The sequence below is a fragment of the Saccopteryx bilineata genome, chromosome 4 (assembly GCF_036850765.1).
Source record: "Saccopteryx bilineata isolate mSacBil1 chromosome 4, mSacBil1_pri_phased_curated, whole genome shotgun sequence".
Taxonomy (NCBI): domain Eukaryota; kingdom Metazoa; phylum Chordata; class Mammalia; order Chiroptera; family Emballonuridae; genus Saccopteryx; species Saccopteryx bilineata.
This window is the reverse complement of record NC_089493.1, coordinates 254,873,930-254,941,132: the sequence shown is the minus strand read 5'-3', so window position 1 is coordinate 254,941,132 and position 67,203 is coordinate 254,873,930. Positions and strand designations below refer to the sequence as shown.

Sequence of the window (67,203 nt, the reverse complement as noted above, 5' to 3'; positions counted from 1 at the left end):
GGGGCGGTACAATCCAATCATGCCTCAGAGAAGTGACTTTGTATTAGAGACTTCCCTATTTTGTATATTGGATTAAAGGTTTGGATCTCTACACTATAAAATAGGGGCAGAACAGGAGTTTGAGCGCTTGGCTCCTGAGATTAACATGACAGGAGAGAGCAGAGCAGAGAGCAGAAGGAGGCCACGTGGAGGAGGCCAGGAGAAGCAGCCAAGATGGTGGAGTGCTGAGTGAGAAGAGAGTTGGTGCAGAGTTTGTACAGGGAGAAAGAAGGAGATGGGGAACAGAGGTGAATAAGGCTGGTGAGCTAGAAACCTTTGATTCTAGGAAACTGGGATAAGTCAGTAGCTTTGTGAGCACTCAATGTGAGTAGGTTTTGGAGCCCAGTGTGTGTTTTTACTTGCCCGCCGGTGCAAGTTAGGATTAAAGATGATGGCCCACCAGTTTTTGGCTCTGTTGTTTCATTACCGCCTGTCCGAATCCAATGCGAACCTGCATGGGCCAGGCAGGCAGCTGTGATGGTGGCCAAGGCTATTGACTTTATGTAAGGACCAAGAAAAAATCAAAATGTTAGATTCAGGAAAGTGTGCTGGGATTGCCAGAGTGTAGGAGCAGAGTCAGGGAGGTAATGATAGGGACCCTGTAAGGCTGAGAAAAAAGAAAGACAAAAGTTTGCATTCCATTGGTTAAAGACCCTTATCAGAAGTTTATGTTTGAAATTCGCCAATGACCCAGCCCCTGTTGCTATGCTGTGTGTGCCCCCCCTTAGTGAATAGGTAACCACCACATCTGCTTCTGTATAATGCTTGCTTACTTAGGATATATAAGGACCTAGCTGTAAGCGCCAGGCGCGATTCCCGTTTGTAGCTCCTTGTGGGTATGGTGTCTCCGGACACCTGGGAATTTGCCCCTGCACAGGTTAAACTGGCCAATAAAGAAACATCTATACTCCTGAAAGTCTCCGATGTCTGTTCTTGTACCCGGTGCATGCTACATCCTGGGGGCTCATCTGGGATCTCGCTCGGTGGAGTTTTTGGGTCAGAGACTGGAGGGACAGCTCGAGTAAGTATTTACTGAGGATCCTCATTTGGTGTGACTTTTAGGCTCCGGAGCATATAAACCTGAGGTAGTAGGTGGGATGCCGCTGGTAACCTACCCAGGGCTTTCAGAAGCGGGATGCCGCTTTCTGAAAGGAATTGTTAACTCTAGAAGTGACTGGTCACATTAGGAATTTTTGTGCCACACTGCGCTGCATTTTGTCTGAGCTTGAATGACTGAGTTGAGTGTGAGAAAATCTTTTACTCTTGTTATACTGCTTGTTGGTGGTAGTGTGTTGTCACTTGTTCTGTTAATTCTTGAATGTTTAGGGGAAGACAGAGCAGGATACAGAAGAATGGGACAACAGGAGTCCATGCCCAGTTCCCCACTCGAGTGCCTGCTGAACAACTTTTCTGACTTCCAGAAGAGGGCCCAAGGGTACGGAGGGCCACCTCCAGATCAAGAAACCCTCTGGACCTTAAGCCAGTTAGAATGGCCCACCTTCAACGTAGGGTGGCCCACTGAGGGCACTTTTGATCTCCCTATTGTGTTTGCCGTCAGGGCCATTATCTACCAGGTGCCCCATCCAGACCAATTTTTGTATATAGACGTGTGGATTGATATCATGACTGAGAAGCCAGGTTATATCAGGAAATACATAAAGGATAGCAAGAGAGAGAGAAAGGCAGTGTGCCTTACTGCAGATAATCAGCAGGAAAAGGCAGCAAGAAGGAAAATCCCCCGGCACAGCCTACCGTGCCATCATCTAGACTTTAACCTGTTTTGCCCGAGCTGCTGGAGGATCACCTAGACCCGGTGAATTTTCCTCCACCCTATCGGCGGCAGGAGGAACCTGATTCTTCGTGGCAAGAGGTGAGCGGGCTTTCGAGTCCGCCTCACACTCGAGGAGCGGGGTTTACAGGGCGGGAGGCGCCGCCATCTTGCCTCCTTCGGTGGGAGGCGCTGCGGGGAACACGGCCATCCTGCCGCTCCGGGAGGCGCCACCAGCACCGGATGCAGGTCCCCGTGCGCCACCCCGTTTAATCTATGTGCCTTTTTCCTCCAGTGATGTGTATAATTGGAAACATCAAAATCCTCCCTTTTCTGAGAAACCGCAAGGATTAATATCCTTGCTTGAGACCGTTTTTAGGACCCACCAGCCAACGTGGGATGATTGTCAACAGGTCTTCTAAACTCTTTTTACTACAGAAGAAAGGAACAGAATAATGAGAGAAGCAGCAAAGGCTGTTTTAGAGGATGGGGGAACGGATGTGGAAGTCGAGAATGTCCTTCCTAAACAACCCCCAAATTGGGACCCAAATACTTCTGGGGGAAGGAAGGCACTCTGCCAGGCTCTGTTACGGGGCTTAAAGGCAGAAGCCAGGAGACCCACTAACTTCAGTAAGGTAAGTGAGGTTATCCAGGGAAGGGAAGAGTCCTCTGCCGCATTTTTAGAGCGGCTAATAGAGGCCTACCGGGTTTATACCCCCATAGATCCAGAGGCTGAAGAAAATCACAGGCTAGTGAATATAGCCTTTGTGACGCAAGTTGCGTCAGACATTAGTAAGAAGCTTAAGAAGTTAGAAGGATTTGAAGGGAAAAATAGAAGCGAGCTGCTCAAAATAGCTGAGAAGGTATACATAAATAGGGACGACCCAGACTTAGGGAGAGCGGCCGTCAAAATCCTTCTTGCCAGCCCCTTCTTGCCACTCATAAGTCTAAAGGGAAAGGAAAAGGGAAGCAGCAACAATGAGGCAAGGAAAGAGGTCAACCACGAAAGTGAATAGACAAAGACCAGTGTGCATACTGCAAGAAGAAAGAACACTGGAGGAGAGAGTGCCCAAAGTTACGGGCCAACAGCTAGAAGCCAAAGCAAGCCCCAGAGGTCTTGCTCCAAACCTTAGACTAAAGGGGCCAGGGCTCCATTTCCGTCGGCTCTCAGGAGCCCATGGTCACCTTAACAGTCGAAGGAAAGCCAATAGACTTCCTAGTTGACATGGGAGCCACCTACTCAGTTCTGAAGAAACCACAGGGCCAAATACAGAAAGAAACTCCAAAGATAGTAGGGGTAACAGGCAAAGCAGAAGCTTACCCACGGGCCACTGCAAGAATTACTAATTTGGGCCGAGGCACTATCACCCACTCATTTCTAGTCATTCTAGATTGTCCTTATCCTCTCATGGGCCGAGACCTCTGGCAGAAACTTCAAGCCACGATCACCTTCAAGCAAGATGTTAGATTCAGGAAAGTGTGCTGGGATTGCCAGAGTGTAGAAGCAGAGTCAGGGAGGTAATGATAGGGACCCTGTAAGGCTGAGAACAAAGGAAGATAAACGTGTGCATTCCATTGGTTAGAGACCCTTATCAGAAGTTTATGTTTGAAATTCACCAATGAGCTAGACCCAGCCCCTGTTGCTATGCTGTGTGTGCCCCCCTTAGCGAATAGGTAACTGCCACATCTGCTTCTGTATAATGCTTGCTTACTTAGGATACATAAGGACCTAGCTGTAAGCGCCAGGCGCGATTCCCGTTTGTAGCTCCTTGTGAGTACAGTGTCTGCGGACACCTGGGAATTTGCCCCTGCACAGGTTAAACTGGCCAATAAAGAAACATCTATACTCCTGAAAGTCTCTGACGTCTGTTCTTGTACCCGGTGCATGCTACACTTTACACTGCCCAACAGATTCTTTCTAGTATCTTAAATTTCCTTCGAGAAACTGCTCCCCTCTACTCAGTCACATTTATATTGGAGTGATGGTTTCCCCTATTCCAGGAGAAAACTAAATAACAGGTCTTAATTATCTGGCAATGTAATAGGGTCATGATGGGCCTTTAACCCAATTAGAGCAAAGGAGACATGGAGACAGTGATTAGGTGTAAAGCCAGTAGCCAGGGCTACCATCACAGCTGCCTGGCCCATGCAGGTTCGCATTGGATTTGGACAGTCGGTAAAGAAACAATGGAGCCACAAACTGGTGGGCCATCATCCTTAATTCTAGCTTGCACCCGGCGGGCAAGTAAAAACACACACTGGTCTCCAAAACCCACTCATTCAGTGCTCACAAAGCTACTGACTTAATCTGAGTTTCCTAGAATCAAAGGTTTCTAGCTCACCAGACTTATTCACCTGTGTTCCCCATCTCCTTCCTTCTCCCTGCACAAACTCTGCACAGACTGGCTTCTCACTCAACACTCTGCCATTTTGGCTGCTTCTCCTGGCCTCCTCTACTCTCTCCTCTCTAATGCTAATCTCAGGAACCAAGAGAACAAGCTCCTGTTCTGTCCTCATTTTATAGTGTAGAAATCAAAACCTTTAATCCAATATACAAAATAGGGAAGTCTCTAATACAAAGTCACTTATCTGAGGCATGATGGGATTGTACCACCCCACATCAAAAAGGGTGGGAAAGGCTTAGTCCTGAAACCAAGCCCCAGGCTACAAGGATCCGGCCTGCCCACAGCCCGCCCCCAACACACTTTAATATCACCTGGGCCACGGCTTCCATGTGGGCAGCGCCATCTTTAACAAAGTGAGCATAATATATTTTATCTGCCCGCATTAGGTTTTTGAGAATGAGGAGTATTCACAATTTGGTGATGTAAGGATGTGGAGCTAGTCATTTCTATAGCTATTTTGGTATCAGAATGGGAGATAATCTCAACTAAAGCCAAAACAGAGGACAGAGTTGAGATTTGGAGATAAACTGAGCTCATAGAACATTGCATAACTCCCTAGAGCAAGTTATCCCTGAAGCTAAAGTAGTCCCTGAGCCTGCAGATATATAAACAAATATAGCTTTTTTTTAATTAACCAGTTTGAGTTAGATTTTCCTTCATCTGCAACAGAAAGAGTCCTAATTTACAGAATAGTTTTAAATCATCGTAATTTTATATTATTTTTGGAATCTAACGTAAGTTCTTTTTTGATTTAAATGCGTCTTTATTAACTTGCTCCAGAAACTATTCTGATGGGCAGCCTCTAGGGAAAGAGACCAATCATTCTGTCACCCAGTGGCTTTTACAACTATGTACATTGGTAGGTTTCTCTAACTGTTCTTGAAATGCATTTTTTTTCTTTCTTTTTTTTTTTACTTTCTTAATGAAGTGTAGTTTCAAATTTCCTTCTTGCTTGATTTTTGATGGACATGTCTAAATGTCGATTCTCATTTTCTAAAATTGTAATTAGAAGAAAAAAGTTCAACTGAGACTCATTTTAAAGAAATAAGTTTATGTTTGTTCTATGTTTGAGTAATATTATAAACATTTAAAAACCATGTTTATCTTTTTAATAAATAGCACCATGTGTCACATGATATTTTACATGCTGTCTCTTCTGATTCATAGCCAAGCTTTTGAGAGGATCACAGGGATTTGAAGGTGTGAGTCAAAAGCTACTTGGTTCATTGTCTCCTGGAGTTGATTTACATTTGGATTGGTCTAGGCCTCAGTGAGTTTGTCTGGGATCTGAAACTGCCTTCACTGGTTTCAGTCAGGAGAAACTGATTTTCTTTCTTTCTTTTTAAACATTTTCTTTAAATCATACAAATACCAGGGATCTTTAAAACCATCAAGAGATGGCCCTCAATAAATTAGGAGAAATGAAGGGTAATTATCTTATTTTTCAATAATTCTTACTTTACTTTGGACATTTTTTTGGTGGGGGAAGATTTACTTGAAATTTTCTTTTGAAGAATTTAAGTGGTTTCACCCCTTTGTGAAAAATGTAACTTTTTCAGTAAAGAGTGTTATTTAAGCTGTAAAACTTAAATCACTGATAGATAAAATGGCTACTCAGCCACCATCTACAGCAGTGGTTCCCAACCTTTTTTGGGCCATGGACCAGTTTAATGTCAGAAAATATTTTCACCGACCGGCCTTTAGGGTGGGACGGATAAATGTATCACGTGACCGAGACAAGTGTCAAGAATAAGTCTTAGACACATGTAACAGAGGGAATCTGGTCATTTTTAAAAAATAAAACATTGTTCAGACTTAAATATAAATAAAACGGAAATAATGTAAGTTATTTATTCTTTCTCTGCAGACCGGTACCAAATGGCCCTCGGACCAGTACAGGTCCGCGGCCCGGGGGTTGGGGACCACTGATCTACAGAACAATGCAGGCCTGAAGGAGGAAGAAGGACTTGTGTACTCAGTAATCCAGCTCAGACCTCCCTTGCAGCTGGATGCTGATAAGGGATGATTGGAATAGGGTGCAGTTTTGAGAAACTCTGGTGCCACTCCCAACCACAAACAGAAGAAGCTATCTTTCATCCACCTTTCCCAAGGCCCTTTTTTTTTTTTTTTTTTGTATTTTTCTGAAGCTGGAAACGGGGAGAGACAGTCAGACAGACTTCCCCATGCGCCCGAGCGGGATCCACCCGGCACGCCCACCAGGGGTGAAGCTCTGCCCACCAGGGGGCGATGCTCTGCCCCTCCGGGGCATCGCTCTGCCGGGACCAGAGCCACTCTAGTGCCTGGGGCAGAGGCCAAGGAGCCATCCCCAGCGCCTGGGCCATCTTTGCTCCAATGGAGCCTTGGCTGCGGGAGGGGAAGAGAGAGACAGAGAGGAAGGAGGGGGGTGGTGGAGAAGCAAATGGGCGCTTCTCCTGTGTGCCCTGGCCGGGAATCGAACCCGGGTCCCCCACACGCGAGGCCGACGCTCTACCGCTGAGCTACCCAGGGCCCCAAGGCCCTTTGATGAATCCATATAACCCCTACCCCATCCCTTCCTTGGGCTGACACACTTTGCTGGTCTCAGCCCACCTGCACCCAGGCACTTTAAAAATAAAATTTCCTTTTGGAACACACTAGCCTCATGTTTTCTGTTCGGCCTGCAGTTCCTGCCTTTCAATCACTAAATATAACTATCTCCAGAATAACTATATTTACTACCACTAACTTAAAAGGGTTTTTATTGTTCTACTGAAAAAAAAAGATACTTGAACATAGAAAATTAAGGTATCTTCAAATGGGTTAAAAAAAAAAAGCCTAGATATTCAGAAAGATATTCAATAGTCTACTAAGTAGTCATTTTCTCTTGTGTACTATTAACTTTTTAAATAGTCAATTTTTAAAGAAATTATGTTTGGATTAAAAAATGTTGAGCTTGAAGTAATGGTGTAAGAAACTCTTCTTGGAAAAAGAAGGTAAGTGGTGGTCAGTAATGTCAGACCTGAGAATGAGGACAATAAAAAGGCCATATTAAGTTTGGCACAAGGAGAGCACTTGTGACCACAAGGAGAGTTGTAGTTTAAAGCAACAATAATTTATTTTGCTCATAAATATGTAATTTAGGAGACGCTCTGTATTTAGTTTTCTATAGCTGCTGTAAAAAATTGTAACACATTTAGGGGCTTAAAACAATACACATTTATTGTCTTAGAGTCCTTTAGGTTAGAAATGCAACACATTTTCACTGGGCTAAAATCAAGTTGTCACGGGGCTATATTCCTTTTTTATTTAGAGAGAGAGGGACAGACAGGAAGAAAGAAAAAGGTGAGAAGCATCAATTCATAGTTGCGGCACCTTAGTTGCTCACTGATGGCTTTCTCATATGTGCCTTGATGTGGGCGGGCCTCCAGCAGAGCCAATGACCCCTTGCTCAAGCCAGCAACCTTGGGCTTCAAGCCACTGACCTTGCAGCTCAAGCCAGCAACCACGGGGTCATGTTTATAATCCCTTGCTCAAGCTAGGGACCTTGGGGTTTCAAACCTGGGTCCTAGGCATCCCAGTCTGGCACTCTATCCACTGTGCCACTGCCTGGTCAGGTGGCTATGTTCCTTATTGGAAGATCAAAGAGGGAATCAGTTTACTTGTCTCTTCCAGTAATCTAGAGGCTGTCTGCCTTCCGTAGCTCATGGTCTCTATCTTTGAAGACAGCAATTGCAGGTCAAGTCATTCTCTCATTGAGTCACTCTTAAACTGCCTGCCGCCCTCTTCCTCACTTGTAAGGATCCTGTGATTACACTGCACTTGCTTAGATAATTCAGGATAAATTTCCCTAGTGTAAGGCTAGTTGATTAGCATTGTTAATTCCATCTGCAACCTTAATTCTCCTTTGCCATTTAAGGTTACTTATTCACAGATTCTGGGGATTAGGATGTGGACACTTTCCCATTATTCTGCCTACTACAAGCCTACAAGCGCAGTGGAAATGGTGGTCCATCTTTACACACCATTAGCTGGGGCATCTGAACTGGGTCTAAAGGATCTATGTACCTCTATGACGGCTCACTATGCAGCTGGCAAGTTGGTACTGAGTGTCAACTGGGAGCTCAGCTCTTTTCCATGTAGGCATCTCCATGGGGCTGCAAATGCTTTCTCACAACATGATGGCTGGCTTTCTCCCAAGGACAGGAAATGGAAGCTGTTGTGTAAGGCAGGGGTCTGGGAATCAACACAGTGTCACTTTCATCATATTCAGTTGACCAAAGTAGTCACAGTCATGATGAAATTCAAGGGGAGGGGCATAGACCCCCCAACTCTCAAAGGGAAGAGTGTCAAAGAATTTGTGATCATCTATCTTTAGTTCTCCATATTCCTCACTGGTAAAGTAGGGATAATCTTTATTTGTAGTATTGCTGTAGAAATAATGTCTGTAAGGTGGCTAATAACCTCCCCACTACCTGTATAACAGTAAATGGAGGGAAAAAACTCTTAAGTTTCTGTTACAATTTGGGTATGTATGAATACATGAATGCTGTGTGTTCTTAATATCTGTGGGTATGGATTTGTATAAAGATCCCTTTTCAAATCTGATGGTTAGTCCTTCTCCCCAGAAAAATGTACTCTCTTGGGTTGATCACTTAAGGGGATTTCCAATCTAGCTAAAGATCTGTGGGGGACGAAGAAACTTTCTACTATCCTCCTAGGTTTTTTGGCTGATCTAATAATTAAATCCACATGAGACAGATTAATGAGAGAAAATGACCAAATTTAATTATGAATGTATGCATGGGAACCCATATCCACGAGAGATTCAAAGACAGAAAGTTAAGATAAAGTATATATAACTTCTGAGTTAAGGATGAGGTAAGGTGTTCTGGGGCTTCAGAGGGGAGGAAGGTCATTTGCAGGACACTAAGAAGAAATGTTTAGTAATTAGTAGTTTTCCCTGTCAGATGGGTTTAAAAAGTTATTTCTGGTGATAACTCTTACTGTGGGCAAAGTCCCTAATTTAAATTCTTTGAGGGAGAGGTAATAGTTCCTTGTGAGCCTACAGGGTCTTGATTACCTTCAGTTCAAAATAATACACATGCCAAAGTGGCACATTTGGGGGATCCTGCTCTGAACCCCTGAACATCCTCAGCACTAAGACACAGAACAGCAGTAAATGAAAACACTGCAGGAAGTGTGTGCGTGTGCTGTGGGCATCATTTGGAGTTGTTTCCTTTTTACATAGGGGCTGGGGAGAGTTTTCATATCTGCTTCCAAGATAGTCTGCCTTTTTTTTTTTTTTTTAAGTCAGAGATGTAGGGAAAAGATGTACTACTTAAAGTATTAAAAGTGCCTTCATTTGTTATTCTTTTCTGCTGATAAAAAGGGAATGCTATTAGCTAGTATTCACCTTTAAGGGAGAAAGGGCCTGAATATTTCCATTATTCTTTTCAAAGCTCTTAATCTTCCATGGTATTTTCATTTTATCTTTTTTACATTTCTACTTTGGCTTCCTGTAGACATGTATAATTGCACTTTTATGCTATTTAATTATTAATTGTTTCACTAGTATTTAAAAAAATTTTTAAAAGCTTAATTTTTTTTCTTAATAATTAAAGTCATAGATACTCCTGAGAATTTGAACAATACAGACATAATATAAAAAGGAAAAGATCTTTCTAACAGGGAAGGATAACCACTAATAATGTCAATGTCCTCCCAGGCTTAATATCATGTTTATATACACATAAAACAGGAATGGGACCATAATGAAGACATCATACAGTTATTTTCTTTCTTCCTTAAATATATCAGACATATCTTTCTAGTGCTTGTTGATCTACCTCATTATTTTTAATAGCTGGATAATATTCCATGGCATGAATGTATTAGAATATATTTCACAAAAAAACAAAGCAAAACAAACAAACAAAAAACACCTTAATAAGGGTCTGACCAGGTTGTGGCTCAGTAGATAGAGTGTCGGACTGGGATGCAGAGGATCCAGGTTTGAAACCCCAATGTCACCGGCTTGAGTATGGGCTCACCAGCTTGAGTGAGGGATTGCCAGCTTGAGCGTAGGATCATAGATATGACCCCATGGTTGCTAGCGTGAGCTCAAAGGTTGCTGGCTTGAAGCCCAAGGTTGCTGGCTTGAGCAAGGAGTCATTCACTCTGCTGCAGCCCCCCGTGCCCCCATCAAGGTACATATGAGAAAGCAATCAATGAACAACTAAGGTGCCGCAACAAAGACTTGATGCTTCTTATCTCTCTCCCTTCCTGTCTGTGGTCCCTCTCTGTTCCTCTCTCTGTATCTCTCTCTGTCTCTGTCACAAACAAACAAACAAAACCATAATTAGAAGATTTTTGTTGTTGGAAGATTTTTGTTAACAATTCACAGAACACATTGTAAAAACAGATTATTTTATGTCCTTCTTTCCCTGCCCCAATTTATTCTTATACTGATTTTACTGGAAGATTCTACTAGGAAATTGGGCTTGAAGATTGCTCCCCTTTCATGCATTTGGGTTTATCCTGCCACAGTCTGCAGGGCTTGCTGCTGTAGAAGCAACTCTGAGACCTGGGATTGAATTTAAGTCTGACTCTCGGTGTGTAATGGTCATGGAGAAAACAAAATGGAAAAAGCATTGATACTAGTCACTTAAAACAGTTGGGAAGCCATTGAGGAACTGAAGTCTATGCATGTCTCGTGTCCCAGTTTTTGGAATGATGGTTAAGTTACTGACCTGTTGCTGAATACAGCTCAAGGCTGAATAAGAAACATTTGGAGCCATGATTGCTACAAGGATATATGAGGGCTTTACGTCCTCCTTATCTCAGTGACCAGGTTATCTGCGTTCTTCACCTTGATAGGGACAAATTCATGTTGAAAACCAGCATCTTCCACTTATATAATAGATCTAACCAATCCCAACTGACCTAGCCAACATCTTTCATTTACATGGAGAACCTAAATGAAAATAACTCATATGGTTTTGTCCTTCTTAAACCCTGCTATCTTTTGTCCCTCAGAAGCGCAGTTTACTTTGTTACCTGAATCTGCGTCTGAGACTACAATCCCTACTGGCTCAAGAAAAATCTTTTTATTAACTCTGTTACAGCTGAAACCCTTTTTATTTTTATATTTTAATTAAGTGAGAGGCAGGGAAGCAGAAATAGACTCCGAATGCGCTGGGACTAGGATCCACCCAGCAAGCTCCCTACCAGGAGATGCTCTGCTTATCTGGGGCCACTACTCTGTTGCTCAGCAACTGAGCTATTTTAGTGCCTGAGGCAAGGCCATGGAGCCATCCTCAGTGCTAAGGGCCAACTTGCTCAAACCAAGCCATGGCTTTGAGTGAGTGACGGAGGGAGGGAGAAAGAGAGAGAGAGAGAGAGAGAGAGAGAGAGAGAAAGGAGGAGGTTGCTTGTTCTGTGTGCCCTGATTGGGAATCAAACTTGGGACTTCTACACACCAGGCCAACACTCTACTGCTGAACCAACCGGCCAGGGCCTGAAACGTTTTTTTTTGGGGGGTGGTTAACACTAACTCTGGGCAATTTCCTTACTTCTCTGGACTCCGGTATCCTCATGTGCAAAAGAGACAAGTGAATTAACAGTGTTTCTCAAACACTGATTCATGGACTGGTCCACCAGAAATTTCGTAGTGGTCCACAAAAGAGTTAACTACCTGATGTTGTATGAAGATTATAGATCCAATGATCTTAGTTGAATTTGCTTATGCTCAGGGAGATTTCTGCTTTAGTGGTCACCAAAATATCAGGTCTACCAGAAAGTTCTGTCCGTTTCTATCAAGAAAAGTTTCGACACGTAAGCACGTTTATTTGGCGCATGTGTGCCTATTTTTATCACTTAATGTATACATACTGACGTAGCAAATTAACTAAAACAAAGTTGATTCACGTTAGTCTTATGTGTGAAGTGATAGTGTACCCATGGCTACTGATAAAGTTCATTTACGCCACTGTAATTTTTACGAATTTCAACAAGGAAGAAATGCTACAGAAGCATGTAGAAATTTATTGAAAGTGTTTGGTGAAGGTACAGTTTCTGATAGGACATGCAGAAGATGGTTCAAAAATTCAAAACAGGTGATTTCGATCTTTCTGATAAGCCACGTTCTGGGCGACCATCTTTGATCGATAACGATATTGTTAAGACCATGTTGAAGCAAGATCCTTTTCTGACAACATTGGAGATCGCAGAAAGGCTTAATTTAGCACAGCAAACCATTTTTGGACCATATTCAGAAGATAGGATTGGTGTGGAAATATTCAAGATGGGTGCCACATGAATTAAGTCAGAAGAATTTGGATGATCGAGTCGTCATATGCACATCTCTGCTTGCTCAGAACAAAATGGAGCCCTTCATGAACCGGATGATAACTGGGGATGAAAAGTGGATTACCTATGAAAACATCGTAAGGTAAAGGGCATATTGTGAACCCAGAAAACCTAGCCCTTCCATCTCTAAACCAAATTTGACTCTGAATAAGAGAATGTTGTGTATATGGTTGGACATTCGAGGACCAATACATGAGCTTTTAAAACCGAACTAAAAGCTCAATTCGGAGAATTATTGTCAGCAACTGGATAATTTAAAGACAGCAGTCCAAGAAAAGAGGCCAGCGATGTTCAATAGGAAGAACATCATACTGCATCATGATAATGCCAGGCCACATGCTGCTTTGGGGACTCGTCAAAAAATTGCAGAACTAGGCTGGGAAATTCTGTCGCATCCACCATATTCCCCGGACTTAGCACCCTCCGACTATCACTTGTTTTTGTCCTTAAAAATTTTTTTGAAGGGCAAAAAATTCAAAAATGAAGAAGATATCAAACAAGCACTGGTTCAATTTTTTGCATCAAAAGATAAAACATTTTTCAAAAATGGGATATACAAATTGCCCTCACGCTGGCAAGAAATCTTTAATAATAATGGCAATTATATTATTTAATAAAGTTTATTGACAGTAAGAAAAATTTATATTTTGTTTTATTCCAAAAATGGACAGAATTTTCTGGTAGACCGTATAATTATCTTATTTTTACTGGTCCTCAAGTGTAAAAAGGTATAAAATCACTGAATTAGATTGTTTCTGAGGTTCTTGCCCATCTTTTCTTGTTTTTTTTTTTAAATTCATCCTGTGCTAAGAACTATACCAGAGGCTTTCCAGGTTGTCTTTTTAATTTTTTTATTTTATTTATTCATTTTAGAGAGAAGAGAGAGAAAGAAAGAGAAAGAGAGAAGGAGGGGAGGAGCAGGAAGCATCAACTCCCATAAGTGCCTTGACCAGGCGAGCCTAGAGTTTTGAACAGGTGACCTCAGCATTCTAGGTCAAAGCTTTATCCACTGTGCCACCAGAGATGAGGCTTTCCAGGTTGTCTTTATACCAATTCCAAAAGGTAGATAATATAATCCCCATTGTTTTCACACAGAAAATGTGGGGGCAGGGAAAATATAAGGACTCAAAAGTGTTAGAAAGAAAACCACTGGCACCAAATGGTGTCACCTTGCTTAAAGCCCATGATACTGAACCTAGATTTAATACCTGACCTAATTGCTGTTTCAATTTATCCCAGAAATATAACCTTAATCAACCAGTCTGAAGTTTTCTGGTTAACACTAATGAGGTAATTTGTTATGTGGGCCCTCTCCATCCCTCCATAGAAAAAAGAGGCCATCGTCATGATAAAAAGCTTTCTATGTTTACTTCCCCCCCCCAAAGAATGATGTCCTAAATACCATATGATTTCACTTATATGTGGGCTCTAAAGAACAATATAAGTGTACAAGCGTAACAGAAACAGACTCACAGAAACAAGAGAACAGACTGATGGTTGCCAGGGGAGGGTTGTTGAGACTGAGTAAAAAAGGTGAAGAGATTAAGAAGTACAAATTGGTAGTTACAAAACAGTCGTGGGGATGTAAAGTACAGCATAGAGAATATAGTCAATAATATTCTAATAACTACGTACGGTGCCAGGTTGGTACTGAAAATATGGGGCAATTATTTTTATTTTTTTAATTGATTTTAATTTATTGTGTTTACATAGATTCTAGTGTCGCCCCGAATGAATCCCCCTCCCCTGTATTCCCCTCAACATCTCCCTTGCCCCTTCCTTATAGCACCCCCCACTTTCCCTTCAGCTTTATCCCATCCTATCATCCCCTTTTCTTCTGTCCTCTTTTCCTCTGGACCCTTTGATCCCTCCTCTGTCTCAATTCCTTTCCTCAGTTCACTTTGTTCATTGGATTCCTCAAATGAGTGAGGTTATACAATCTTTTTCTTTTTCTACCTGGCTTACTTCACTTAACATAATAGTTTTCAGGTCCATCCATGTTGTCGCAAAAGGCAAGATTTCCTTCTTTTTCATGGCCCCATAGTATTCCTTTGTATATATGTATACAAAATAGTCATGGGGATGTAAAGTACAGCATAGGGAATATAGTCAATAATATTCTAATAACTATGTATGGTGCCAGGTAGGTACTGGAAATATGGGGGAATTACTTTGTAAAGTATATGATTGTCTAACCACTATGCTGTACACCTGAAATTAAAACAAAATAATATTGAATGTAGACTGTAATTGAAAAATAAAATTAAAAAAAGATAATGTCCTGGCCTAAAAATAATTCTTTTGTTTCCCTTACCCCATCCTTCTTTCTATAAAAACATTCCATTGTACAACCCCTCAGAGCACCCTTATAGTTGCTAGATAGAATGCTGCTTGCTTCATGAATACTAATAAAACCAGTTAGAGTTTCAAATTTACTCACCTGAATTTCTTTCTCTAACAAAGGCAAGAAGGGAGTCTGGTATTTTTTTGTTTGTTTTTGTATTTTTCTGAAGCTGGAAACGGGGAGGCAGTCAGACAGAATCCTGCATGAGCCCAACTGGGATCCACCCGGCATGCCCACCAGGGGGCGATGCTCTGCCCATCTTGGGGCATCGCTCTGCCACAATCAGAGCCATTCTAGTGCCTGAGGCAGAGGCCACAGAGCCATCCTCAGCGCCCGGGCCAACTTTGCTCCAATGGAGCCTTGGCTGCAGGAGGGGAAGAGACAGAGAGGAAGGAGAGGGGGAGGGGTGGAGAAGCAGATGGGTGCTTCTCCTGTGTGCCCTGGCCGGGAATCGAACCCGGGACTCCTGCACGCCAGGCCGACGCTCTACCACTGAGCCAACTGACCAGGGCCGGAGTCTGGTATTTTAACAGGACTGAGCAAGAAAAGGAGTTGGAAATCTGAGCTCTAGAAGCAGCTTTACCTGAACTGAAGCCTGGAGTTCACCCACACTTGATAGTTTATGGTACAATTCACAATATTCTTTTGCTTGTGCTTCACCAAATCCTGTGTGTAGATAAAAAAATATTTTTATTCTCTTTTTGAAGGTGATAAAACAGAGAGGTTAAATGGCTTATATGGTTCCTATAGATGGGGAGTGGTGTTAGAACAAATTAATTTCTTGGTTAGCAAGTAACAAAACCAGGCCTTCTGACCTAACCATGGTGATCACATCATAGTTCATACTAAATTACTTAAATTCACTGTACTAATCTCCTGGTTACTATAAATAGAGAAAAGGACCCTGAAGCTCATAACTGAGAAGCATACATTTGGAAGATATTTTGAGAAATCACTATATACTTGCATAGACTATTCCATTTTACATTCTCAAAATTTATTTTCTAATCATTATTTTTACTTATTGCCTCTCTGCATCTTTAAATATTATAATTAGAAAACAAGCAACAAGAGTATCCTTTAAAAAGAGTAATAGACTCTGTTGACCAGGCAAAGATTTGTCAAGGGAATAGGAAGAAAGGAATATTTACCAATACAGTGAATATCTAGTTTTCATTTAGTTAGTGAAGAGTTGACAGGTTCTGAGTCTATGAAGGGACCATCTTTATAAGTATTTAAATTAAATATAAATCACAATATCTAAACAAAATCCCTAGTCAAGTAGAACTTAATGTTGCTATTGAAAGACCTTTAATAGCTCTCTCTCACCTTAATTTCATTTCCATTGTTGCACTTCAAAAGAAAGCTTCAACATGTATAAAGCACACAAAAAATTCCCATCTAATAGGACTATCAAATGAGAATGTGCTAATTTATTGCCCTAAGTGTCCCTAGTCAACCCATGGTCCTTGGAGTCCATTCAACACCAAAAGGAATCCCGAACTTGGAGTGCAGTGAAGAAGGAAACTTTATCCTGTGCAAAAAGGCTCAATTGTCAGCACCCTTGTGAAAACATCAGGGCTCTGAGGCAGCCCTGGAGTCAGTCTCTTCTCCAGATAGACAGCTCAGCACTCCTCTGCTCCAGCAGGTCTGTTTTGGGCTGTGTTGGTCTGCTCCCAGGCCTTCTGTTCTATGCCAGTGTGCTCTGGCCTGCTCTGGTCTGCTCTGCTCTACTCTGGTGAGACATCTTTGGTGTTTCACTCCAATTAGGGAAATGCACCCTTGGGGGTGGAGGATATGTGCAAGCTCCAAGCCAAAGAGAAGCGGGTTTACGTAGAAGTATCTGCTCCTGGTTCCTGATTGGTCCATCTTGATGCAAATGAGGACTTCAAATCCTAGCAGTTTGATTGGTACAAAAAGCGCCATCCTGAATAGTCAGAAGTAAGCTGTTCTGATTAGTCAGTGAAGATGTTGCTGGGGCAAATATAGCTGCACAGCTCTGATTGGATGGGGAAAGCCTCATTTCCACTGGTTGAAATAGGATTCCAGGAACTCCTTCATAAGGGCTGGCTCAGCTGGCAGAAATACAGTGCAGGCGGGCAGTTCGGTGCAGAGGCGTGTGGTTCAGTGCAGGCTTCACTGTGAAGTGCAGTTGGTGTGACAGGCTCCTGTGTAGGTCCCTAGGCTCCTTTTTCTCAGGGTCCACATACTTCTGGGTATATTAACTAAGACTGGCTTAGAGAACAAGCAAGAGATCTCTGAAGCCTCTGAGGACATATTCCATCTCTGTGTGTAAATACTGTGCCTATTCAGAATTGGCTTTATGATCTCACTTTTTAAACTACTTTTGTCCCAACCAGTTCTGGTTTCAATTACGAATTTGGCTCAGCTCTCTTTATCAGTTCTCATCAAAGTCTCTCTCAATATCAGCCTTACTTTTTTTCCTCCCTTCCCTCCTTCTTTCTTCTCCATTTTATAGATTTTTTTTTCTTGAACCAGGTTTTATACTGTTTTCTTTTCTTCTTTTTTTTTTTTTTTCACTTTTCTGAAGCTGGAAACAGGGAGAGACAGTCAGACTCCCGCATGCTCCCTACCGGGATCCACCCGGCACGCCCACCAGGGGGCGATGCTCTGCCCATCCTGGGTGTCACCATGTTGCGACCAGAGCCACTCTAGCGTCTGGGGCAGAGGCCACAGAGCCATCCCCAGCGCCCGGGCCATTTTTGCTCCAATGGAGCCTTGGCTACGGGAGGGGAAGAGAGAGACAGAGAGGAAGGCGCGGCGGAGGGGTGGAGAAGCAAATGGACGCTTCTCCTGTGTGCCCTGGCCGGGAATCGAACCCGGGTCCTCCGCACGCTAGGCCGACGCTCTACCGCTGAGCCAACCGGCCAGGGCTATACTGTTTTCTTTAATCTTATCAAGCACTCCTTCTCATTTCCGTGTAAATGTGTTCCTACCTTTGTGCTCTACTCATACGGTAAAGAAATTTTGCTTTTTTAACTTTTTGTTTCTTCAAAGGAAGAACTTGCTATTTGCCTAATTCTTTTTTATAGTTTTACTCTGGCTTTATTGACATACAACACATGAAAATTTAAGGTATACAGTATAATGATATGATGGTATGTATTGCAAAATGATTACCACAATAAGAATAGTTAATACATCCTTCCCCTTACTTAATTACCATTTAGTTGATGTTGTTATGGTAAGGACATTAAAGCACTACTATCATAGTAACTTTAAAGTATACAACATAGTATCATTCACTATAGTCACCATGCTGTACATCAGATTCCCTGAATTTATTTATTGTACTTTTTGACAAACACATCGCGATTTACCCACCCTTTTGCCCCTGGCAACCACCATTCTGTTCTCTGTTTCTATGAGTTTTATGGTTTTAAATTTCACACAGAAGTGAGCTCACAGAGTATTTGTCTTCCTCTACCTTCTTTATGGCTGAATAACATCACATTGTATATAATACCACATCTTTATATCCGTTTACCCAATAATAGACACTTAGGTTGTTTCTATGTCTTGGCTATTTGAATAATGATGCAATAAACATGTGAGTGCAGATATCTCTTTTAGACAGTGATTTCATTCCTTTAGATAAATACCCAAGAAGTGGGGTTGCTGGATTATATGGTAGTTCTATTTTTAAATTTTTAAGGGAACTTCATACTGACTATACCAATCTACATACCCTCCAGGGTTTTCTTTTCTTCATAGCCTCCTCAACATTTATTATCGCTTCTCTTTTTGATAATAGCTATTCTAACAGGTGTGAGGTAACATTTTATTGTGGTTTTAATTTGCATTTCCCTGATGATTAGAGATGTTGAGCACTTTTTTCATTCATTTGTTAGCCATTTAGAAAATTTTCTATTCAGGTCCTCTGCCCATTTTTTAATAGGACTTTTTTTTTTTTTTTTGCTATTGAGTTATATGGGTTTTTAATATATATTCAATATTTAATATTAACCTCTTACCATATAAGTGGCTTACAGATATTTTCCCCCACTTGAGAGGTTGCCCTTCTTTCCGCATTGACTATTCTTGTCTTCCTTGTCAAATGTTAATTGAACATATATATTTGGGCTTATTCCTGGGCTTTTGATTCTGTTCCATTACTCTATGTGTCTGTTTTTATGCCGTACCTTACTGTTTTGATGATTATAGTTCTGTGACACAGTTTGAAATCAGGAAGTGTGCTGCTTCCAGCTTTGTTTTTTTCTCAAGAATGTTTGGCTGTTCAGTATCTTTTATGGTTCCATACAAATTCTTATTTTCTATTATTCTATTTACAGTATCATTCTATTTATTATTTTTTGTTTTATTATATTTCTATTATTTATACATTGCTTTTTTATTTCTGTGAAAAATACCATTTGAATTTGGAAAGGGATTGCACTGAATCTAGAGATGGCTTTGGGCAGTATGGACCTTTTAACAATATTAATTTTCCCAACCCATGAACATGGGATACTTTTCATTTATTTGTGTTTTTTTTTTCATTTCATTCATCAAAATTTTATGGTTTCCATTGTACACATCTTTAATTTTCTCTGTTAAATTTATTCTTTTTTTTTTTTTTTTTTGTATTTTTCTGAAGCTGGAAACGGGGAGAGACAGTCAGACAGACTCCCGCATGCGCCCAACCGGGATTCACCCAGCACGCTCACCAGGGGCGATGCTCTGCCCCTCCGGGGAGTCGCTCTGCCACGACCAGAGCCACTCTAGCGCCTGGGGCAGAGGCCAAGGAGCCATCCCCAGAGCCTGGGCCATCTTTGCTCCAATGGAGCCTTGGCTGCGGGAGGGGAAGAGAGAGACAGAGAGGAAGGAGGGGGGGGGTGGAGAAGCAAATGGGCGCTTCTCCTATGTGCCCTGGCCGGGAGTCGAACCCGGGTCCCCCGCACGCCAGGCCAATGCTCTACCGCTGAGCCAACCGGCCAGGGCCAAATTTATTCTTAAGTAGTTTTTTTTGGTGATGTTATTGTAAACGGCATTGTCTTTCTTTTTTTTTAGTTTATTGTTAGTATATAGAGACACAACTAATTTTTGTATGTTGATATTTATCCTACAAATTTAATGAATTTATTTATTAGTTCAAACAGTTTTAGATGGAATGTTTTTTTAAATTTTTCAAATTAAGTTTATTGGGTGACATTGGTTAGTAAGTTTATACAGGTTTCAAGTGTACAATTCTACAATACATTATCTGTATATTGCATTGTGTGCTCACCACTCAAAGTCAAATTCTTTCCCTCTGGTAATCCCATACTGTTGTCTGCATCTATGAGTTTTTGTTATTTTTTTTGTACATTTTTTTAAAGATTTTATTTATTCATTATAGAGAGGGGGAGAGAGAGAGAGAGAGAGAGAGAAGGGGGGAGGAGCAGAAAGCATCAACTCCCATATGTGCCTTGACCAGGCAAGCCCACGGTTTTGAACCGTCAACCTCAGCGTTTCCAGGTTGACACTTTATCCACTGTACCACCACAAGTCAGGCTTGTCCATTTTTTTTAATATTCCTGAAATGCAGAGGCGGCCAGTTCGATCCTTGATAAAGGCACATATAGAAACAGATTGATGTTCCTGTCTCCTTCTCTCCCTCTTTGTCTCTCTAAAATCAATTTTCAAAAAATATTTCTTCCCTTTGGTAATTCCATACTGTTGTCTGTCTCTGTGAGTTTATTTTTCTTGTATATTTTTAATATTCTTTGTTGTCTATTTTATTTATTATATTTTTTCCTTTTTTTTATTTTTTATTTTTCTGAAGCTAGAAACAGGGAGAGACAGTCAGACAGACTCCCGCATGCGCCCGACCGGGATCCACCCAGCACGCCCACCAGGGGGTGATGCTCTGCCCATCCTGGGCATCACCATGTTGTGACCAGAGCCACTCTAGCGCCTGGGGCAGAGGCCACAGAGCCATCCCCAGCGCCCGGGCCATCTTTGCTCCAATGGAGCTTTGGCTGCGGGAGGGGAAGAGAGAGACAGAGAGGGAAAGCGCGGCGGAGGGGTGGAGAAGCAAATGGGCGCTTCTCCTGTGTGCCCTGGCCGGGAATCGAACCCGGGTCCTCTGCACACTAGGATATTTTATTTTTTTAAAGAAATTGATTTTAGAAAGAGGAAGGGGGAGAGAAGAAAACAGAAACATCAATCAGTTTCTACATGTGCTTCGACCAAGGATCGAAATGGCCACCTCTGAATTTCAGTATGATGCCCCAGCCAACTGAACCATCCAGCCAGGGCTTGTTCACTGTTTGTTTTCAATTTTATATCCCACATATGAGTGACATCATATGGTTCTTATCTTTTTCTGTCTGGCTTAGTTTGCTTAGCATGATATTCTCAAGGTCCATCCATGTTGTCACAAATGATAGTATTTTATCTTTTGTTATGGCTGAGTCTTTAGGATTTTCTATATACAGTGATGTGCTACAAAATAATATTTTGGTTAATGACAGACTGCATATATTATGCTGGTCCCATGAAATTATAATGAAGCTGAAAAATTCCTATCACTGAGTTATTGTACATTCATTGTAATGTCATAGCACAATGTATTTCTCATGAGTTTGTGGTTATGCTGTTGTAAACAAATCTGCACTGCCAGTGATATAAAGAATGGCATGTACAGTTACAGTTAGTGTCAGTACACACTATGATGTTCACACAATGACAAAATTGCCTAAATATGCATTTCTCAGAAAGTATCCCATCTTAAGTAGTATACGCCTTTACAAGATCATGTCAGCAAACAGACAATTTTACTTCTTTTTTTTCAGAACTTGATGACTTTTGTTTTTTATTTTTTGCATAATTGCTTTGGCTAGGATATAAAACACTATGTTTAATAAGAGTTGTGAGAGTGGGCAGCCTTGTTTTGGTCCTGATTTTATTTATTTATTTATTGACAGAGAGAGAGAGAGAGAGAGAGAGAGTCAGAGGAGGGACAGATAGGGATAGACAGGAAGAGAGAGCGATGAGAAGCATAATTTTTTGTTGTGTCACCTTAGTTGTTCATTGATTGCTTTCTCATATGTGCCTTGAAGGGGCGGGCTCCATCAGAGCAAATGACCCCTTGCTCAAGCCAGCAACCATGGGGTCATATCTATGATCCCATACTCAAGCCAGTGACCCCGTGCTCAAGGTTGCAACCTTGGGGTTTCAAACCTGGGTTCTTTGTGCCCTCCAACGTTCTATCCATTGCACCACTGCCTGATCAGGCTTAGTCCTGATTTTAGAGGAAAAGCTTTTAACCTTCCGCCAGTGAGCAAAATGTTAGTTGTGGGCTTGTCATATATGGCAATTATCATGTCAAGGCATATTCCTTCTATACCCCATTTGTTGAGAACTTTTTATTGTAAAAGGATGTTAAATACTGTCAAATACTTCTTCTGCATCCACTGAGATGGTTGTAGGATTTTTGTCTTCCATTCTATTAATGTGATGTATCACATTGACTGATTTGCATATGTTGAAGCATCCTTGCCTCCCAGGGATAAATCCTACTTGATCATGATGTATAATCGTTTTAATATGCTGTGAAATTTGTTTCACTAGTGTTTTGTTGAGAATTTTTATGTTTCTATTCATTGGCCTACAGTTTCCCTGTAGTGTCCCTATCTTGCTTTGGTATCAGCCTAATGCTGGCCTCATGAAACTAACATGAATCCCTCTGGTTTAAAAAGCAGTGAAGTCTGCAGGGAGTCTGAATTGGTTATGTTGGCTGTTGGTTTCTTCAGTGGTGAAAGCTGCTGGGTTGTCTGCTGAGTATGTCACTGGGAACTGTGGTGGCTTCCACTGCATAGCTGATATTGGTATCTCCGCTCTTCTTCTGGCTTGAAGCTCTGCAGGTCTCTGAATGCAGCAGGACTGAATCAGGGTTTCTTATGCAGTGTGGAGAAAGGCTGAAGAAGCGTGGTGCTCATCCTGTTCTCCCTTTCCCGGCGAGGGGAACTGTTTCTAGATGAGGAGTTCCCTCTTGGCACTGAGCAGTGATGGGAGGGGGGGGAGAGGCAGGCAAAAGGAAGCCGTTCTTCCCTTTTTGTGAGATGATTCTCAGATTTCCCCCCCTGCAGTGTTACTGGAGTTTCTGAAGTGGATTCCTGTGCTCTCTCTGAGTAGTTTTTGTTGGTGGATAGCTGTCTGATTATCGCTTCTTGTGGGGATATGGCGGTTGGGTTCTCCTACTTCCCCATTTTGTTGATGTCACCCTACTCCTCAAGCAAGTCTTGATTTTAGGACCATGTTGGGTCCTATTTGTACACAGAACCACCTCAGCTTGGCGCAGGAGAAAGAGTGCTAAGTATCTGGATTTAGTATCAGATAAGTAATTTTCATATGCAGCCCCAATGAGGAAATGCCGAGGCTTCTGATATCAGTATAGATTTATATTTTCTCTAAAAGGGTTACGAACTCAGAGATTGTTCTGGGTGTGAACTTGAGAGAAGGCATAATTGATCTCTAAACTTATGAGTAGGTTCTTTTCTCCTGGCTCTTTCCGGGGTGACTGCATTTCCTGTTCTCTCTGGTTAGGCTCTTGTTTAAGTGTTTGTTAATATGGATATTTGGCTTCTGTAACATACATTCAAAATGACAGATTATAAAAATGTTTTATTCTCATATAATAGCCAAGTACACTCAGTCCAGGATTTCCCAGCACTGAGAAACTTTGCTCTGCCCAAGTTGTTGCTTGGCCATTTTCAACACATGGCTTCTATTGATAGCAAAATGGTTACTAGCCATTGCCACCATGTCCACATTGCTGTTAGCAGGAAGGACAAAAGAGGGAAGCAGAGATCCTTTCCTCTTTTTTAAGGAAACAACAATGAGTTTCAGAATCACTTTCGTGCATGTTATTGGCGAGAACTTAGTCAAAATAGCCAAAACTGAATGCAGAGGAGATTGATGGCCATATTCCTATCATTTGGGGATTTTATTGCTAAAGAAAGATGTGGAGAGTAGCTACTAGAGGATAATTAACAATTTCTGCCATAGCCCACTCCTCTCATCCCCTAAATATCTGTGCACAGGCTTTTCCTCACAAATAAAGCATATTCATCTTTCCAAAAAAGGAGACAACTCAAACGTCTGATCTAATCATTATATCTTAAACAAGGTCCGGGATTTCTGGGTGATGTGCAATCCTATCATTATGTCTGGATGTGGATCCTTGTGGCCCAGCAACCTATGAACTATAAGACAAGTAAGCTCTTCCCTATAACATAATGTTGGGCAAACAAGTTTGTTACAAGTGTTTTTTAGGTTTGCTCTCTGGTATTAGGGCAGCGCCCTGTGTGTGTAGTCTATGGAAGGCTGAGGGTGCTTGCCCTCGGGGCAGCAGATTGCAAATTGTGGACTGCCTTCCTACTTGGGAGGGGCCATTGTTTGCTGGAGAAGGTTTTTTTTTCTTCCCAGCTGATTTTGCTAGATCATGGAGAGAGAGAGAGAGAGAGAGAGAAAGAGAGAAAGGGAGTGTTGAGGGGCTTAGGAGCCCTGAGATTTCCGGCCAGCTGGTTTTGTCCCAGGAGTGCTGAGGCTGGTGGGGGCCTGTGAGTCTGGGTGGGTCTGGAATACTGAGGGGCCTGGGAACCCTGCCTGTTTGTTCATCTGCTGTTACAAGACTTTAATAAACGGAATGACCCACCATTTTCTGGCTCCACAGTTCTTTTATTGTTTCCCTGAATCCAGTGGGAACCTGCATGGCCCTGATCACAACCACTGGCCCTACATAATAACCCCAATTATAACTTCCATTTAGAGAAGGAAAAAGGCTGTTGCCAGTCTGGATGAGTGGAACTGGAAGGACCCTTCCCTGAGAGTAGATGCAGTTCCTTGTCGAGGCCACATGGCCGCTTCCTGTTCTATTTTCTGGGAAAAACTCTAGGTCCATCGTCCTCTGTGGCTTCATCTGGAGTCGGCATTAGAGAATAAACATTTCTTGGAGTCAGCGTAATGTCTACAGCCTATTTTCCTGCCAGTGTCGGGTTAGGGATATGTGGGATCTTTTTCATTTATTCCTCTAGATCATTGATATTTTTCCATTTCTTTCCTGATCTTTTTTTTTCTGGAAGACTGACCTGTGTGGATTACATCAATAGAGCTTTTTCTGTTCTGTTTTCTAATTAGTTTCAGCCCATAGGAAACCCTAAAGCAAGGGTCCCCAAACTACAGCCTGCGGGCCACATGTGGCCCCCTGAGTCCATTTATCCGGCCCCTGCCGCACTTCCGGAAGGGGCACCTCTTTCATTGGTGGTCAGTGAGAGGAGCATAGTTCCCATTGAAATACTGGTCAGTTTGTTGATTTAAATTTACTCGTTCTTTATTTTAAATATTGTATTTGCTCCCATTTTGTTTTTTTACTTTAAAATAAGATTTGTGCAGTGTGCATAGGGATTTGTTCATAGTTTTTTTTATAGTCCGGCCCTCCAACGGTCTGAGGGACAGTGAACTGGCCCCCTGTGTAAAAAGTTTGGGGACCCCTGCCCTAAAGCTACATCAGAAGAGAAGAAAGAGAGAGGTTTCTCCTTGCAGGCTTTCCTTAGGCTGGGGATGCCCCCTAAAGGTCACAGCTTTTATCAGGCAGCTCTCCTCAGTCTCCTAGTTTGATTAATTGTTTTATCTCTTCACCTGTGGCTTAAGGGTGGTGACAGCACCCACTTGTTCCTAGCCAAGTGGATGCCCTACTCTCCCTGTGGCCTTGTACTTCTTCCTATACTACTTTAGAAATACTTTCTATACTAGACTCTCCTTAAATTACACAGTCGGAATACTTCCCAATGGACCCTCACTAATACAGGGAACGGAAGCCAAAACACAACAGGCTTATGGTTTCCTTGGAAATAAAATTCCCCCAAAATTAGTTTTCTAGTTGACTTCATATCAGTTTTAGGTACAAGTAACCACAAACACAGATTTCAGCTTGATGTAGTTTTTGAGACTGAAACATCTGACCTTTTATTCACTGCTGCCCTGCCCTTTAGCCCTATCAGTGTCATGCTGGTTATCTATCTTGAGGCCATTTAAAACAATGGATTGACAGGGAAGTCCAAAGCCGTGACATGATGCTGTGGGCTTCATGACTGGACTGAGTTGGCTCCCACTGTCTGCCGGGGACTTCTCTATTAGAAGTGCTTAAGAACAGTCAAGGCATATGTGAGAAGCAATTAATGAACAACTACAGTGCCACAACTACGAGTTGATGCGCTTTTCATCTCTCTCCCTTCTTGTCTGCCTCTTTCTCTCTTTCTCTCTCATGTGCATGCGTGAGCGTGCATGCACACACACACACACACACACACACACTGTTGGAGTGGAGACCATAGTCTAATTTCCTCTTAGCTGCTCTTTAGAGCTACATCTTAATATTGCTTCAGCGTTTGATACAGATGAGCTGGCTTTTCCAGCGCTTTGAGGGCCCACATTATTGCCCTTTCACTCAATTTAGATTTCAGGTGAGACAGAGAAAGTCTCATTTTACAAAACTGATTTTTCTTCTCTTATGAAAAACTATTTTTGACTTCATTTCTTTTGTAAGACTTTGCTTAACGTGGCAAGAAGCAACCAATATGCAAAATGATTCTGAGTTTTTTCCCAACTAGTTCCTTTATAGTTATAGGCTCTGACAGTTTGTGGCTTACCTCACAGGTAACAGTTTAATCAAATTCCTGTCCTGGCATAATGAGAATCACCAGCTTTCCACCCTGGATTATCTGGGTAATTGCTGCTTTCTGCCTATTTGATAAGCTAAGATCAAGTACGTCTTTTATTACAGAAGTCCCACTTCTAGATACTAAGTCTCTATTAGTTAGATACAGGTTTAACTGCTGCAACAAAGACTCCCCAAGGAACAGTGACTTAAGAAAGACAGAAGCTTATTTCTTCCATATGTTTCAGCCTGCATAAGCTGACCATACCTAATATGGCAGTCCATGATGTCAAGGCAGGTCCCGATCCTGGTGAGATGAAATGAACATACACCAACCTTTCTCTCCCATGAAATGCAACTATAAACCTGCCCAGAACATATGCTGGAACTATTTGAGGTCTGTGAAAAGTAAATACCAGCAGGTGGTCAGGGAAGAACACAGATTTCAAAGTACCACTAAAGACATGATGAGTTTACCAGTTCCCCACATCTGGTACCACTTGGCATGGACTTAATGCAGCATGAACCCCCAAACTTAGCACTATGGTATGTACACAGAACCTTCTATTTCTGGCCCAAAGAAAAAAGAAGAAGTAAATCTCAGAGAGAGTGGAAGAAATGTCCCAAGTCTATTTTCACTCTCTTTCCTTTTTCTTCATTTTCTCCTGCCCCAGAGGGCGGGCAGTCCTGTGGGGAATGATGGGCCGCACAGCAAAGGCAGCAGAGGCCACTGTCCTGGGAGACTACAGAAGTAAAAAATGGGAAGAAAAGGAACTTCCTCTCTGCTCACTTGACTACAGCTCTAAGAGGGGCACCACCAACATATTTTCCCCCTCTATCTTTCTGCTATTGTGCAGTCACAGAAGAGGGTAGTTTCTGAGATGCCCAGAGCACCCAAGAAGTATCAGGGTGCTAGCTGAGCAGCAGTTTAGGAAAGCAACCCCATATAGCTATTTATGAAATATTAGAATCTTTTCCAAACTGCACATTTAGGAATCTGATCTTAATTAGCATACTGGTGACTTTGAAAACTAAGTTAATAGAAAGTTCTTTGCCTGGGTCCCAGGCTGACCAGTGGGAGGCATACATGTGGGACATGGGTCTGAATGGCACTAAAATGTTTTTTTGTTTTTGGAGAGCTGAACTGGCATTAGAACCACAATCAACAGAAGTTGAATAAAAACTTGTAGACTAAACCTGAATGCCCACTAAAACAAAAATATCAATAATCTCCATAAGATTTAAAGAAGATCCAAGGTCTTACAATGTTCAAAATGTCTACAAAGCAATATAAAATTATTTGGCAAACAGAGAACCAAAAAATCTTAAATCATGAGAGAAAAAACAATCAACTGATTCCAATGACGTGGTGAGACAGATGTTAGAGTATTCTGACAAACTTTAAAGTAGCTATTGCTCAAGTGAACAATAATAGACACTCTTGAAACAAAAGTTAAAATATTATGTGCCAGCAAAGAACCAAAAGCTATAAAGAAAAACCAAGTGAAAATGTTATAACTGAAATGTATAATAACTGAGAGGGAAAATTCACTGGATGAACTCAACAGTAGAATGACAGTTACAGAAGAAAGAGTCAGTAAACATTAAGATGGTTCAAACAGAAATGATTCCGTTCTGAACGATAGAAAAATGACTTTTTTTTTTTTTTTTAAAAAAAAGAAAGAAAACCCCAGGTACTTGGAAACAAAAACAAAAAAATCTTACATTCATCAAGTCATGAAAATCCCAGAGGAGAAAAGAAAGAGTGTGGTGTGTGAAAACAATACATGAAGACATAGTAGCTAAAAACTTACCAAGTTTGGTAAAATATACATACCTACAAATTTAAGAAAGTATGCAAACCTCAACAAGTTAAAGTCATAGAAATCCACCTTAATGGACATACCATAATTTAATTGATGAAAACTAAAGGCAAAGAAAAACTCTTAAAAGAAGTCAAAACTAAAGAACACATTGGTGGTAGGGCAGGGGTCAGCAAATTTTATCTTAAAGGGCTAAGTAGGATGTATTTTAGGATTGCAGGCCATATGATGTCTGTCACTACTCAACATTGACATGGCAGCCTAAAAGAGACATAGACAATATGTAAACAAGTAGGCGTGACATTGTTAAAATTTCACTAGAAAATGAACAGGCAGTCAGCCCACATGCCTTAGTTTCCCAGCTCCGGCTAGAGGGAACAATGACATGAGTTACTATGAATTTCTCATCAGACACTATGCAGACAAGAAAACAGTGGAATAGTATTTTTATAGTGTTATTTGAAGAGGCCCTGGCAAGGTAACTCAGTTGGTTAGGATGTCATCCCAATATACCAAGGTTGCAGTTTCAATCCCTGGTCAGGACATAATCAAGAATCTATCAATGAATGCATAAATAAGTGGAACAGCAAATTGATATTCCTTTTTATCTCAAAATCAATAAATAAAGTGCTATTTGAAGAAAGAAAAGATATCATCCCAGAATTCTATATTGAGAGACTGCATACTTCAGAAATTAAAGAAAACTAAGAGAATCTATAGTTAGCATACATGCTCTAAAAGAATTGCTAAAGGAATTTCTTTAGAAAGAAGGGAAATGATTTCAGATGGAAACCTGAAACATTACAAGTGAAGGAACTGTGATAGAAAAGATGTTAGAATAACACAATTTCATATAGCTCTATCAGAAAATACAAAAGAACATCTTTCATTTCCTTTTATAAGGCCATTTAATATCCCGATACGAAAACTAGACAAAGACAGTACAAAAACAAATAATATGCCTCATGAACACAGATACAAAAATCCTCAATAAAATATTATAAATTGAATTTAGCAATATAAAAAATTCCTGAATAGGGATTTATCCTAAGAATGCAAGGCAATTCAATATTTAAAAATTAATCAATATATTTTCTTCTTTTTTTAACCAGTCACCCCAATAAATTTAATAAAAAATAAATTAATCAATAAAATCTAACAGATTAATAATCTAAAGAAGAAAAAGAGGCCTAGGTACCTTCTATCTTGTTGCCTTTAATGTGTGACTTCTTTAACATGTGATTTCTATGTCTTTGCCAAAGAAGGCTTCTCTAGCTCTTACTAGAGTATCCATGTCCCAGCCATCAAGAAGAAAAAATGGAAGTGGGGAGCATGACCCATATCTTTTTTTATATAAACAGGGAATTGTAAATGTTACTTTTACTCATAACCCATTGGCCAGAACTTGGTCATCTTGTCACATGTAGCCTTATAGAACTTGGAAAGTATAGCTTTATTCTGGGTGGCTGTGTGCCTAGCTGAAATTGTGGGGCTCCACCAATTAAGAAAGGAGAATAAATGTTGGAAAGAGCTAGCAATTTTTCTCGCATTGCCTGAATTTAAATCATGTTTCCTTTAAAAGACTAAAGTATGTAACCCTACCACAGTGAGTTATGTTGGTTCCTCAGTTTTCTTCAGTGGGTCTCAAATATTTTATCTTCAAAAATACTCAGACTAGAGATCTAGCTAGCCCTTTGGAACCCTCTGAATGTTGAAAATAATCCCTAAAAACAGGGTTTTTTTAGTCTCTACCAAGAATCACACAATTCAATATTTTGTTGAAATGGTAGATGGAATCCTCCAATCTCCAAGGGAATTTTATTTCTTGATGTATGAGGAACTATAATAACAAGGAGGTCAGAAGTGAGCTGGGAAATTACAACCAAGTCTGCCTCAGCCAAAGTTTAAAGTGGTTTTGCAAGACTTAAAAATTTGCTTTCAAATAACTTACTTTCTGGCAAGTATTTCTGTATTTGTCAGGGTTCTCCAGAGAAACAGAACTAATATTATATATAAATTCTCTCTATATTATATATAGAATATAAAATAAGTAATTGGCTCACATAATTATGGAGATGGAGAAGTCCTACTTTTATATATTTGCCATCTGTGAGTTAAAGAAGTAGGAAAGTCGGTGGTCTAATTTGGTCCAAGTCTGAGGCCTGATATCCAATGGCAAGATGAGATGGATGCCTCAGTTCATGGAGAAAAAGTAAATTCATCCTTCCTCTGCTTTTTTGTACTAGTTGAGCTTCCAACAGATTGGATGATGCCTATCCACATTGGTGTGGGTGGTCTTCTTTAGTTTGTCCCTCAATGATATACCCAGAAAGAATATCTTTTCAACCTTCTGGTGAAGTTGACACATAAAATTAATTATCATAATCTGTAAATATTATAATCAGAAAGAGATGTAAATATAAGAAAAAGCCCACGATTTACACTAGAGTTAGGAATATTTTGTTTAATAATCTCTTTCCCTTTCTGCATGCATTTTATACATATTATCTCTTATCTTTTGCGGCATTAGTGTATCATTTTTTCAGATGAGAACACTGAAAATCAAAGACTACAAAGCATCTAGAAAACCATCACTTTAAACTTTGTCTATAAAATTTAGAGATTGTGATTATTTCAGAATGACAGAATCCCCACATTTTCAGAAAACCTGTAATAGATTATAACTGGCTTTTACTCTCTGATGCATTTAAGTACCATAATTTTTTTTTTTTTTTTTCATTTTTCTGAAGCTGGAAACAGGGAGAGACAGTCAGACAGACTCCCGCATGCGCCCGACTGGGATCCACCCGGCACGCCCACCAGGGGCGATGCTCTGCCCATCCTGGGCGTTGCCATGTTGCGACCAGAGCCACTCTAGCGCCTGAGGCAGAGGCCACAGAGCCATCCCCAGCGCCCGGGCCATCTTTGCTCCAATGGAGCCTTGGCTGCGGGAGGGGAAGAGAGAGACAGAGAGGAAGGCGCGGCGGAGGGGTGGAGAAGCAAATGGGCGCTTCTCCTGTGTGCCCTGGCCGGAATCGAACCCGGGTCCTCCGCATGCTAGGCCAACGCTCTACCGCTGAGCCAACCGGCCAGGGCCAAGTACCATAAATATTTACTTCTGGCAAATCACATAGGGATTCTGCTCCCTTTAGAATTGATTTTTTTTTTTTTGAAAACCAACCAAAAGAAGACAAAACAAGAATAGAGTCTAGTACCCACCTGGCACCATATGATATTATTGACTATATTCCCTCCTGAACTTCACATCCCTAGGACTATTGTATAACTACCAATTTGTACTTCTTAAACCCTCACCTTTTTCATCCATTTCTCCTCCCCTCTGGCAACCATCAGTTTGTTCTCTGCATCTATTAGTCTGTTTCTGTTTTGTTTGTTCATTTATTTTGTTCTTTAGATTCCACATATAAGTGAAATCATATTGTATTTGTTTTTCTCTGTGTGACTTTTTCACTTAGTGTAGTATCCTCTCTAGGTGAATCCATGTTGTTGAAAATGGTAAGATTTTATTCATTTTTACAGCCAAGTAAGAATTATTTGAGTGATCACCCTTTCTTCTTCTTTTTTTTTTTAATTAACTGAGAGTAGGGGAGGCAGAGAGACAGACTTCCACATGACTCCTACTTGGATCTATCTGGTAAGCCCCCTATGGAGCATTGCTCTGCCCATCTGGGACATTGCTTCATTGCTTGGCAATCGAGCCATTTTAAGCACCTGAGGTGGAGGCCACTGAACCATCCTCAGCCAACTCACTAGTGCCAATTGAGCCATGACTGTGGGAGGGGGGTAAGAGAGAGAAAGAGAAAGAGAGAGAGAGAGAAAGAGAGGAGGGGAGAGGGGGAAGGATGGAGAAGCAGATGGTCACTTCTTCTGTGTGCCCTGACAGGGAATAAAACCTGGGACATCCACACGCCAGGGCAAACACTCTACCACTGAGCTAACCAGCCAAGGTCATCCTTTCCTATTAAAAGGCAAGATGTTTACATTGTTCTACCAGAAGTCTAAAATGAGACTGTTTTTTTCACTCTGAGAAAGTCTTTTTCTTAATAACTACAGAATATAGAGCTTATAGAGGGAGCGCACTACTTTGCCTAAGGAATCTAGAGGCTTTCTGAGAAGGGAGGTATCAAGACCTCAATTTTTTTTCCTGAGACTGAAGTTGGGGAAACTTATGAGGCTAGACTGAGGTGGATCTGACCAAGGCCCCTCTTCAAAGAAAATGTAACAAAGGCACTGACATAAAATGACCATATGTTTAAAATGGAAAGAACCAATGGCTGGGTCTAGAACTAAATTGGGGGATTACAAAGGCAGATGTTGGTAGACCCTAAACCTGTCCCTCTTGGGAGTGGATATGTAGCAGTGTAACTGAATCAAAGCTTCTGTAACTTTGAGAACCCTGTTGAAGTCAAAGTGTAGCTATTTTTCCAGCAAAATACTAAAGAATGTTTTCTTCTCAAGAAAAATGACAGCAGAGGTGGGAATCTGCACCTGGACAACAGATGATATAGCACCAGCTGTATCAAATTGGGCAAGTCCTTTAGTTTGAGTAAATGATTCTTTACCAGAACAAAATTCCCCTAGTGGAGAAACTTAGTTGCTGTATACCAGAATTACACTTGTTAATGTCTATGAAGGTCAGGTAGGCAACATAAATGAATTGGTTTGATGCAATAATCAATGAACTGATTACATCAACTGCTATTTGTTAGGCAGTGATGAAAGCACTTGGAATATATCAGTAAATAAACTAACCCAATCTAACACCACAAAACAAAACAAATTCAAAACAATGCATGTCCTCAAGGAGCTTACATTCTAGAAAGTAGCATTTATAGTTGAGTTGTATGAAGATTAATGCCAACTATCAATCTCAGTGTTGGCAATAAAATAGGTGGGGTCTGTGTCAAACGGGACTGTATATGCCCTGCCAGGTGATTTTTTGCTGACAGGAAGAAAGGCATAGTGTCACAGACCTACTGGGTTTTATGCAGAAGTTATAAAACCATGTTTTTATATTTAATTTCCTGATTTTTAAATGTAGGCACATTCCAATGTAAAATAGTGTATGGACTATTTAAGATGTTATTGAGGGGAGCTGGGTGATGGGTACATGTAAACTCATCATACTGATTTTGCAATTACTTGTGACCTAAAATTATTTCTAAATAAGAAATTTAAAAAAATTGCAGGTACTAAAACATACACTCTGGATGTGGCTTATAAGTTGTCAGTTATAAATTTTGCTCTAAAAATGATTCTTTGATAAAGAAAGTTTTAAAGAGTTTAATATTCACTTTTTGTTAGTTTATTCTTTATCCATCTTTTCATTCAAAAACTACTTATTGACAATCTATAAGCGTTGTCTGAGTCCTGAAGGTATATTAGTGAAAAAAGGGATCCTGAAACATCGTCAATGAGTAAATTATACAGTATTTTAAAAGGTGATAAATGATATGCCAAGAATTAAGTGAGGGAAGGGGGTTGGGAGTACCAGACAGAAAGAGGGTGGCAATTTAAAATAGATCAGTTACCTAAGAATGCGATCCAGTTTTTTTTGGCACTACTCTGATAGAACATGATGCGGGGGTGAAGGAGTGGATGTTGTTTTGCTCTGAAGACTGGGCTAGAGACTAGGGATGAGCAGAATCCTGTCTTGATTGCCTCGTGGCAATGTTAGCCTCACTCCCCAATCTGACAGTACAGTGACCTGAACAGAAGCCATTATTGCTCAGGGCACCGTTGGTCTCCAGACATAGATGGCAGAGGTTGTTTAAGATTTCTGCGAGATTAGTAAGAAGTAATCAGATGGCAGTCACTTCTGTCACGTTCTCTGAGAAACAAAGATTTTTATGTAGCTTGCACACCCAGAACCTTGAGTTGCAAAGATCCATTGCTAAGCATAACTCTCATTCTACACGCAAACACACATTTATATTTTTATATAAGTAATATATTTTTTTACTGAAGGTATATCTTTATGTTTTGAGAATGATGACTTTTCATGTCATTATTTGGATGCACACTATATAGTTAAATATTCCCTGATTGATGTTCAGGCTTGTTTCTATTACTTTATTATATATAATTTAGCAATGAACAGGATTGAATATAAATCTTTGTGTAAATCTGCATATGTAAAAATTTTAAATTCTATTTGCTAAATTGTATTTCAAATATTATACTAGTGCATACTTCTACCAAAATAAATAAGAAAGACCATTTTCCTATATCTTTGCCAATACTTTTTAAAATTCCAAGTCTTTTTTTAGTTTGAGTGGCAAGGAATGGACTTATTTTATTTTGTATTTCCTTGGATGCACTAAATTCTAAGAAAACCTGTAACTTGGAATCCTACACAGGAAATCTGCTGAGTGACTCTTTTTGAGTTGTTAAAATGTTTTTCTATTAACTTAGAATGAAAGTTTTTAGCTTGGGTGTATCTGCTAGTTCGGTATGTGATCTTGGGTAACTGATGAACTACTCTGGGCCTCTTTTTTTTCAACTAAATGATGACCACTAAGATTCCTTTTGTAATTTTTAAATGAAAACTGAGATGTAGCTAATATATGATTTTTTTTTATTGGATATTTCTAAAATATAACATCAGGATTGGTCTGTGGAGTTAACTCATATTAAACTGCCATTTAAGGCTGAATAGCATGGAGCTGCTGCAAATTTCTCCATTTCTTATTTTAAAAAATTCACAGTGCCTGCATAAATTAGTGTTTAAACTTCACTTTATTTTTGGTAATAAGTAACAAATATGTAAATATTCTACAAAGCCTCTAACTTTTTAAAAAATATTGCTCCCCCTCCCTCCCCCTTTTTTTTAATGGAGAGAGGATTGTAACTTGCTCTTAAGATTCATGGTTGCCAATTAAACATCATAATATAATTTTTATCCTTTATCAGTCGTACCTGTACACACTCCCTCTAGTGGCTTAACTATTAAAGTATTTATTAAACATTCCAAACCGATTTAGTTCCTAGCTGTATTGTACTGCTGCTTATTTTTTTTTCTTTCATGGCCTCTCTTTGTCTCCAGAACCATTATTACTTTCTTTTCTTTTCTTTTCTTTTCTCTTCTTTTCTTTCTAGTGAGTGGGGGGACAGACAGGAAGGGAGAGAGACACGAAGCCTCAACTCATAGTTGTGGCACCTTAGCTGTTCATTGATTGCCCCCCCCCCTCCTTCTCTTTTTATTCAGTGAGAGGAGGGGAGTCAGAGACAGACTCTCGCATATGCCCCAACTGAGATCCACTTAGAAAGCCCACTAGGGGGAGATGTTCTGCCCATCTGAGGTATTGCTTTGTTGCTCAGCAACTGAGCTCTTCTTAGTGCCTGAGGCAGAGGCCATGGAGCCATCCTCAGAGCCTGGGGCTCCAATTGAGCCATGGCTGCTGGAGGGAAAGAGAGAGAGAAGTGAGAGAGCATGAGAGAGAGAGAGAGAGTGAGGGAGAGAGAGAGAAAAGTGAGAGGAAGAGCAGATGGATGCATCTCCTGTGTGCCCTGACCTGGAATCGAACCTGGGACATCCGGATGCTGAGCTGACTGTATTACTGAGCCAACAAGCCAGGGCTGATTGTTTTCACATATGTGCCTTGATGGTGGTGGGGCTCCCGCCAAGTCAGTGACTCCTTCCTCAAGCTAGCAGCCTTGGGCTCAAGCCAGTGCTTCAAGACAGTGACTTTTGGGCTCAAACCAGCAACTATGGGGTCATGTTTATGGTCCCACACTCAAGGTGGCGACTCTGCACTGAAGCAGGTGAGCCAGCACTTAAGCCAGTGACCTTGGGGTTTGAATCTGTGCCACCGCCTGGTCAGACCTATTATTGCTTTCTAATACCTCATTTAAGTTGAGGGTAGGAAAATAAAAATTTGGAGGATAATTTTGTGTTAATTCAGCACAAAATAAAACCAAGGTAATACATTGACTCAATTCAACAGAAATTTGTTAATCAGTGTGTGTACGGAATTAAGTTAAACAAAGAACTACAATACGGTCTCTGTCCCCAGGGAGCTGGCAAGTTGGGGGAGGGCTGTGTTATCCCCATTGTGGTTTTAATTGCTGGCTTCCATCCTCACCAGTGTCCTCTGAGATGTTTGTGATCCATTTGGTGTCCAGTCCCATGGTCCATACTGCTCTCAACAGGTGAGTCCTTTAAATTTAGTCATGAGACCCCTTTGAGTCTTAGAGTCTTAGTACTTCCTCACGTCTCCGGGGATAGGGGAATGGTGAACATGGGAAACCTCCTGTTGCTTTATTGTGCCATTGTGGGGCCCAAAGAATACTCGGTCAGGGTGCTGTGTCAGTCTCCATGGCTCACTTCCACCTTATTGGTGGCAGTGAATGCAGCCTCTAAGGCTACAGGGAGGGCACATGTTCTTAGTCTCCTTCCGAAGGGCTGCTGCACCTACCAGTCCTGCATCTCTCTGTAGATGTCCCCTCCCCCTAACTCTGAGAACTCAATCCAGGCAAGGGGAGGGAAATCACATGACTTTCTGCCAAGATTTTTGACTGAAGGGCCAAAAATTCAAGTGTTTATCCTTAGTTCCTTCCTGACACTTCCATCCTGGCCCTCTGGAGCAGTGCCAGATCTTATGGCCTGGGTAGGAGCAGGTCATAGGAAAAATAGTCAATTCCTCCTTTATTCGAAGACAAAGGATATAATAGTAAGAGAGGCGTCAGCTTTATAAAGTTGCACAAAGTTTAAAAAGAAAGAGGGGGAAAATGAGAAATAGTCTTTTATTTTGAAATTAGAAGGCCACATTAGCTTTAAGAAATAAATTTCAAGCCTCTAGTAGTCTGGGGAATGAGGAAGAAGGAGGAGGAAAAGGGCGAACGTAGTGGTGAGGAAGTTGAACACCTCGTATTTACGGAACACTTACTATATACCAAGTACTGTTTTAAGTGCTTCTGATGAATTAACTTATTTAATCCTCAAAAATTTCTATTTACCTCCTACTTGCAGATACAGCAACTGAATGAAGTTCAGATTGGTTGAGTTACTGATCCAAGGATAACACACAACTAGGAAGTGGGAGAGGCAGCCTGGGTCCTACAACCCTCCATGCTGCTGTGGTGGGTGAGGACCCACCCGCTCAGGGATCGGAGGACAGCAGGACACAGGGGTTTCACTTAAAGATATCTGAACCACTGTAAAGAGAAGAGAAGGAACTGGTGGAATGGGAAGTAAACCTATCTTTCATGAAGACTTATTCAATCACTAGTGCACAAGAGAAAGGGAATAAGAGGTGAAAGAAAAAGCAGGTAGGACAGATGACCACAGTAGGGAGGGTCAGAGCCTGGGTTAGGGCCGGAGAGGCCTCTCCCTGTGAGACAGGTCTGAGCGAAACCAGGGGGAAAAGTCTGTGGGGAGCTCTGAACCACTGGCAGAAGGCCTCTGATTTTTCCAGTTGTACAGAGGTCAAACTGGCTGAGAGTGAGGAGGAAGACTGGGAATCCTACGGCTGTGGAAGCTGTCCGGACTAGATTCTGGGAGGAATGCAATAAGGAGTCACAGCAAAGGAAAGAAAAAACATTGCTGAGTCTCATTAAAGTACTATTATTATGGCTCATTTATTACCAGACAATACATGTACATTACATAACTTTCTTCTCACTAGTCTTGCATGATAACATTATTGCCCTGATTTAACTGAGTAGAAAAATGAGAAGCAGAGAATTTAAGTAATTTGCTCATGGTTACTCATCTAGTAAGTGGTGGGACTTATAGTCAAATTCAGGTGTTACAAAATTTGGAGGACTTTCCAGCCTGGCACAGGTAGCACCAAGAGATGACATCTGAGGCTGTGAGAACGGGCAGACCATAAAGAAGGTGGAGATAAGGGCCTGTGTTTTACTAAAACCCACATGTTTCTACTACTTAAAGGTATAGTAGAATGAACCTGTAATAGGCCCCATGGGTACACTTTCTGTCTTTCCCACACAAGTCTTGGCAACTTGAGAGCAGAAAGAATAGATGATGAAGGCACCCAGTGTTGGGGAAGGTGTGAGATAATGGCTATGTGGGTGAGCATTGCTGGTGGCAGCTTTGGGTCTTCCTGAAGTGTGGTCATGTATTATGACACTTCAGGTCAGTTTACCTTTAATGCCTTTAAAATTTATACCATTGGTCTACATTTTTACATTGTGCGGAGTCTTGACTTTTTAATATCTTTCTCTGAAATTTTTTATCTTTTTTGAGATCACACTGTGTAGCAGCAGACCACAGGTTTAGTACATCTTGGTAGAAAAGTCTGCATCTTCAGAATTGGTTGGGAGTATGTTTTTCTAAAAATTCTGTGGTTGATATCTATCTTCTTCTCACAACCATGTAGATGAATAAATTCTCACCCTTTATTTTTCTAAACAAAATAAAATATGATATCCATTAAAAAACATTGAATAAAGGAAAAGCCAGTTTGGAAAAAAGGTCAGCAAGACCCATGGCCGTGTGATGTTTGCTGAAAGCGCCTGTCAGAAGAGTCTGAGTAATGCAGATGGGCCAAGAGAAACAAGAGATAATTAAGGCGAAATTCATTCCCCCAAGATTGCTGAGAAGTGAGTTTATAAATCCTGAGAGGTAGAAGGCCACAGGACATCTAATTGTGTCTTATTTAACTTGGCCTTTTGAATGGATAACCCTTGGCTCTCTCTGCAAATATCACACTTTGGTCAAACTAACCTTATGTTATGTGTTTTTTTATTTTTGTAAATGTGAAGTATTTTTTAGCATACAATAGTTACTCAGCTGATAAGGTTTTCCTCTATAAATGTAGACTATTATTTAATAGAAACTGTATTACCAGTGGAAAGAGTCCCATTCCTTATTATATTCTAGCTCAAATAGTTCTCACAGCGGGACCTCTAACAGGGCCCCGAAAAATAGCTCAAGAAATAATACTTTTGCAGATTCACATACTCAGTTTAAATATACTGGAAAAGTAAGAGACTAGGTCAATCAGATAAATAGATGTTTGTGATTGGAAAAGAAAGTTTGAAATATTGTAAACCTCAAATTGTCTTTTTGTTGCCCTATGGAAGAGTTGCACTATAGAAAAATTCAAGTCAGCCATAGTTCTCAAATTAATTTGTCTTAGGGTTTATATTGAAATATATAATATTTCCTAAAGGAGATTTAACTTTTTTTTATTTTTTTAAAAAATTATTAGTTTTAGAGAGAGAAAGAGGTGGGGAGAGGGAGAGAGAGAAAGAGAGAGAGAGAGAGAAAGAGAGAGAGAGAGAAAGAGACATTGATTTATTGTTCCACTTATTTATGTCCTGATGGATGATCAAACACGCAACCTTTACGTATCTAGACAATGCTCTAATCAACTGAACTACCCAGCTAGGGCTGAGATTTAACTTCTTAATTTTTTTTCAGATGGTTTCTATAAATGTCTTAAGGCCTCTGCTCCAGGGATCTAATCTATACCTAGCCATCAATTTATGATGTGGATGTAGGCAAATCACTCACTCATTCACTCTGGGACTCCCCATCTTGTAAATTAGTGTTTGAACTAGATGATTGCCAGGTTCTCTTCCAGCTCTTACTCTATGTAACTTTATTTGACTTTGAGCATTTGTGAATAATCTGAATTTGAATTAATGTGGGAAGGAGAAGGTAGTCTCTTAATGTCTTTAGTTCTGTTCTCTCCCTCCCTCCCCTCCTCGCTCCCCATTCTCCCTCTCATTTTTTATTTTAAAAGGACTTCAGAAGGCTTTTCCCTTGAGAAACCAAGACATCATATTCTAGGAGTGCCGGGATCTGACACGGCTCCTTATGGGAATACTTAAGGCCTGGACAAAGGAAGGGAGCGGAGACAACAAATAAAGGTACAAGGCAGAGAAGCTTCGGTTCTGAGGGTTTGTAATGGTCTTTAACTCACACAGACTGAATTCTTGCCTGCCCATCTACCAGGGCCTTGCCTAAGAAAGTTCTGCCATAAAATGTTAACAGTGTAAGTGACCTTCATTGGGTTTAATGATTCACTGATTGTAAAAAATGTTTTACCTAAAATAACAACGAGAATGTGTTTCTGGAGCCTAGACCCACTGACCTGGAAGGAGGCCCCCCAGAAGTGTGCTAAGTGGACAGGGAAAGCAGCTTAGAGTTTATATTTATCTAACCAGATAATTGAGTGAACTAAAAGGGCTTTTATTATCCTTATGCGGATTATATACTTTGTAGGGTATCCACAGTCATTATTAAAACCATGTGTATTCCTGTCTCATTTCTGAGCACCTTCTCTGAAAACCAATCCATACATGCTCAGGGATGCAAACCACACTTATTTTAAAGGCAATGTAAACAAATGTAATTAAGGAGGTGAATTCACTTCAGAAGTTATCTAATGCCTTCTGTATTAAAATAGAAGTGACTTTTGGCTGCTCCCATGTACTCTATTTACTCATGTGGCTCATTGTAAGTTCAGATCTGATTTTCTTGGAAAAACAAGTTTGAATCTCCACAAGCTTAATCTAGTCTCTCGTCCCCTCATAGTGACAGGTAAATTATGGTAATTACTGTCTCAGAATTTTAAATACAACATTCTTAAGATTAGAGTCAAGGTAGTGTCATGCTGATCAGATTGTAGGCAAAACTCAGAGTTTGAGAAGTGGTATTGAAGTGAGCAGAAACTCTCATAGGAGTTCTGAGTCAAGTATCTATTTTTGTTCTATAGGAAGAAGAAACTGCGGTTGTATTCTTGGTTATCAAGAGCAAGGGAATAAAATAGTTTCAGAAGTTCCCATTAAAATTGTATTTTAATATACTCTTGCCAGGACATAAGGACTTATAAAAAATTAAGTAAAGTTCTTGATCCACACTGAATTCATATTATGTCATCTTTTTTGTTCATTGTTCTTTCTTAAAGCTAAAAAAGGGACTAGTATTTAATGTCCTACTTAGTATCTCATGCTACAACAAAAATTTAGTCCACAGGAACTGATACTTTTTTGTGATCAAAGACATTTTAGGTTGTACATTTTTTTTAGAAAATATTAATCAGTAAAATATGAAAGTGAGACCTAGCAAAATAATTTTATGAGATAGTATTTCTAGATAATTGAAGAATATTAAACATATCTCTTTTCATAGCCATTCTTACTTATTAAATATTTTTGTTTATTCATTACAGTTCTAAAAATTCAATATGCCAGTATTCTTTATATTTCACTTTAAAGGTGTTAACATATTTAAAGTTCAATTTATTTAGATAATATTTAAATTTAGAATTAATATCTAGATTCATAAATACGTTCTTTTAGTCATTTTAATTTGAAAATATTTAAAGTCTAATTATACAAGCAATAAATTCTCCTGGTAAAAATTAAAATTCTAATGCTATGGATGAAGTGCTTCACTAGCAACTGGAATCTGGGTCTCCTTCCTAGATGATGTGAGCACTGCATTCTGCTTTGTGTATATCCTTTGATAGAACTGCTCCTTGTGTATATATTTCCTTCAGAAAGTACAGAGTATTTTGAAGTAAGTTTAACATATTTTATCTGCTCTGAAACGGCTGTGTCATTCCATAACTGGTTTATTCACTTGGTAATTCGTCTTGAGGAGTTTACCCTGTTAGTATATGCAATCAGCTTCATTATTTTAATTTGCTCCTTAGTAGTGCAAGGAAGAGCTATTGAAAATTCATCTTCTAGTCGAGTTTTAATAGGTATTTAGGTCGTTTCCCTTCTGTTTAGAAGGAGAAAACATGCTGCAGTGAATTACATGCCTCCTCACAACGGGCAGGCCAGAACAGCATCTTGAACAGTTTTGCTTTCTTTTCTGAAGCCTTGGCACAGCCAAGATGAAGTCTCCTAAAATATTATTATTTACCGGCAAGCTTCTTTCAAGGCATTTTCCTAAACAAAGACCACTTTCTTTTTGAGAAGCATTTTGAGGACAGCTGCTGAAGTAATTAAAAAACTCTCCCAACTTATTTTGCTTATGTCTTCAGTGCTTGCTACTTGGGATAACAAATCATTGATTTTTTGTTTTGCTGTGCTGTTTTTTTGAACGAATAAATGTTATATTTCAGGCACAAAGAAGATTGCGCTAACGAGTAAAAGGAGCTAGGTTTTTGTGATGGGTTTATGATCTAGATAGGGGCCAGTTTTTTACTTCCAGTTTTTTCTTGCTCTTCAGAAGAGAGGTGGTCAAGCACGAGATTTTGGAAGTCTTGACCGTTGCTCTAGTTTGTAGTTCTTTTTGTTTGGAGGGGGCTGTTGGTGCTTTCCACGCTGCTGTGCATTTGGTAGATACTAAGAAAGTATTTGATTATATCACAGTTTATAATTTCTGGAGTATTAATGTAACAAAAATTTAAATATATGTTTATAAATTCATTTTAAATGTGTGGGTAAAATAAAAAAGTCAGAGCTTGAGATAATTTGTTACACTAAAAAGACGTATTTATCAATCCTAAATATTAAAGTCAGGAAACACAGATCTCTAGGGATAGAAGAAAAAAAATATATTGGTGATCATTTCTTTGGAAATCATTATATTTCTTTAAAGTTAGGCATCTGTAATTACATTCCCATTTTTTAAAAAGAAAAGTATGTTTATATTGAGACGATATGTTGTTTATTAGGAGCTTCTTTTGTTTTTTCAGACCTTGTGTACGGATTATGTAAGAAGGTAGCTACACTGTCTTCTTGTTTTTTTAATCAAATGGGTCTGTCTAATTGCTACACACCAAAAGAATCATGATACCCTCTGTTTCAAATAAGTTAGTTCTTTTAGAATTGCTTCAAAATGCTCCCCAGAGCTGGATAAGCGGGCTAGATTTAGATTTATAAATCATGAATAAAAAGGGAGATATGTATGTATATGTAAATGGCTCATTTTCTATAAAACTGTTTCTTATTTTGTTGTTAGAATTCAAAATGAAAGAGGAACATTTTACATAAATTCTTTTATTGAAAAGGCAGGCTTCAGGAATTTGAAAAACTAACAAGTAAAAATGTATAAAACCCCAAATTCTTATATCATTGTGTAGTTGGGTAATTTATTTTTATGATTTAAAATATTTGACTCTTGAGCATATTAAATATTTTTACTTAAATGGAACTCAGTTATGATTACTTAAATTACTATTTTCTTAGAGTCAATATGGCTCTGATTGAATCACTAGAGTTTTATTTAAAACTATCTGATTAGAACTCCCTCAAGGGACTTATTACTTCATATTTTTAGATTAGTGTACTCATTATTTTTTCAATAACAACAGTCTTTGCTTAAGAATTCTTATGTAATGGTAACATAGTAATTGTGTTTATGGCATAGAATAATACTCATTACTATATTACTATTTTTCATCAAATTGATAGACTTGAGCCTGAGGTTCTCAATACTCTTTTAAAACATTAATTTTACAAACATGCAATAGTCTTTATAAAATGATAACTTTATTAATTTTACAAAGAGAGGGATTCAGTAACTTGTTCACATCAATATCATGATTTCATTGCAAAGGAAAAAGTACATAATGACATTTACTTATTTCTGCTTATTTACAGAGTAGTTAACAATTCATTGAGGGTTTATTGTGTGCCAGGGCCAATGGTAAGGTTGGTTAATTTACTATAAAGAGACTGAACAATAAATGAATTGTTCGAGAAATGTCAGAATTTATTACTCTCTCAGGCAAGAGGCTGGGCTAATTGTTATTCAGGGACTCAGGCTCACAGTAGTTTGTGTGGTCTCCCAAGGTCCTTCTGATGCTATTCCAGCAAGCAGGACTTAGAAATTCATTGTAGAGGATTCTGTGTACAAGGTTTATGGTCTAGGAAGTATCATTTTGCTTATCGTCCATTGGCTGAGGCTTAGTCACATGGCTACACCCAGTTGCAAAAGGGACTGAGAAATGTGGTCTATGGTTGGGCAGTTATTTCCCAACTACAACTCTACCACCATAAAAGAAGAGGAGTACAGTTTGTAGATTCTGCCATGATTTAATTATTACTTTGAGCAAATAAGATTTTATAGAAAGGGTAACCATGGCTTACAGGCTAATACCTATCCAAGGTCACGTATATAGTTTGTAAGTGACAGAGTTAGAATTTGAACATAGGCCCGTTTGGCTCTGAAGTCTAAGTTCTTAATCATCATGCCAGAATATAACAATACTTGGAACATAGCCCAATCAGTTGGGTTTAATTTGCTGTGTGTCATGTACTATTCTCAGAAAAATCTACTCAATCTTCACCACAATTCTCTGAAGTAGATCCTAATATCCTCATTTTACAGATAAAGAAACTAAGGTGCAAAAAAATTCAAGGCCAAAGAAATGGCAGAACTGTGATTTGAAGCCAAATCTGGCTTCAGGGTCTGGGCTCATGACCACTAGATATTACTGCCTCTATACTTGAGAACACATCAGGGAAAATATTCTTTGTACACTCATCATTCTAAAAGGATTTCTTGAGTATTTCAGTTATTGCACTTGGTACTGGAGTAAAATGGTTCAACAATTTAGTTTTTGGTTGAGTTTAAGAAATTTGAAGAATTGTCTTTTCCTGAAGTTTTGAAACAGTAGTGTTGTCATGAATTTCTAAGTTGAGCTGAAGAAGGGGAAAGTGTGACTGATTTGTCAGGGTCCTTTGGCTGCACAAGAGCCAGGCTGGAATATAGTTCATGAAATTCTAGATACTCCTTGCTGAAAAACTCTCTATTACTCTCTTAGATTCCAAAATGAATAAACATGAATCTTACCTTTCTCCTTGTCCCTTTCTTGTCCCTCTTCTTTTTCCTTTAAAACTACTTCTCTCTTCCTTCCCCTCCCATCTTTCTCTGCCCATATATTTTCATCTTATTGCCTGAATGAGAACTCAGAAGAGTGACCCAAGTCTTTCCTACTAGCAAAAAAATGTGTTAATTCAATAATCTCACCAAATTTATTTAAAAAACAATGCTAAGTAAAATATTTAAACACTTTACTTCTGAAGGCAGAGATTCAAAATTGTGTTTTATTAAAGGAATTGGGTGACCTAAACTCACTCTTTATGGTCCAGTAAGTTGAATATGAGCCAAATGAACTCACAGAGAAGGCAGTGTAGGAAAAGAACAGAAACATATAAAGAGGCAAAAATCCATCTGTAATCATCATGTTCCTTGCATGTTATAGTCTCAGGCCAAAGAACTTCTCAGTGAACATATTTTTCCTCTTAGGTTGATCTATATTGACAACCACCCATGGACACTTATTTTTAAAGAGTAGGCTGTGGCTTGAGAGACGCAGAGGCAACCCTGTACTATATTTCACTGAAGCATATTTGCCATGAAAATAACAGTTATTGCTGTTGCCACTCAATGGTCAGTGCTTTTCAGTATGAATATGGGGAGTTACATAAATTATGTTTATACCAAGTTCCTTAAATCTGTGACAAGCTAGAGGTAGGGGGATGGGGAAGCCCAGGTTGAATTATCCCTATGTTCTGTAGTTCTTGTTAGGGGGAAAAAAAGTTGAAATGGCAGGGCACACCAGGGTGAAAATGTAAGCAATATTTAACCCAGTCAGTTAATAAAGAGCAAGGTTTGCTTGCTGGTGCCCCAGTAAGCCATGCCTCATAAGCATTGTGGTTTCCAAAATTATTCCAAGTTAGGCACTGCTACAAGTAAAATATGCTGCTGGCTGTGAAATAATGAGAGGGATAATAAATATATAAAACTTGGAATCTCCTGATGAAAAATGAAAGAGATTTTATGAACCCAATCAGTCAAACTCAAGATGAAAAACCCCCAGTGTGCTCACCATGATTAATGCCCTGGCCTTCCATGTGAGAAGCTCAGATTCAATTTCCTATTCTGATATCTTGTTCTGGAGGCAGCTATGGTTAGGGTCATTCTTGAGATAGCAGATTCATCTGGTATTGGTAAATGTGTTGGTTCTCAGGTCCTGGTGGGAGAGAATGAAAGCTTGAGGCCTCAAGCTATGGTATGTCAGCATGTACCCAAGAAAATGTACGTATGTCTCTTTAGAATTGGGTGCACATATTAGAGGGGATATTTAGCAACAGTAACATTGAACTATGATATATTAATATGGAATATTCTTGTTAATTATTCTTCTGTTCATCACTGCCTTGGGAAGTAGTGAATCCAGTTTCACAAAATCATCTAACAGTTGAGGGAACAAAGGTTCAGGGAGTCTTGCGCAAGGTCACACAATTGGTGACTGGGATGTGGAAAAGCCTGATCTTACTGCTGGGTAGTGCTCTTTTGCTTCATCTCTTCAATGTCACAGTTTCCCTAACCTGCTGTTAAACACACACACACACACACACACACACACACACACACACACACACACACTCACTCTGTGAGGTATGAACAAACCAGGCATCTTGTCTAAATTAATTTATTTCATGAGATCATTTCTCCACACTCCATTTCACATTGCCTGTGGAGACATAAACCTAGTCTTGAGTAAAAGAATGAAGACTTTGGTCCCTAATTTGGCCCTAAATGTCAGGGAGAAAATGTTTTTTTAACTCAATGTGAGGCCTGGAAGGCTTGTTTGCTTGACTTTCAAATGCTGCCAGCCAGAAGACACATCAACCCTAAAACGCTTTTATAGGGAAGGCTGAATTCTGATGGAAAATTTATGCCTGGGAGGATGTGACTGCACTGAAAAGATTTGGGGGGTACATGAGGTTTGGTAAAAATTATCCTTCAGCTGGACATTTTGGTCTATAGTTTCCCAAGCAAGCTTAATTTTGTGGACGTTCACTTTTATGAATGATCATAATGGTTGGTACAGCCTCATCTCAAATTTCTTAGGTAGGGAAATGTCTTTTAATTAATCTTTGAGAAAAAACAGAATAATAAATAAAGCAAGAGAAAAATTACATGTTTGTCTTATTTTAGATAATGTTTTAAGCTCTTTGACCCTGCTGAGCCCATGTTTGTGACACCAAGAAGTAAAAGAAATGACCGGGTCATCACACCTTGCACATATCAGACCTCCTTTCTCATTCAATAAATGATGTGTGATTACATGGATACCATTAACATCAAAAGGGAAGATGTTTTTAGAAGTCCTTTTTCTCTTTCTCCTGAAGATCAGGGCTGTGGCTGAGTGCCATGGGATTCTAATCTACCTGTCAGGAGCTTCAAGAGAGATGTGCTGATGGCTGTTGAGTGCACAATCAGAGGTTCTTGTTTGAAGCTAGCTGCCCTGTCATCAGTGTTGTTCTTAGGGTGGTGGAAGCCAGCAACCACTATGTAGGATAGTTTCTGGTATACAATGGACACCTTTGCCCTAATTGTTACACAGCCATGCTTTTATAATGAGATCCCAAAGGCCCTTTTATTTATTTATTTTTTTAATTTTTTTTATTTTATTTCTCTTTAGTTGGAAATGGGGAGGTAGTCAGACAGACTCCCGCATGCGCCCGACTGGGATCCACCTGGCACGCCCACCAGGGGGCGATGCTCTGCCCAGGGGGTGATGCTCTGCCATCTGGGGCGTCGTTCTGCCGCAACCAGAGCCATTCTAGCGCTTGAGGCAGAGGCCACAGAGCCATCCCCAGCGCCCGGGCCATCTTTGCTCCAATGGAGCCTTGGCTGCGGGAGGGGAAGAGAGAGAGGAGAAACAGGGGGAGGGGTGGAGAAGCAGATGGGCGCTTCTTCTGCGTGCCCTGGCTGGGAATCGAACCCGGGACTCCTGCACACCAGACCGACACTCTACCACTGAGCCAACCGGCCAGGGCCCCAAAGGCCCTTTTAAAAAGCACATACATAACATCTGAAAGTGACAGTAGCCCATTATCTTACTTTTGCCCCACAACAACGTTTCTCAGTTTTAAGAGTCCGTAAGAATAATGTGAAGGGCAGATAAAGACACAGATTACTCCCTCCCTCTCTTACAAGTCATTAGGTTGGGGATGGGCAGAAAATACACATTTTTTTTATAAGTTCCCATGTTATATGATGCTGCTGGTAGAAGCATCCCACTTTGAGTGGCATTGTTCTAGAATTAAAATTTCAGATTAACCAGTTACCTAATGGGTATTAGAATGATGGAAAATAGAATAGTATTTTGTAATGGTGTAATGGAGGACAAATATAAATACCAGTTCCCCAGAAGGGAACTCTGGAAAACCTATGAGAGAGGGATAAATAACAACAGAGGAAAGCAGATGGAAGAGGACCTCATCAACAATGTCCTGTTTTCACACATTTAACGAAGGCTCTTGCTGTGACCAATAATTGCCACCCAAGCACTTCCTGTTTCCTTCACTTGGGAATGGAAGCCCTTCAGAACATCCAGTACTATACATGACAGTAAAGTAAACTTTAAGAATGACAACCCAATCGGCAAGACGTAAATCAACTTTTCTTTTTGAATGACTAGGAAATTCTACCTGCCTTTAAAGTTGAATCTATTCAAATGAATGGTGGGAAGAAATTGGAGGTGGGTATTGAGAAGGGTGGGGGAGGGAATGGGGTGCTGGGTGTGGTTTGGGCTAGGGTACTGGGATTCTGTATACTGTTCCTTTGAATTCATCCAGGAAACTCAGATGTGGATCTGTCTAGTTGGGGTTCTCCGTAAACTTTGATTGACCATGTTGTCTACACTGGCAAAAGTTCAGTGCTGTTCTTTGTCGCTTCAAAAATGGAAAGACTGAGAACAACTGCCAAGTCTTTGAAGTATGTGCCTGTGGGGCTGGGCCTCACAGCTGCTCAGATCTGAAAATAATTAAGTATTTCACCACTGCAATGACTCAGCTGGGGTTAGAACATCACCAGATTGGAGCTTGACTATTTTTAATGCATGAATTTTAATAATAGTTAGGAGGTGTGGCTTGGAATATAACCCATCCAGAAAAAATCATACCCTTATGTAGTTTCTGGCAACTCATGGTCTTTATGGCGCCCTTCATGCTCACCAGTACCATTTCCTAAGCAACACCCACTTCTTTAGACTTTGCTGATTTCTCCCTCATCAAGTGCCCTAATTACTCACTAACATAATAAGTGGCGGTGGCTAGGTAATTTGATGAACACCACAATTGGCTTTTCCTTGTCATTAATATCTTAGCTCATTAATTACCTTTTCAGAGAAACTTCCCCTGACTATCCAATGTAAAGAAGCAGTCTGTATTGTCACACTGTTTTATTTTCTCCACATTTTGTACTATACTCTGAAATGACCTTGTTCTCTTACTTATTCCCCACCTTCAATGTAAGTTTCAAGTGAGCTAAGATCTTGTCACTCTAATTGACTGCACTACCTCCAGTGCCTGGACCTAGTTTGACACATGACAGGTTCTCACAAATATTTGTTGACTACATGCGTGCATTCAACTCAAGGTGAAGACTGGGAATGTCTATAGGTTAGACCCACAAAATACAATACATTTTAATAAGACCCTTAATTCTTTAACTCAAAGAAAGGAAAAATGTGGGAATTTGGGGTACCCCTCCATGTATTGCTCAGCTGTATCATGATGGTGATTAGCTTAAACCCATATAGATGCTGGCATGTTCTGTCACAGAAAAGAGTTTCAAGCCAAAAGGACTAATTGGGGTCTCACGAAGGAGATGGAAAGAGCTTGTCAACCCAAATTCCCCTGCCCCCGTTTTGTGAGTGCCTCCCTAGAGGGCATTCTGCCTGACAGTGGTTACCTATCATTAGGCTATAAATTTTAGAGGAAAGTAACATTATTTCAAAGCTTTGTCCTAAGGTAAAATAAACTATAAATTCCAAGTATACAAACTCTTCTTCTCTTTTTCTAAAACAAGTCCTAACCATCTGTTTTAAATTGAAGACCAGCATTGTTCTTTACCATTCATGTCTTTTCTGTTTCTAAAAGGAAATAATGAAAGATAGTTGTTGTGATCTTCTCGAGGATTTGTGCAGATGCCATGTTATTTTTTCCCCCCACCGTGTGCCAGAACTCTCCAATGAGTTTGAGAAAATCTAAGTTCTAAAAGCTTGCTGTTTGCCAGAACTCTACAAAGAGTTTGGGAAAAGGAAAAAAATCTAAGCTTTGAAAGATATTTCTCAGTGATAATACCTCCCCAGGAATATAACCCCAAATAGTAATTTACAAAGTGTGGTCCTGAAATCAGCAGTATCATCATCACCTGTGAATTCCTTAGCCATAAAAATTCTCAGGCACCAACCTAGACTCAAGGTGTTGGTAGGGCTAGGTTCCAAAGGAGGCTCTAGGGGAGAATTCATATTTTTGCCTCTTGGAGCTTCTGGTAGCTGCCAGCATTTGTTTAATGCAGTCACGTCAGTGTTTTGACGAGCCTTCCAGGTAATTCTGATGCATGCTGAAGTTTGAGTACCACTGTCTAGAATTGTTACTCAACATGTAGCCTGTTGCTGACCTGTGGTGGCGCAGTGGATAAAGCGTCAACCTGGAATGCTGAGATCACTGGTTCAAAACCCTGGGCTTGCCTGGTCAAGGCACATATGGGAGTTGATGCTTCCTGCTCCCCTCCTTCTCTCTTTCTCTCTCTCTGTCTCTTCTCTCTAAAATAAATAAGTAAATAAATAAATAAATACTTAAAAATACAAAACAAAAAAACCCCCATGTAGCCTGTAGTCTAGAAGTGTCGGCATTATCCAGAAATTTGTTCGTACTGTAGGACTAGGCTTTGCACCAGACCCACTGAATCAAAATCCACAATTTAACAAGATCCCCAGGGGATTATTATGAACACTAAAGTTTGAGAATGACTTGCTCTAGACACTACCTAAACTGGAATGTCCTAGCAATATCTGTCAAAAAACAGGATATTGGCCCTGGCTGGTTGGCTCAGTGGTAGAGCATCGGCCTGGCGTGCGGGGGACCCGGGTTCGATTCCCGGCCAGGGCACATAGGAGAGGCGCCCATTTGCTTCTCCACCCCCTCCCCTCCTTCCTCTCTGTCTCTCTCTTCCCCTCCCGCAGCCAAAGCTCCATTGGAGCAAAGATGGCCCCAGGCGCTGGGGATGGCTCCTTGGCCTCTGCCCCAGGCGCTAGAGTGGCTCTGGTCGCGGCAGAGCGACGCCCCGGAGGGGCAGAGCATCGCCCCCTAGTGGGCAGAGCATCACCCCCTGGTGGGCAGAGCATCACCCCCTGGTGGGCAGAGCGTTGCCCCCTGGTGGGCGTGCCGGGTGGATCCCGGTCGGGCGCATGCGGGAGTCTGTCTGACTGTCTCTCTCTGTTTCCAGCTTCAGAAAAATACAAAAACAAAAAAAACCCCAGGATATTAAGATGTTGTGTCATGAATTTGTACTACATTTTTAGGAGCTAAGATTTTAGTTTTCTTAAATTAGCACACTTTAAGAATAAGAGTAATCAGATTTTTTTTTCTTTTATAATAGTTTTTCTGAAACTGTGCTCTGCAGATAAATCCTTTGGAGTACATATTAAAGTTCGTATTCTACTACAACACCTCAGTTCTCTTTAGTTAAAATTTATGGAGGCATGCCTTCAGATTAGCATTTTGAAGAAGCACCTTGGTGATTCTTACACATTTTGGTCTTAAGGCTAAGACTTTTGTCTTGGAGATTGTTTTTAAATTTTTCAGTTTTGCCCTTGAATATTAATAGTTGTCAATGTTCTAACAAATAGATCAATGTTCTAACAAATAGATTGGCATGAAAATCAATGATATTAGGAGAAAAATAGTGAACAGATTTTTATTACAAATTAATAATGTTTATATTTTTAATAGCTATAGAAAGTTACTTAGAAAAAAAAAAGTTACTTAGGAGTATAATATCTTCCTTGGATATTTCTGACATTAGCTATCTAAAGTCAGAAAGAGAACTTTTCTAAGAAACAGAGCAACTCATAAAGGTTTTAGAAAAAGGGTCCAGTTTCTGTTGGAAGAATGTCTCTTTTATTCTTGTTCTTACTTCCCATAAAATAATTTTTGCTATCAAGAATATAAGTTGTCATGAAAAATTGCAAATGAGATTGAGAACTCATCCCTTCCTCGTCGCATACGCCTCCCCTCCATTTTGTTGAGGTTGTGTGCAAGCTGCCGAGCCATGCACACTGGTTAACAAATGGCTCACTGACAGTCACCCATCTGTTGATGTGATTTTGGCTGTTTTCAGATAGTCAGTGATCATCAGATTTTGTTTCCCCTCATGGGGGAAAGCTGTGACATACTGATTACCTGACAGTGTTAGAAAGATTTTTGACATTGGTTCTGTAGATCAAGTTTATCTTCTCTTTAGGTTAGTGGTCCCGTCCCACATTTTGTTTCTATCTAAATCCATATAGTTCTAATTCCACTTAAAATGGTAAACAGGTACTGCAGTTTTTAATGGTAGCAGTGTATAAATTGCAGTTCATACTGTGACATGTTGCAGAAATAAGCAATTGACAAAATTGGATCATATGCCTTTCTAAGCTTAAGCAAGCCCCCCTCCCCTTTCACATTCTGTGTTTTCTCACATGCCTTGTGATCTCTCTGGTACACAAGATACACACAAACATTTTCAAAGTGAGAGGGGGAAGATGAAAGAACGGCACCCTAATCTTTTCAAGGTTGAAAGCCTTGATTATACTTGGCCCAGAGGAAGTAGCTTTGAGGCAAGACATGGCCAGTGACAACTAAGCTTTGAGGCTTGATGTGAACAGAACTTTTCTCTTTGCATAATGTCTCAGCAGCATTAGTGTGGGATAACAGAGTAGCTGTGTGGTGCTAGTTTTATTTCTGTTTCCTATTTTTTTTGTCTTTAACCAATGACCACCCCTTCTCCTAGTGAGATTGGCCTCATTAAAATTGTGATTCATCTGTAGAAATCAGTCTTTTTTCTAGTAATTGTCTCCTTTAGGCATAAACATATAGGTCTAATGTAAGTCTCTCTAAAGTGAAAGACCAGTGGGAAAATAGAGTGGACTGTGATGGGGAGTGTGATAGGAGTAGGGTTGGAGAGATAGGTAAGGGATCTGTAGGGTCTTTTAAGTTAAGAATTTCAGTTTTTATCCTAGGATTAAGGGGAAGCCATTCAGCTGTTTTAGAAGAGGAATTAGAGGGGAGCAAGAAAGGAAAGAGCTAGACCTATTTAGTGGTCTAAAAGAAAGATGATAGAGATTTGGTCTAGAGTGTTAGCAGTGGATATCATGAAAATTAAATTTATTTTGGAAGACATTTAAAACGTTAACCTGATGAATTTGAATTTTGATAATGAATTGAATATGTAAAGTGACAAAGAAAGATGTGTTTTTTTCTGTTTTGTTCTTGTTTTTAAATTAGAAAAATGAAGACCGTGGAAACCACAGTTTTGGTGGAGGGAGATCATGAGTTGAAATTTGAACATGTGGAATTTGAAATACCTTTGGGATACGGAAGAAGCAATGTGAACCGGGCAGATGACTGGGCGGTTAACACAAATTTGCGTATAAATGGCGCTCAAAGCCCAACATCACAGGCCTCAGAGGATTCTGTTTAAATGTAAGATTGGAAGAGTACTAGTCTAAGGGAAGGGTTCTCATTGGACATCCAGTCTTTATTTAAGGGTACTGGTAAAAGGTTCTAGGAGAAAGGACTCAGAATTTGGGACTGATTGTTCACTGGTTATAAAGTGTCTGCCATAGAGAGGAAATGAACACAGGTACTATTGTCTCTATTTTTTTTTCTTTTAATAAGTGAAGAAATAGAGGCTTAGGAAAGATGAATGGCTTTCCCAAGTTTACTGAACTACTAGGTAGTGAAGCCAGACAAGAATCTAGAGCCTCTAATTTATAACCTCCGTCACTTTCCACTCCCTTTGAAGCATCACAAGCAGCAGAGTCAAGTTTGCTAGGTCTGCATGTGTTCCAGTCTCTTCAAAGGCATTTGTTATTTCGTGTGTTCTGATTACAGTTTGTGATGACACAGTTTGGTTTGGTAACATTTTCTATAAGTGTCATGAGCGGCTCTAAATGATTCTCTAAACTTGAGCATCATTTACTTCAAATGAGAAAATTGGAAACCAAGAAATATAACATCTATGAGGCATGTCTTGGAGAGGGAAGGGAAAGAGCAATGAGGGTAATATTTTCCACTGAGAAGTACTTAAGTTCTCCTCCTTCTAGGATCCCAAGAGACATGTACTTAACGAATACTTTTGATGTAGTGGACTCTCTCCTCCCACCCCTGCCCAGAAGAAGAGTAAACCCAATTATAAGAAAACATAGGTAACTGAAACTAAACACTTTCTTAAAATAATTTACGGTTTATTATTTGATGACTATCTCCAAGTACTAGATTTAAGTCTACACTTCCATTAGCATCAATTTTATTTTACTAAAATATATTTGAGGAATAAGATATCTATGTAAAATTTGGCATTAGACCTTGCTTTCCACAGTGAATGATCTGGAAGGATCATTAAAATGGAAAGTTTTCGAATGAATTTATCCGTGACTCAGTTCATTAAGGCATCGATCGGTCTATTTACAAGTGTGGGTGTCCCAAAGTGCATGTTTTAGTACATTTGAAAACCATCTGTGAAAATGTCTTCTAAACTTTGAAACTTCCTTCATTGATAGTCACATTACCTGCATATTTTTTATACTAAGTTTGTCTAGGCCTGTTTTAGAAGCACTGATACAACTCAGCTCTTATTCATAGAAGCATATGGTTTGTTGGAACTACTCAAATGATTTAACTGCTTCCACAGTAAATACATTACTGTGTGATTATGTTTAATCGGCTCCTGACATCCATCAAACAGTGTCGCCTGTCACACTTTGGAGGCAGAATATTCTGACAGTATTTCAAACTGGAATGGAAATAAGAAACTACGTTTGATACAAAAAAAAGTATTGAGCTAGCAGGATTTCTGAAAAAAATCCTCTTTATAGCTTGCTGGGCAGAGTAGTAGCCTAACCTTCTGAAAAGAGAATTAACATAGTTCATTAGAGGTTCAAGTCTACATGCATTATTTATTTTAGACTCTATGCTCTATTTAGTATTGTACATAGAAAAGGTAAAAAAAAAAACTAAAGATTTTAGTATAAAAACTCTTACTGCTGGTTTTATTTTAAACTGGTGATTTGTAAACAATATGTATTTTATAACATTTCCTTTGTTAACTATTCATCTCCATTTTTTAAAGGTGGAACCAAACAGATAATTTAAAAACAGCAAGTTTGTAATTGGCAAGATAATGAGACAAAGTGAAAGAACAAAATCAAGATTATAAAGGGTGTAAGAGGTGGAAATTAGTGTGGCATGAGTGTGACACCCTAGTACATTTATAGAATTTGGTTTGTGTTGATTTTATTATTTCTATAACAAATTTTCTACCCTATTGCTGAGAACAATTTGAAAGTATGTATGTATATATGAATAATATATTGTATATATTTATCCATAAGATATGTATTTAATTCCTATATTATTTTGTATGTCCATCTTTATACAAAAAACACCCCCATGATATATTTTACCTGATTGGATTTAAAATGGGCATATGAGTGTGTAAATTATTGATTTATATTGAACTTATACTATTATATCTGGGGATGTAAAAAACAGTGGTAAACACAGTTGTGTGTTTTTTGTGTTTTTTTTACAGAGACGGAGAGAGAGTCAGAGAGAGGGACAGATAGGGACAGACAGACAGGAACGAAGAGAGATGAGAAGCATCAATCATCAGTTTTTCGTTGTTCATTGATTGCTTTCTCATATGTGCCTTGACCATGGGCCTTCAGCAGACTGAGTAACCCCTTGCTCTAGCCAGTGACCTTGGGTCCAAGCTGGTGAGCTTTGCTCAAACCAGATGAGCCCGCGCTCTAGCTGGCGACCTCGAGGTCTCAAACCTGGGTCCTCCACATCCCAGTCTGCCACTTCATCCACTGTGCCACCACCTGGTCAGGCAACACAGTTTTTTAAGGTAACTTTACAAAGTTCTTTTTTGTACTGTTAGTAACATTATTGACTTTTGAAGTATTTTTGTTTTTTTTTCTTTCTGTATAATATTTGAATTTTTCTTTTAGAAACAGTCATATGCTAAATAGTATTGTGTGTGTGTGTGTGTGTGTGTGTGTGTGTGTGTGACAGAGACTGAGACAGAGAGAGAGAGAGAGAGAGAGAGATTGATAAGGGCAAATAGACAGGAAGGGAGAGAGATGAGAAGCATCAATTCTTTGTTGTGCCACCTTAGTTGTTCATTGATTGCCTTTTCATGTGTGCCTTGACTGGGGGCTCCAGCTGAGCCAATGACCTCTTGCTCAATTAGTGACCTTGGATTCAAGCCAGCAACTTTGGGCTTTAAGCCAGAGGCCTTTGGGCTCAAGCCAGTGACCATGGTGTCATATCTATAATCCCAGGCTCAAGCCAGCAACCCTGCACTCAAGCTGGTGAGCCCATTCTCAAGCTGGTGACCTCAGGGTTTTGAACCTGGGTCCTCTGTGTCCCAGTCCAATGCTCTATCTACTATACCACCACCCAGTCAGGCTTCTATATAGTATTCTTTTTTTTTTTTTTTTTTTTTTTTTTTTTTCCGAAGCTGGAAACGGGGAGAGACAGTCAGACAGACTCCCGCATGCGCCCGACCGGGATCCGCCCCCACTAGGGGGCGACGCTCTGCCCACCAGGGGGCAATGCTCTGCCCCTCCGGGGCGTCATTGCTCTTCCGTGACCAGAGCCACTCTAGCGCCTGGGGCAGAGGCCAAGGAGCCATGCCCAGCGCCTGGGCCATCTTTGCTCCAGTGGAGCCTTGGCTGCGGGAGGGGAAGAGAGAGACAGAGAGGAAGGAGAGGGGGGAGGGGTGGAGAAGCAGATGGGCACTTCTCCTGTGTGCCCTGGCCGGGAATCGAACCTGGGACTTCTGCACGCCAGGCCGACACTCTACCACTGAGCCAACCGGCCAGGGCCACAAAATTCTTCTAAGACAGTAGGGGAAACCCAAACTTTTTTTTTTTTAATGTGAGAGGAGGGGTGATTATGAGACGAACTCCTGTATGTGCTCCGACCGGGATGCACCTAACAACCCCCATCTGGGGCTGATGCTCAAATCAACCAAGCTATCCTCAGTGCCCAGGCCGATGCTCAAACCAATCAAGCTACTGGCTGCCTGGGGGCCGGAGTGGGGGGCAAGGGGGAGAGAAGAGGGAGAAGGAGAGGGAGAGAATTAGATGGTTGCTTGTCTTGTGTGCCCTGACTGGGAATCAAATCCAGGACATTTATATGCTGGGCCAGTGCTCTATCCACTGAGCCAACTGGCCAGGGTCTTATCTTCAAATTATCACCTTATATTTCAGATGAGGAAAACCAAGTTCTGGAGAGGGTAGGTAACTTGCTGTAGGCCAAAGAGTTCCTAAGGAGGAATTCACTTTCTGTCATTAGTTCTTGGACTCCATTCCCCCCCCCTCCGCTCCATTGTTGCCTCTGCCAGCCTCAGCAATGACAGGGTTCAGAGTGATATGTGAGATCGGAGAAGGTAAGTTAGTTGTTCATTCTTACTCTTAACATCTTCCAGGTTGTGTGCTGAGAAAGGGTCACATGATAGTTAATCCTCTAGTTTCTTGCCCCTATGAACTCTATCTGTATATCGAAATGTCTGAAGATGGCACTGTGGGATGAAAATAGTAATGCTTGGGGTAGGAAAGAGGAAGCTAGAGTTTCAACCTGGAGAAGAAGGAGGGCCAGGGTTTGATGAAGGGGAAGGGAGCGTAAGGAGAACATGTCTGCCTTGCTCTTCTGCCCAGCCATGAACGAAGCTCCAGGCCTGACAGTTCTGTAGCATCTACTGTTTACAAAGGCAGATAATAAGTAATACTGTTCCTTCCTGGAGGGCTAATTCTTTTCCAAGATCAGTGGGAGTGAACAAAATATTTTAATCAAATCTTAATCCAACTCAACAATAAAAGGACAAATGACCCAATTCAACAATGGGCAATGCTGTGAAATGGTATTTCTCCTAAGAAGATACACAAATGGCCAAGCATGTGAAAGATACTAACATGATTGGTCATTAGAGATATGCAAATCAAAAGCACAATAGGATAGCACTTCACACTCACTAGGATGGCTAAACTAGAAAAGATAGACAATAACAAGTGTTGATGAGATGTGAAGAAATTGGAATCCTCATTCATTGATGGTGGCAATGTAAAATGGTGCAACAGTATTGAGAAACAGTTTGGCCATTCCTCAAAAAGTTAAATAATACAGAAAGTTCACATGGGATCTAGCAATTTTACTTCATATACATATTCAAGAGAATTGGAAACATTTGTCCACCCACAAGGTTGTACACTAATGTTTATAGCAGCATTATTCATAACAGCCAAAATCTATAAACAACCCAAACATCCATTAATTAATAAATTGCTAAACAAAATTGTGTGGTATATCCATACAATAGAATATTATTCAACCACAAAAAAGAATGAAGTACTGATACATGCTATAACATGAATGAACCTTGAGAATATACTAAGCATAATAAGCCACACACAAAAGGTCACATATTGATTCCATTTATATGAAATGCTCAGAATAGGCAAAGCCATAGAGACAGGAAGTAGATTAACGGTTGCCACAGGCTGGAGAAAAGTGGAATGGAGAGTGATTGTTATTGAATCTGAGATTTCTTTTTGGGGTGATGAAAATGCTCTGAAATTAGATAGTGGTGAGTGTTGAACAACTTTAAATATACTAAAACCACTGAATTACTCACTTTAAAAGGGTAATTATTATGATACATGAACTATATAGCTCAGTTAAAAAAATTCTTATCCAAGAGTTAAATATAAGAGATCGGAATAGATAAGTTAGTTGTTCGTTCTTACTCTTATCATCTTCCAGGTCCTGTGCTGAGAAGGACCTGGAACCCATAATTGCTAGTAATTGCTAATATTTATGAAGTGATAGTGCTGGAAACTATGATAAGAGTTTTGTGGATTATTTTATTTACTTCTCATAAGAACCATAGGGATGTTTACTCTCATTACTTTCATTTTACAGAAGAGGAAACTGAGTATTACAGACACTTGATAATTTGCCTCAAGTCAATGAGATTCAACTCAGACTTTGGCTTTTCCCACTGTGCAAAGTGTCTCTATGATAAGCATGGATAGACCTCCAATGGTTTTAGTTCTGTGTGTATTGCAGTCACTAGATTCAAGTTTGGTGTTTTGGAACTTGTGATATTTTGTTCTTTTAAGATTCTAGAATTGGAAGCTCTAGTGGCCAGGAAGAGGAGTAGGTCTGAGTAGCAGTCTACCCCCATTCAATAAAGGACTATGCTGAAGACCGACTTTATTTTTTGTTTGTTCAAATACCATTCCTTGGAGCAGCCCTTTGGATGGATACCCCAATCTAAGGAAAGATCTCCTTATCAGAGGCTCTCACTGAACTGTGAACCTCTTTTTAAAAAAATATTTTATTTATTCATTTTAGAGACAAGAGAGAGAGAGAGAGGGAGGGAGGAACAGGAAGCATCAACTCCCACATATGCCTTGACTGGGAAAGCCTGGGGTTTCAAACCGGTGACCTCAGCACTCCAGGTTGATGCTTTATCCACTGTTCCACCACAGGTCAGGCTGTGCACCTCTTTTTTTATAGCACCTATGACAGTCTAGTGGAGATTTAATTAATATCTGCTTTCCTCACTAGACTATAACTTTCATGATGTCAGGGATCATGCCTATTTTGCTCACCATTGTACACTCATCCAGTAGCACTGAGCAAGGCACTCGGGACTTATTGATTCAATGACTGAACACCGTAAGAAGACTCCTACAATCAGCATACTTCTCTACTGTCTCCTACTGTACAGGCTCCCTTCTCAGAAATGTATATACAATTCCTCTGGCTTCTGGATCCAGTGCTTAAACTCAGCGTGGGAGTGCTTCAGAACCACTGTTGGCTCTCACGACTGGAAAGTGACGCACTCGTGGAAAGCTTGGCGTCGGTTCCAGCCGCAGAGACTCTCGAAAACATTTCCTGTGTGCTGTGCGCCTCCACTCTGGCTGGGATCTTGACTTTCACCTCATTTCTTGCCTCCACTAGCCCTTATGACTGTTCCTAATAGCATTTCCCATTAACTCCTCCATGATTCTAAACAATTTTACACCTAAAAAATCTAACACCACTACTGAAGTGGTTAAACATGCACACTACAATATTTCCGAGGATATAAACAAGTGGAGTATTTCCAGAAATGTTAACTGCTTTAGGTAATGCAGCAAATAAGTGATAGAACCAGAGTGAGAAACTACTAGATTCTAAACTTTTTAACGTTTTTTTTTTTATTTTTTATATATATATAGTTGCTTTTCTAACCATGTCCAGAAGAGTGCCTGGAACATATTAAGAACTTACTAAATATTTGTTGAATGAGAACCTGAAATTCTTGCTGGAGAGGACTCCATTCTGCATCAACTGATCTCAAACACCTACCCTATCTCCTTTCAACTAAACTTTCTAAGCTACTTGAATTTTTGAATTAGAGTATCTAAATTCTAAATGTAAAACCCAGCAAAGCTACCCTACTTTCACTTTTGTTGGCATCATAATTTTTAATCCAACTATGAGTTGGTTTTATCTAACAACTCCAATAGTGTCTGGATACTGTTTTTAGATTAATTCTTCTGATTCTAATACATTTTTTTTTTCTGAAGTGAGAAGCGGGGAGGCAGAGAGACAGACCGGGATCCGCCCAGCATGCCCACCAGGGGGTGATGCTCAGCCCATCTGGGGAGTTGCTCCGTTGCAATCAGAGCCATTCTAGCGCCTAAGATGGAGGCCATGGAGCCATCCTCAGCACCTGGGCCAACTTTGCTCCAGTGGAGCCTTGGCTGCAGGAGGGGGAGAGACAGAAAGTAGAGGGGGAAGGGTGGAGAAGCAAATGGGTGGCTTCTCCTTTGTGCCCTGGCCAGGAATCGATCCCAGGACTTCCACATGCCAGGCTGACGCTTTACCTCTGAGCTAGCCAGCCAGGGCCTGATTCTGATACATTCTTCACAAAAACTTTCAACAACTTCTTACACTATTTTGCCCAACCACAAATTCAATGAAATTCAAACTCTTTCAAAAATTATCTCAACTTACCTTTGTATCTTTATTTTTCCTTTCTATGTACATAATCTTTCTTGGTAAGCCCAAAGCAATTTCTTAGTATTCCATGGGCACAACTCATTTCCCCTCTCCCTGCTGCCTATGACTTACTCCTTATGCTCAAATGCCTATGTCTTGGCCTAAACATCTAAAATGAAAGCACTCCAGGAATTTTTTTTCTTGATTTCTATCACCAGATAAAGACTTGCCATCTTTTGACTTCTCTCTAGATCTTTTTACGCCTCTTCCATGGCATATCTACCTTGTGGTGTATATATAGTTTTTGGTATACATGTCATAACCTCTGGTAGACAATGAGTTCAGGATCCATACGACTTTAAACTCTACATACCAAGCTAGTGTCTTGTATATAGGGAGACACTATGGAATTTAAATAGCTTTTTAAATAAATCACCCACTTCTTCCATTTATATACCTAAAAATCCACTTCCTTGTATTCGGCATGTTTTAAAGTTGATAAACTCACCTTGTGTATATACTCCCCATATATGAAACTGTTTACTAGCTTCATGTAATTGAGTAATATTTAGAATTAGAAAATATCAACTTTTAAAGAGGGCCTAGCATATGGTGACTAAAAACTTTAGATAGTTAATTCTAGTTCTAATAAATTTTTAATAGAGAGATAATAAAAGGAAAACTTAAAATACAATATTTAAGTGTCCAAAGGAAGAGCCAATAGACTAGTCTTAGTTTACCCCCATGGAATGCAAGTTTCTGGCTTCTAAAAATATTTACTTATCTTTTTGGCTGTTTTTGAGTAGCAGTGGCTGGAATTAGTGGGATTCTCCTCTGTTTGGGATGAAAAATGAAGTTTGAAAGAATGTTCATTACCATCAGGTTATGTGTTGACCAAACTGATTTTTCATCTGCCAACATATGTATACTGGCTTCTGTCTCATCTAGAGACCTCTGAAACTAGAAGTAATTGATCAAATTAGCTCAACTATAATCCCCCACTAGTTCTGATTGTAGCTTGTTAACCTTAGTACACTGTTTATTTAAACCATGTGGATGACATCATGAAAACCACCCCCATTTCATCAAAGCATGATGCAGACTATGAAAATAATTTGGTTTCAAACCACTCTGAGATATGGTCTTTTTTTCTCCCTATATTAAAAGATAAGATGTAAAACCTCAGTTCTTAGTCATTTATTCCAGCTGAGCCTCCCCCAGTGAAATGGAAGCATTTTCATGCCATTTAGAATCAAGGAAACTAAAAATATCAAAAACAAGCTTGCTTCATCCTGGAAAAGGTGAATTGCTGACAGAAACTGTTATTTTGATTCTCTTCTTATCCTTTATTTGCCAAGTTCACTTTTCCATGATGTACAATGGTTTCCTCCACCACAGCTTGTCAGATAATGTCCAGCAAGATACTTACACAAGAATTAGCTATAGGACCCGTAAGCTATTTTTGGGGGGCTGTGATTATTCTCCTTCTCAGCATCTTTATGTTCCTGTGCAACCTCTGATCTGCTCTGATTAGGACGGTTGGTGCATGTATGTGCCCTTCTCAGCAGCTGAGGCATGCTCAGTTCCGTGGCTCCTACAGTGTTTCTGCTGTCACAGTTCCAGCATCATTCCTCAGCCACAACTTCCTTCTTAGCATAACTGTTAGCATCTATAAAGCTGGATTTTTAAATATTGGTAGAAGACAAATGGATGGATAATTCAGAAGGGAACAATTGACATGACCAGGCGGTGGCACAGTAGATAGTGTGTTGGACTGAGAATCGGAGGACCCAGGTTCGAAACCCCAAGGTCACTGGCTTGAGTGTAGGCTCACCAGCTTGAGCACTGAGTCACTGGCTTGAGTGTGGGATCATAGACATGACCCCATGGTCACTGACGTGAGCCCAAAGGTTGCTGGCTTGAAGCCCAAGGTTGCTGGTTTGAGCCCTAGGTTGCTGGCTTGAGCAAGGGGTCACTTGCTCTGCTATAGACCCCCGGTCAAGGCATATACGAGAATTTGATCACTGAACAACTAAGGAGCTGCAATGAAGAATTGATGCTTCTCATCTCTCTCCCTTCCTGTCTGTCTGTCCCTATCTGTCCCTTTCTCTCTTTCTCTGTAAAAAAAAAAGAAAAAAAAAAAGAAAGGAATGATTGCTTTCCTGGTGGCACCAATATTAGCCAACACTCCAAAAGGATAAATAAAGTACAAGTAAGTAGTGAAATTAATGACAGATTTATGCTGTGGGCACTTGCAATCATTATCATCTTGGATGATCAACCTACCCTTTAGATTGGGAGAATTCATCAAACTAACTAATGTTTTGTGTGTTATTAAGCCTTGTTCTAATTAGGTACTATGAGGGTTTAAAAATGTATAAAGTCATGGTCATTGTCCTTAAGAAATTGATAATTGAGTTTAACATTTCCAAAACTGTATTCTTTGGAACGTTATTTCTAAGACAAACTCTATGATAAAAGAATTTCATGTACAAAGAAGTTTGACTTTCCTTTTGGAAAGTCATTACCTATTAAAGTCCTTGAGAAATTCTGAAGTGAAGAAATGGTATATTTGTTTAACCTGAGTTTGCCATATTTATTTGATGGTCAATCACTTTTTTCATGTAATACCTATAAATAATCTCATGGAATATATTTTGGGAAATGCTGGCTCAGTAAGCTTGAGTACAGGAATTGTGTACTCTGTTTCTTTTGAGTACCACAGAAATAGTCTCAAGTTTTTAGAAATAGTTGGTTAAATGAATATACTGTCAAACCCAGATGGTTAGAGAGGTGGCTTCCAAATTTCAGTCCAGAGACAGGTGTCTGCGGTCTGCATTATTATTTTTTGGGCAAGGTGTTATATACACAAATTCCCGGGCTCTGTTCCTGACGTTTCAAACTGTATTTTTTTTCAATTATAGTTGACATACATTATTATATTAGAGTGTACACCCCAGTGATTAGACATTATTGTTAGACTTTTTGTTATGCACATTTATTGCAGAAAAAAAAGACCAAACTGATTTTGAAACTTGGTTCCTCACTTAACAATATACCTGGAACCCTAGCCAGGTAGCTCTGTTGGTTAAAGCATTGTCCTGATACGCCAAGGTTATGGGTTCAGTCCCAATCAGAGCACATATAAGAATCAACCAATGAATGCATAAACAAGTGGAACAACAAGTTAGTGTTTCTTTCACTCTCTCTCTCCCTCTAAAATCAATCAATCAATCAATCAATTTTAAAAATAATATACTTGGAACTTGCCTGTCAATAAATATATTGCTACATGATCACTTCTTTTCTTTTCTTTTTTTTTTTTTTTTTTTTTTTACAGAGACAAAGAGATTCAGAGAGAGGGATAGATAGGGACAGACAGACAGGAACAGAGAGAGATGAGAGGAATCAATCATTAGTTTTTCATTGCAACACCTTAGTTGTTCATTGATTGTTTTCTCATATGTGCCTTGACCGTGGGGCTACAGCAGACCAAGTAACTCCTTGCTCAAGCCAGCGACCTTGGGTCCAAGCTGGTGAGCTTTGCTCAAACCAGATGAGCCCGCGCTCAAGCTGGCAACCTCAGGGTCTTGAACCTGGGTCCTCTGCATCCCAGTACGACGCTTTATCCACTGCGCCACCACCTGGTCAGGCTACATTATCACTTTTTAATAGTTGTTTTTTATTGTAAGAGAACATCATAATAAATGATTTAATTACTCCCATCTTTTGGAGATTTGGGCTATTTCAATTTTTTGAACATTATATGCAATGATACCGCATACATACATATACATATAATTATGTATACATATGTATTTTTGTTTTTTCATTTGATTATTTCCTTATTATTTATTCCTGAAATTGGAAAGGTTGCATCAGAAGGTAGGCATATTTACATCTTTTTAAAAAAACTTATTTTTTTAATCACAGTTAACATAGACTACTATATGTTTCAGGTATACAACATACTGATTAGACTTTTATAAAAACTTATAAAGTTATAACTCCAATAAATCTGTTACCCATCTGACACCATATATAGTTAAAAGAAGTGGAAATTTGTCACAAATACTTATTCCTAACAGAATCATATTGGCACTATTTTTTTGTAAAAAATACTGTAATATTTTATTTTTTATTAAATTTATTGGGGTGACATTAATAAAATTATATAAGTTTCAGGTGTACTATTCTATAATACATCATCTGTATATTGTACTGTCTGTTCACCACTGCAAGTCAAGTCTCCTTCCATCACCATTATCCACCTTGTTACCCTATACTACCTCCCCCACCTCCCTTCCCCCCTGGTAATCACCATACTGTTGTCTGTGTCTATGAGTTGTTGTCTTTCTTAATTCCTTCACCTTTTTTCCCCAGTCCCATAATTCCTCTCTTCCCTAAGAGCTGTTAGTCTGTTCTCTGTATCTATGAGTCTATTTTGCTTGATAGTTTATTTTGTTCATTTGATTCTACATATAAGTAAAGTCATATGGTACTTGTTTTTCTGATTGGCTTATTTCACTTAGCATAATACTTCCTAGGTCCATCCATGCTGTTACAAAGGGTAAAATTTCCCTCATTTTTCACAGCAGAATAGTAGTCCATTGTATAAATGTACCACAGCATTTAAAAAATTTTTAATCCATTTTAGAGAGGACAGAGAGAGAGAGAGAGAGAAAGGGAGGGAGGAAGCAGGAAGCATCAACTCCCATATGTACCTCGACCAGACAAGTGCAAGGTTTTGATCTGCTGACCTCAGCGTTCCAGGTCGATGCTTTATCCACTGCACCACCACAGGTCAGGCACCACAGTATTTTTATACACTCATTTACTGATGGGCACTTGGGTTGCTTCTATAACTTGGCTATTGTAAATCATGCTGCAATAAACATAGAGGTACATGTATTTCAAATTAGTGTTTCAAGTTTCTTCAGGTATATTCTCAGAAGTGGAATTGCTGGGTCAGAAGGTAATTCCACTTTTGATATTTTGAGTAACTCCATACTGTTTTCCACAGTGACTGCACCAGTCAGCTTCCCCACCAACAGTGCACAAGGGTTCTCTTTTATCCACAGCATTGCCAACACTTGTTGTTTGTTTATTTATTGATGATAGCCATTCTGACAGGTGGGAGGTAGTATCTCATTGTGGCTTTAATTTGTATTTGTGTGATGATTATTAGTAATGTTGATCATCTTTTCTTATGTCTATTGACTGTATGTCCTCTTTGAAGAAGTGTCTATTTAGGTCCTTTGCCCATTTTTAATTGGACTTTTTTGTTGTTGTTGAGTTATATAAATGTTTTATAAATTTTTGATATTAACCCTTTTATCAGATGTTTCATTGGTAAATATGTTCTCCCATTCAGTGAGCTGTCTTTTCATTTTGTTGATAGTTTCCTTTGCTGTGCAAAAACCTTGAGGAAGAAGAATAAAGTTGGAGAAATCATACTACCTGTTATCAAACTAGACTAGAAGGCCATAGTAACCAAACAGCATGGTATTGGCATAAACACAGACATACAGATCAACAGCATAGAATAGAGAGTCAGAAATAAACTCATGCCTTTATGGTCAATTAATATTTGACAAAGGAGGCAAGAACATACAATGGGATGGTCTATTCAATAAATGGTAGTGAGAAAATTGAACAGATACGTGCAAAAAAATGAAACTAAACCTTCTTACACTATACACAAGCATAAACTCAAAATGGATTAAAGACTTAAATGTTAGACTCGAAACCATAAAAATCCTAGATGAGAACATAGACAGTAAAACCTGGGACATTTC

At 39.9% G+C, this 67,203-nt stretch overlaps 1 long non-coding RNA gene and 1 other non-coding gene across 2 annotated transcripts; one reads left to right on the top strand and one right to left on the bottom strand.

Annotated features, from left to right (window-relative positions):
- Positions 1 to 6,649: 6,649 nt before the first annotated feature.
- Positions 6,650 to 6,721, bottom strand: TRNAA-CGC (transfer RNA alanine (anticodon CGC)). Its single transcript has one exon. It is a non-coding gene; the product is annotated as a tRNA-Ala (tRNA).
- A 29,702-nt stretch (positions 6,722 to 36,423) lies between these two features.
- LOC136334224 (uncharacterized) lies at positions 36,424 to 55,119 on the top strand. The gene is made up of 4 exons (XR_010731128.1): positions 36,424 to 36,559; positions 40,120 to 40,246; positions 53,630 to 53,827; positions 54,451 to 55,119. It is a non-coding gene; the product is annotated as an uncharacterized lncRNA (long non-coding RNA).
- The last annotated feature ends 12,084 nt before the right edge of the window (positions 55,120 to 67,203 follow it).